The sequence below is a fragment of the Pleurodeles waltl genome, chromosome 7 (assembly GCF_031143425.1).
Source record: "Pleurodeles waltl isolate 20211129_DDA chromosome 7, aPleWal1.hap1.20221129, whole genome shotgun sequence".
Taxonomy (NCBI): Eukaryota; Metazoa; Chordata; class Amphibia; order Caudata; family Salamandridae; genus Pleurodeles; species Pleurodeles waltl.
Genome location: NC_090446.1, coordinates 819,798,310 through 819,870,398, shown reverse-complemented (window position 1 = coordinate 819,870,398; position 72,089 = coordinate 819,798,310).

Sequence of the window (72,089 nt, the reverse complement as noted above, 5' to 3'; positions counted from 1 at the left end):
TCGTGTCTTCACATACAATGCAACATGGTCATGGATGTCTTGAACAGATAACATTGACGTGTTCATTTTGACTGCTAGCAACACATTGTTGATGAGAATCTTTATTTCCTCTGGCATGGATCTTTGCCGTTCAACCACTTCTAGTCTGTTTGCTCTGTCACTGGCAGTTTCCGTCAGCATGGTGCGCACTCCAAAACCCAGCCTGGCAGCAGCACTTTTATTTCTTAGGGTCACCAAAGCAGATTCATGAACTTTGCTAAATAGATCCTGTTTCAAGTAGTCCAACTTCCAGCCATCTCTCCATTTCTTCCCAGTAGAAAAGTCCCCTGCAATCTTTTCTTCTGCACATACTTTGCACATTAGGCCTACTTCTGGATTGTATAGAAAGATCTCTCCCAGTTGTATGTGAACCTTGCTCCGTGACTTCTGTGTCTCAGTCTCCACAATTTCTTTCAGACATTCTTCTTTGAACACAAGACAGCATTTCTCCCTTTGTGGCAAACCGCTGCTCTCTGCAGAAGTCACAGCTTTGCCTTTGAACATTTTGGTGGCAATCAGGCTGAGCCTACTATGCCGCAAAGCCTGCAAAAAAATAAAAATAAAAAAAGAGGAACATTATTTAAAGTGAGGAACATTATTTAAAGTTGGTTCTTATGCTAATGAATGCAATCTACCAGACAAGTCTGAGCTATCTTTCAGAAAATGTAGCAAATAATTACCTGGGCCTTTCTATTTGTTCTCACACCTGCCTGTAGATGTAACAAAAAACAAAAAGGGTTGATGAATGTTGTTATGTTATAATGTACTAGGTGCATCACAAGTGAAATCAACTAAATAGCTACCTTGTCTTTCTGCTTGTACTCACATGTGCCTTTTGTACTCTGAGTAGTGCAGTCGGAGAAGCCTGCAACAGACGAAAAAGGTGATTAAAGTAAGTTGTCATATCCCACTGTCCTAGATGCACCACAATGAAAATCTGCTACAGTACTGTCTTGTCTTGTCTTTCTGCTTCTACTCACGTATGCCTGATCAAATTTCTGTATAGCTGGGTCTAAGATACCTGTAAAAGAAGAAAACATGATTAAAGCAACTGATCGTTTCAATGTCTCAGATGCACCATAAAGAAAAACTAGCAATTAATACCCTTATCTTTCTGCTGCTACTCCAGTCTGCCCATCCTCATCTATCTAACAGTACAGTCTGAGATGCCTGCAACACAAGAAAAGATGGTCAACAGTTGGTTACAGCATGTTGTCATATTATAATGTGCCAGGTGACCCAGATGGGGTACCGGCCAAATAATTACCTGGTCTTAATGCTTCTACGCATGTCGGTCCATTCAAATTGATAACATGCTCAGTCCGACAAACCTGTAATAGAAGCAAAGGTGTAGATCATAAATGTGATTTATCTAGAGATGCTTAATCCGGCCTGGAATGTGGACAGAATTACCTGGGCTTCCTTGTACTCACGCCTGCCCATTCAAATCCAAATTTAGACCGTCTGTAATTGGGAAGAAGATATTTAGCATAGGTTATAGGAGTTACAAAAAACATTATGCATGGCAGTTCCAGAGCAATTGAATAGTTACCTGGGGTTTCAGTTTGGGTGAACTCCTGTTCCATATTATCAACCGTTTACAAACCTATGTGATGCGTTAGACCTTTGATGGTGCAGCCTTTATAGGCCTCAAGTTATCTGCTCACCCACTCACCATGACTAATCGGATTTTAGAAGCATTTTTGTGACATTTTTACGCCCCCCCCAACCGGGGAACGCCCCATTTACATATATTATGCCTTTCTGTGTTTACTTTTACTATCAGTCAGGGATTATTAGGGCAGCTACAGAGCACATTTTAAAGTGCTTTCTTATATTTACTGATCAAGTAAATAATGAGAAGGGGAGATGGCGATAAGTGATTTTCCAAATTTTTGTACCATTTGAGACATAAAATACTGTCATGGCAATTAAAAGTATGTCCAGGTTGCAAACACAAACAAATTCTGTTAGCCATGTCTTCGGCTCTACTTCTCCTAATGTCTAGATCTTTCTGATCCTCACACTACAGTATCAACCTAATTTTCTCACCATTTGTAAACAGCTGAAAACCTGTCTGTTTATTACGCGTCTTTTCCTGTAGAGCTCAGATCTTTTGACACTCACTCCTGCCTACTAGCAAAATACCTTATGTGTTCACAGTTTACAGTATGTATGTATGTATGTACATATCTATATATATATATATATATATATATATATATATATATATATATATCCCTTATTCATTCATATTAGGAACAGTTTGGTGCAGGAATGTGATACAGAATTCGAACTCCTCTAGAAATCAGTAGGTTTTCTATTTTCCATTACCAACAAGCTCTAATTAAAGCTCATAATACACAATCAAGTAGCATCTAGAGGAAAATTCTGAGATTTCATGAGTAACTGCCTGAATTAAAAGGACAGTAGGGCTACGGAAGAAGTTCAAGCTGACAATGGACCCAAACACACATCAGGCCCTCCTGAGCTTTCAGATATACCTACCTGCAGAGCAGTTTCCAGATTTTCCAAATGGTGGAAAGTTTATAACCCTAAAAATTAGAACACTTCGTTTGTGCTTTGAGATTATGAAAGAGCCATGTGTCAAACTGAATTAAAATGTCACACAATTTTTTGCTATACTTTACAATAGGTAGAGCTCCACCCCAGTACAGAGTCCTCCATAGGGTGAGGAATTGGGAAAAGTTAAAAAGTTTAATAAAGCATACACAAATTGTAACAGTATCTTAGCTTAAGTGTTAATGCAAATTGGTATTATATACTTATGTTAAATGCTGAACAAATTAGAAAATGCTACATCACTATTAACCTAATTAAAATGTAATATTACATGTTTTGACCATGTTATAGTTAAAATTATTTTTCTGATGTTTAAATAACTGAAATTCCAACCTAAAGTAAAAAGTATATTTTTATTATGCATTAGTATTTATTAAAAATGATGCATAGAATGAATTTAATTTGATTGATTTTTAAAATGAAACATGTTATTACAATATTATTTTTTTTTAAAGACATTTTTTATTTTCAGGTTTTTTTCAAACATGAAATTAAAATTATTTATATTTTTACAAAGTTTAAATAGTTCATGCTAATTTAACATTATGGGGGTGATTCTAACATTGGCGGGCGGCGTAGGCCGCCCGCCAATGTTCCCCCGTCAAAATACCGCTCCGCGGTCACAAGACCGCTGAGGGTATTTTGAGATTTGCCCTGGGCTGGTGGGCGGCCGCCAAAAGGCCGCCCACCAGCCCAGGGCAAATCTACCTTCCACGAGGACGCCGGCTCCGAATGGAGCCGGCGTAGTGGGAAGGTGCGACGGGTGCAGTTGCACCCGTCGCGTATTTCAGTGTCTGCTTTGCAGACACTGAAATACTTTGTGGGGCCCTCTTACGGGGGCCCCTGCAGTGCCCATGCCATTGGGAGACCCGCCAGGAACAGGATGGCGGTAGGGGGTGTCAGAATCCCCATGGCGGCGGAGCGCGCTCCGCCGCCATGGAGGATTCTGTAGGGCAGTGGTAAACCGGCGGGAGGCCGCCGGTTTACCCTTTCTGGCTGCGGCTGAACCGCCGCTGTCAGAATGCCCTTGGGAGCACCGCCAGCCTGTTGGCGGTGCTCCCGTGGTCGGTGACCCTGGCGGTCACCGGCCGCCAGGGTCAGAATGACCCCCTATGTCCTGCAGGGGTTTATTTTAAGTGCTTGTCTCCATTATTTTGTGACAGTGACTTCACAAATTTGAGTTTTTTTTTTAAATAAAACTGATCCTGGCTTTACTGGTTCTGCACTCCCACTGAAGCAGGGAAAGGAGGGTGAGGAAAAGGCTAGCAGGCAATTGAGGTGTTAACTTCCTCTATCATCTGCCTTGCAAAAGTGCAGAGCCCCCTCCAGTGCAATTAGCCTGTTGCTAGCCCCATATGTATCAGTGTGCCTCCTGTTGCCTCTGTAGAACTTTGGACCCCACTCCTGCCCCTCCCCCACCTTCCAATGCGTTTTGTTACTTCTCTCCCTCCTCTGGCCCTCCTCCCTTCACAGCCCTCTGTCTCCTGTTACCTCTCACCTTCTGTCCCCATGCCCAATAATGCCCTGTGATTCCTCTATTGCCCCCATCTATCCTGGTCTACGTAGCCCCTCCACCTCCCAAAACGTTTTTATCCCTTCCACTCCCCCAAGAGTCTTTTGCTCCCATCCCTGCTCCTTTACACCCCCAACATCCCAGCTTCACTGTGAACTGCAGTTAACACGGATTGTCTGATGCAAGAGAGAGCAGAGGCCTCATATGGGAGCCTACACTCTGTGGAACAGAACATACTCCAGTTCCATGCATGTAGCTGCTGGAGATTCTGCAAGGTTACAGATTATGACATACCACAGTCTCCAACAGTGAAAGATCACAGGCCATGCAGTAATTTTGTGACAGACACATTCCACAAATATTTTGCCCATTTTGAAGTTGTGAGTTGCACAATTCGCTTTTTTTATTTGACATCCGAAACTGCAAAGTACTTACGGGTCTGTTACACTCACTGAAACCCTCCTTACCCCTTCCTAAACACCTCCCATTAAATTGTAAGTATGTTGCTTTTCCAACCACTACTCTGGTCCCCCCATCATTTACTGATTAATAAACTTATATGTGTGAAGATCTCCCAAGAGAAAAAACAGGAGAGATGGTGATTTACATTCATAGATTTGTCAATTGCATTTCAGAGTAAGTAAGTAGTACTACTGTAGTACTGCTTTACACTCTGCAGAATGAGGTTTGTGAATAAGGCTCATTGTGTTTTCCTGCACTTTAAAGTGACAAATTGGTTGACAAGTAGACCCTGAGTCATCTGCTCTGAGTGAAACATCCTGCATCAATTGTTAATCTATTTGACTTGGATGCTTGGAAAATTATGAGACATGTAGATTTACCTTTAGATTAGGTAGGATTAGCAAATTGATCTTTTTATGGTGAATGGTTGGTATACTGTTTGCACCCTATCTTATGTGTTCTGAGTGAAATATCCTCTGTCTATTGTTCAACTGTTTGTCTTGGACAGTTGTTACATATTGTTTTACGCAGGCCGCTTAAAGGTTAGATTCTGTTTTGTTAACAGACTACACTCCCTGGGCTGCGCTTTCCTTGAAGTCCTTCTCTACCTATTTATTCTGTTTTAACTGTTTAACTGTTCACACAGTCTAAACTTTTGCATGCTTAGATAATACTTATATATATTTATTTATTTTTTGCTCTTTCTTTCTTTGATGCTTTTCTGGTGAATATGCCCATCAGAAACAAATGGTTAACTGTATTATACATGGTTATGTCACAGCCACATCAGTGCATTTACCTTGAATTTTTTAATGCATATCGTAATGTAGCGCTGGCCTGCTCTTCTCTGGATTGAAGTAAGACAATGCGCTTTGGACTTTTAACCATGACGTGGTCGCTCTAAAGCCAGTCTCCAGGAGTAAGAAAGGTCTCTCATTATTACCTGAATGTCGCGTTTCAGACAAAGACCCAAAACAGGTAAAAAAGCACTGCACACTGCGGTCCACTTCACAGTGACTGGGCACTTTATATAACTTGAATCGCAGATGTTGCAGAGGCTGCCTCTGAAGGGGGCCATGCTGTCCGGCATTATAACGACCACCGTAGAGCTGAAAAACCATGTCTGGGCCGCAACAGCATGCCCAACAACAAGGGGTGAGCTACCCCCACACCCCGGGCCAATAGTGCGTACCAAAGTTGGCGCAAATCTACTGGGCCAATAGTTGCCCAGGTTATGCTTTAAACTCCCCCAAAAGACACACACAGGAGAGGCACACATTGTGCCAGCGCCCCAAGAGACTGCTATAAAGTCCACAACATGAAGTTATCAGCCAAAGATCTTCTCCGAATTCGCCTTCCCGATAGACGCCAGCACAGTGCTGTCTTCAAGCAATGGCAGGGTCAATGGGCTCCCCTTGCCACTACAGTTAATGCTGTTTGCTTACACTAAGAAGAGCAGGGAAGATCGAGCAGCTATTTTGGGGCAAGTAAAAAAGAGAGCTAAGAACAACAGTGGCCCTAATAGACATAAACGGACACACGTTATGCAGGAAGTGACGTGGCTCCAAAGTGTGCACTTGGAAAAGAGGCCTTCACGGTGGGGGAAGGAAGAGTGCGCATGTGCACTTTACAGGGAACATTGCTCATAGGTGGTGTAACCATATAAGGCACTGTCATTAGTACATACATGGTCGGTGCTGGGGCAATATGCAGCTTTCACATGGAACATTACAAATGCTATGTGAGTGACATGCTGTTGGTCAGGGCCTGTAATGGCCAGCTAGGTTGGCTTACATGACCTGTCTACATGCCCAATATGGTATTTGGCAACTGTTGGGGCATGTCTACAATGTTTGTTCTGTGCAACAAGGATCTTGTCAGCTAGCATGTGAAGAGTGCTCATCAAATTGAACATTCTCACCTCTCCCCAATACCCTTTATTGGGGAGAATAAGACATGCACCAGTGTACCACCTCCGAGTGGACCTTGCTACCCTGGATGTGAGACACATCATTCAGACCTATCGTCTGAATCGTCAGACCATATTGGATCTATGTACCCAGTTGGAGCCAGATCTATTGCTTGCCCTACGTAATCCCTATGCCATCCCTCCCACAGTACAGGCTTTGTCTGTGCTACACTTCCTTGTCTCTGGCCCATTCCATATTACAGTGGGCTTGGCAGCAGGGATAACACAGCCCATGTTCAGTGTTGTGTTGACAGATGTACTGTCTGCTTTACTTAAACACCAAGAAAGCTACATCAGGTTCCCCAACATGTGGATTTGCCTACTGCTAAGGCTAACTTCTATCATATTGAAAGCATCCCTCATGTGATAGGGGCCATAGATGGCACCCACATTGCTATGGTCCCTCCCAGGGCCATTGAACAACTCTATAGGATCAGGAAAAACTCATACTCCATCAATGTACAGATTATGTGTCTCTGGAACAGTATATCTCCCAAGTGACTGCCAAGTATCTAGGATCTGTGCATGACTCCTTCATTCTGAGGAACAACAGTGTCTCACACATGATAGCACAACTACAGAGAGAGAGGTTGGCACATTGTTATGTATGCATTAGGATGTGTGTCACTGTGTTAGAAATCTGGTCTCTGGTTGGCAGTCAGCTTGCACTCTGTCCAAGCAGGGACCCTCACTCTAGGCAGGGCAATGGAGAAACACACTCAGATAACCCCTGATTACCCCTTTGTAGCTTGGCACAAGCAGTCAGGCTTACCTCAGAAGCAATGTGTAAAGTATTTGTACCGACACACACAGTAATGCAGTGAAAAAACTACAAAATGTACACCACAGCAGTTTATAAAAATAGTTAATATTTATCGACATCAAACAAGATCAAACAAACAAAAATCCAACATACTCAAGTTAAAATATGAATTTTCAAAAGAACAAGAGTCTTATTACACAGAAAACAATAGAAACGAGGATTTTGCACAAAGTACCTTGTTAGCGTCAGAAATAAATCCAAGCAGGGACTCTCAATCTAGTCAGGGCAATGGAGAAACACACTTGGATAACCCCTGCTTACCCCTATGTAGCTTGGCACAAGAGGTCAGGCTTACATCAGAAGCAATGTGTAAAGTATTTTTATCGACACACACAGTAATACAGTGAAAACACTACAAAATGGACACAACACCAGTTTAGAAAAATAGCTAATATTAATCTTAATCAAACAAGATCAAACCAACAAAAATCCAACATACTCATGTTAAAATATGAATTTTCAAAAGAATACGAGTCTTATTACACAGAAAACAATAGAAACGAGGATTTTGCACAAAGTACCTTGCTAGCGTCAGAAATAAATCTGCATGGGCGAGCGTGTGTCGGAAAAGGCAGCGATGTTTCGATTCCTTCCTTGCACGGGAGGCCGTACGTCATTTCTTCTCTGGTCTGGTCGGTGATGCGTCATTCATCTCCATCGCAAAAGAGTGATACAAGGGTTTCCAGTCAGGGCACCTCGGTTTCACGCAGAGTTGGGTTGACTTTGATGGCCAGGTACGATGCGTGGAAAACCCTGTTGCACAGTTTTTAATAAACTGCGCTTCGAGGGAATGTTGGTCGTTATATGCAGCTGTAAGCAAGTGTTGCGCATCATTTTGCCACCTGCGATGCATCGCTCTCCTAGCCGTGATGCAAGTGGAACATCAATTTTAGCCACAAGGCAGGCAGCGCGTCATTTATCAGTGGCGTTGCAGATGCTGCGTCCAAAATTTCCCCACATGGCGGTCTATGCGTGACTTTTCAGCTCTTGTCTGCCAACTTCACCTTTCAAGTACCCAGAGAATGGATAGGACACCACATGGCAAGACAGGAGTCTCAGCAGAGAGTCCAGATGTTAACAGAGGAAGTCTTTGATGGCCTTGAGACTTCAAAACAGGATGCAAGCTCAACTCAAGTCCCTTGAGATTCTTGACAAGCAGGAATGCATAGCAAAGTCCAGTCTTTGTCCACTTTCAAAGGCAGAAGCAGCAACTGCAGGGTAGCCCAACCAAGCACAGTTACAGGCAGGGGCACCACTTCTCCTCAGCTCTTCAGCTCTTCTCCTTGGCAGATGTTTCTCTTGGTTCCAGAAGTGATCTAATCTTCGGGGGGTTTTGGTTCTCATACTTATACCCCTTTCTGCCTTTGAAGTAGGCCTACTTCAAAGGAAAGTCTCTATTGTTCACAAGATCCTGCCTTGCCCAGGCCAGGCAATAGACACACACCAGGGGGTTGGAGCCTACACTGTAAGAGGGTAGGCACTGCCCATTCAGGTGAAAGTGACCACTCCTCCTTCCACTCTAGCACAAATGGCTCATCAGGATATGCAGGCTATACCCCAGCTCACTTTGTCTCACTGTCTAGAGGGGATTCACAAACAGCCCAACTGTCAAACTGACCCAGACAGGAAATCCACAAAGAGTCACAGAATGGTTTAAGAAAAGAATGCCTACTCTCTAAAAGTGGCATTTTCAAACTAACACTCCAAAAACAAACTTCACTAAAAGATGTATTTTTAAATTGCGAGTTCAGAGACCCTAAACTCCTGATCTATAGCTTCCTGCAAAGGGAATCTACACTTTAAAGTTATTTAAAGGGAGCCCCCATGTTAACCTATGAGAGAGATTGGCCTTGCAACAGTGAAGACTGAATTTAACAGTATTTTACTGTTAGGACACAGAAGTACATGTCCTACCGTGAACATGCACTTCACTCTGCCCATGAGACAACCTAGGGCCTACCTTAGGGGTGTCTTACATGTATAAAAAGAAAAGGTTTAGGCCTGGCAACTGGGTACACTTTCCAAGTTGAATTGGCAGTTTAAAACAGCACACACAGACACTGCTGTTTCAGGTCTGAGCCATTTTTACAGGGCTACTAGTGTGGGTGGCACAACCAGTGCTTCAGGCCCACTAGTAGCATTTGATTTACCGGCCCTGGACAACTCTAGTGCACTTTAACAGGCTTTTGGTGAAGGGCAATAAACATACATTACATTTTGATAGGATTTACATTTGTACATTTTATAATAAGGACATGAAGGCAGTTCCTGTGTTCTATGCTGTTTATTGTGCACAATGTGTCGAAACAGTTGATGAGTGGGGTCATGGTTGAAGTAATCATCAGAGTAGGTGGCCCAGCTGTAGGTAGTACAGGTCCAGTATCCAACGGCCATGTGAAAGTGTAGATATGAAATTGAACAGCCAACAGGGTGTCTCAGTGGCACACAAGGTAGAATGTTCAAGAGAGAGTCACTTCCTGGCAGTAGGTTTAGTCTTGGCATCTGTTCCTGCAGGATGCCTTGATGGACGACTACGTTTGTGGGGGGATTCTCAGCTACAGAGGGTGAGGTGCCAGTGGCTTGTGGTTCCTCTGGCAGGGCCTTTATTCCACTAGCTGAGGCTGATGTTAATGGCTCAGTTGGTATCTGGCTAGTAGAAGGGGCCTACTGGTGGGTGGAGGAAGCATGCAGGATGGTGGTGAGCTCCTTGAGCACCCGTGCAATGGAGGACATGGTGGCATTGTGTACCTGCCACTGCTGCATGGCTCTTCCCTGATGATTTCATCAACCATGACCCTCAACTCATCGTCTGTGAAACGTGGGAGTTTTTGACATGGCATGGTGGTTGTGTTGTGAGTGGGGGTGTGTGTAGTGTGCAGCGGTGCACTGTAGGGTGCTTGGTGGTGTGGGGTGCTTGTGTGCTTGTTGTTTGTGGTGTTTGTGTGCTGTGACGATGAGTGTATTGTGTCAGTGGTGCAGTTGTGTGGTGTGTGCTGAGTGTTGTGCGTGACATTGTGTATGATGTGTGTGACATTGTGTATGGTGTACAAGTGCAGTGTCTTTAGTTTGTGTGGTCCTTCACTGTCAGTGTGTGTCATTTTGGTTGCAAAGGGTTGTGGGTTATGTGTGGGGGGTGTTTTATAGTGGTGTGTGTTGGTGTGTCTAATGTGTGTTAGTGTGTCAGATGTGGAGTATTCGACTTGTCCAATGTGGTGCTGTGTTTTGGTGGAGGTGTGTTTTTGAACGCAGCGGTTCACACCGCCAATGATTTTCTGCCGTCAGTGACCTCTGTGCTGATTTGTGGGTCGTAATCTGGAGGGGGGAATGTGGTAGGCATTGTGGTGCTGGTGATGGAACTGCCTCTATCTCACCCTAGCTCATCCTGGCGGTGTCAAATTTGTGGTTGTATTTTGGCAGTCTTCACTGTGGACTCTTAGTACGGCGGGAGGGATATCAGCAACACTGGTGGTCTTTTGGTGCCCGCAACCACCGCAGTCCTGCCAATAGACCGCCAAACTCATAATTAGGGCCTAGGTCTTGCATAGTTATGCATTCCTACTATTTTATTTGAGAGAACCTTGGTCATGAGTTAGTATGGACCATGTTTTTTTTTTTTATCAATGGATCAGAATTACAGTTCAGTTTACAGCCTGGGATATTTCCATAATATAACTGCCAACGGGTTTTCCCTATTACTAGGAATGCTTTGATCAAATCTTCAGTCTTTCAGACGTCTCACTAAATCAAGCTATGCCATTGCAACATTTCTGCTGTGAGGGGCCATAACACCTCTGTGTTTTCCCCTGAGCTGGCGCTAAATTTAGCTGCCAATGCAGGCATCCTTGCACCATAGTACAAGGATGTCTGTGTTGGGGGCATTGATTGTTTATGTGCAGGAAGGAGTCCCTACCTGCACATTAACAGTCTACCATGGTGATTTGGCACTTCTGTCTGTGCTGCATAATGCAGCACACATAGAAGTAACCAATCGTCATTTGTGAATGATTGTTTATGTGCAGGAAGGGACGTTTTCCTGCACATATACAATCAGTCATGGCCTTTTGCAGAATGAGGCACAAATGGAAAAAGCAAAAACAAGGAGGAATAAAAGTATTCCTCCTAGTTGAGTCATGCTAACACTACCCCTGGTGTGGCGTTAGTTATTGGCACTGCCACAGATTTACACCTTCTTGTAAATCTGGGGCAGCATGAAAAGCAATGAGTATTGCAGTAGAACGCCCACAGCAACAATAATTGCTCACCCCTCTGATGCAGAAAACTGCATTGGAGAGGGCCATATTTATAAGGTATTGTTAAGCCAAAAAGTAGCTCAACATCTCCTTATAAATGTGGTAGACTGCACAGTGCCACCGGAGAGTGGCGCTAGGGCTTTTTAAATTTGGCCCTTAACTTATTATTCATTCATCTCTATTGATGTAGAACCTAGCTGGTACTTCTAACTAGTGATTGCTTATGAAATGCAAAATATATAAGACCATCATTTTGATTATAGTCGTTTTCCTCCAAATAATTATGGTTGGGGCCAGGACACATTTGCTTAACTTCCTTAACCCATATTATCAGAGTATATTCTATAGAATTTATTTTGTGGACTCAGAAACTACTTACTATAATTAGTAAATACCATCATGTTCATAACACTGACTCATTACGTTTTTTTATTCTAACTAAACACTATCTTTAGAGATGCTAACACTCATTATGTTCTCCATTCAGAATTGTTTTTTTTTATTCAAAATTAGAAACAGCATATATCCTTCATACACAATAACTTTGGAATCCCATCGAAACAGCTTCTGTCTTTTTTAACACTTATTTTTGGTAATTGAACTAAGTTAAATCAATAGGAAAATAAAGATCAATGCATCTTCATAGGAAAATTTTTTGTGGGGATTATGGTGTTTGTCAAATCTATACAGTGGTTTAATGGGATTATCCCCGCATCTCCGAAGAAGAGGCATCTTAGTATCATAGAGGCAAGCCACTGAATGATTTGTGCATGATTGTGTAGGATGCTTGTGCTTAACAGGTGTGCACTCCTCTGAAGCTTGCCTAGGTAAATGCACAAAGAAGCACTTAGACTCGCGATTAGCTATCAGTGTAAAATGGGTGCTCAAGGTGGCTATCGCTATGTCACTGGCAAATGGGGTACCAACCTCTGTCAATTTTGGGGATAACTTGAATATCTTTTTGCCAGCTAGGCAAAGGAAGATTGATCATTTTACTTCATCTTCGAACTTCACAGCCATTAGGAACATTTTGACACGCAGGTGCCATTATAACACTTGCAATGAGGTGTGCCCACAAAAATTGAATGGGCCAATGGTAGGGATGGGGTTTGAGATCACCTACCTTTAACTGTTGCAGGGTGTCTTCATCTGCTTAGGCATTGTTGTAGGAGGCTGGACTGGCTTGTAGTGAGTACCAAGGGGTACTTGCACCTTGCACCAGGCCCAGTTATCCCTTATTAGTGTATAGGGTGTCTAGCAGCTTAGGCTGATAGATAATGGTAGCTTAGCAGAGCAGCTTAGGCTGAACTAGGAGACGTGTGAAGCTACTACAGTACCACCTAGTGTCATATGCACAATATCATAAGAAAACACAATACACAGTTATACTAAAAATAAAGGTACTTTATTTTTATGACAATATGCCAAAGTATCTTAGAGTGTACCCTCAGTGAGAGGATAGGAAATATACACAAGATATATATACACAATAGCAAAAATATGCAGTATAGTCTTAGAAAACAGTGCAAACAATGTATAGTTACAATAGGATGCAATGGGGAAACATAGGGATAGGGGCAACACAAACCATATACTCCAAAAGTGGAATGCGAACCACGAATGGACCCCAAACCTATGTGACCTTGTAGAGGGTCGCTGGGACTATGAGAAAATAGTGAGAGTTAGAAAAATAACCCTCCCCAAGACCCTGAAAAGTGAGTGCAAAGTGCACTAAAATTCCCCTAAGGACAAAATAGTCGTGTTAGAGGAATAATGCAGGAAAGACACAAACCAGCAATGCAACAACTGTGGATTTCCAATCTAGGGTACCTGTGGAACAAGGGGACCAAGTCCAAAAGTCACAAGCAAGTCGGAGATGGGCAGATGCCCAGGAAATGCCAGCTGCGGGTGCAAAGAAGCTTCGACTGGACAGAAGAAGCTGAGGTTTCTGCAGGAACGAAAAAGGCTAGAGACTTTCCCTTTGGTGGACGGATCCCTCTCGCCTTGGAGAGTTGTGCAGAAGTGTTTTCCCGCCGAAAGGACGCCAACAAGCCTTGCTAGGCGCAAATCGTGCGTTTGGCGTTTTTGGACACTGCTGGGGCCCAGGAGGGACCAGGAGGTCGCAAATTGGACCTGAAGAGAGAGGGGACGTCGAGCAAGACAAAGAGCCCTCACTGAAGCAGGTAGCACCCAGAGAAGTGCCAGAAACAGGCACTACGAGGATGCGTGAAACGGTGCTCGCCGAAGTTGCACAAAGGAGTCCCACGTCGCCGGAGACCAACTTAGAAAGTCGTGCAATGCAGGTTAGAGTGCCGTGGACCCAGGCTTGGCTGTGCACGAAGGATTTCCGCCGGAAGTGCACAGGGGCCGGAGTAGCTGCAAAGTCATGGTTCCCAGCAATGCAGCCCAGCGAGGTGAGGCAAGGACTTACCTCCACCAAACTTGGACTGAAGAGTCACTGGACTGTGGGGGTCACTTGGACAGAGTCGCTGGATTCGAGGGACCTCGCTCGTCGTGCTGAGAGGAGACCCAAGGGACCGGTAATGCAGCTTTTTGGTGCCTGCGGTTGCAGAGGGAAGATTCCGTCGACCCACGGGAGATTTCTTCGGAGCTTCTGGTGCAGAGAGGAGGCAGGCTACCCCCACAGCATGCACAAGCAGGAAAACAGTCGAGAAGGCGGCAGGATCAGCGTTACAGAGTTGCAGTAGTCGTCTTTGCTACTATGTTGCAGGTTTGCAGGCTTCCAGCGCGGTCAGCGGTCGATTCCTTATCAGAAGGTGAAGAGAGAGATGCAGAGGAACTCGGCTGAGCTCATGCATTCGTTATCTAAAGTTTCCCCAGAGACAGAGACCCTAAATAGCCAGAAAAGAGGGTTTGGCTACTTAGGAGAGAGGATAGGCTACTAACACCTGAAGGAGCCTATCAGCAGGAGTCTCTGACGTCACCTGGTGGCACTGGCCACTCAGAGCAGTCCAGTGTGCCAGCAGCACCTCTGTTTCCAAGATGGCAGAGGTCTGGAGCACACTGGAGGAGCTCTGGACACCTCCCAGGGGAGGTGCAGGTCAGGGGAGTGGTCACTCCCCTTTCCTTTGTCCAGTTTCACGCCAGAGCAGGGGCTAAGGGGTCCCTGAACCGGTGTACACTGGCTTATGCAGAATTGGGCACATCTGTGCCCAAGAAAGCATTTCCAGAGGCTGGGGGAGGCTACTCCTCCCCTGCCTTCACACCATTTTCCAAAGGGAGAGGGTGTCACACCCTCTCTCAGAGGAAGTTCTTTGTTCTGCCATCCTGGGCCAGGCCTGGCTGGACCCCAGGAGGGCAGCTGCCTGTCTGAGGGGTTGGCAGCAGCAGCAGCTGCAGTGAAACCCCAGGAAGGGCAGTTTGGCAGTACCAGGGTCTGTGCTACAGACCACTGGGATCATGGGATTGTGCCAACTATGCCAGGATGGTATAGAGGGGGCAATTCCATGATCATAGACATGTTACATGGCCATATTCGGAGTTACCATGGTGAAGCTACACATAGGTAGTGACCTATATGTAGTGCACGCGTGTTATGCACTCACAAAGTTCAGGGAATTGGCTCTGAACAATGTGGGGGCACCTTGGCTAGTGCCAGGGTGCCCTCACACTAAGTAACTTTGCACCTAACCTTTACCAGGTAAAGGTTAGACATATAGGTGACTTATAAGTTACTTAAGTGCAGTGTAAAATGGCTGTGAAATAACGTGGACGTTATTTCACTCAGGCTGCAGTGGCAGGCCTGTGTAAGAATTGTCAGAGCTCCCTATGGGTGGCAAAAGAAATGCTGCAGCCCATAGGGATCTCCTGGAACCCCAATACCCTGGGTACCTCAGTACTATATACTAGGGAATTATAAGGGTGTTCCAGTAAGCCAATGTAAATTGGTAAAAATGGTCACTAGCCTGTTAGTGACAATTTGGAAAGAAATGAGAGAGCATAACCACTGAGGTTCTGATTAGCAGAGCCTCAGTGAGACAGTTAGTCACTACACAGGTAACACACTCAGGCACACTTATGAGCACTGGGGCCCTGGGTTACCAGGGTCCCAGTGACACATACAACTAAAACAACATATATACAGTGAAAAATGGGGGTAACATGCCAGGCAAGATGGTACTTTCCTACACAACCCCCCCCCAAATGAAGGACAATAAGACTAGCCATGACCTGATGAGTCTTCATTGTCTAAGTGGAAATATCTGGAAAGTCCATCTGCATTGGAGTGGCTACTCCCAGGTCTATGTTCCACTGTATAGTCCATTCCCTGTAGGGATATGGACCACCTCAACAATTTAGGATTTTCACCTTTCATTTGTTTTAGCCAAAGTAGAGGTTTGTGGTCTGTCTGAACAATGAAGTGAGTGCCAAACAGGTATGGCCTCAACTTCTTCAGAGCCCAGACCACAGCAAAGGCCTCCCTCTCAATGGCAGACCAACGCTTTTCTCTAGGGGTCAACCTTCTACTAATAAAAGCAACAGGTTGATCCTGGCCCTCAGAATTAAGTTGTGATAGGACTGCCCCTACTCCTAATTCAGATGCATCAGTTTGGACATAGAATTTTTTAGAGTAACAAGGGCTTTTCAGGACAGGTGCAGAGCACATGGCCTGCTTCAGCTCCTCAAAAGCTTTCTGACAGCTTGCTGTCCATAATACCTTTTTAGGCATTTTCTTGGATGTGAGGTCATTAAGAGGGGCTGCAATGGAGCCATAGTTCTTAATGAACCTCCTGTAGTACCCAGTGAGGCCTAGGAAGGCTCTCACCTGAGTCTGAGTGGTAGGGGGAACCCAATCAATAATTGTTTGGATTTTCCCCTGAAGTGGTGCAATCTGTTCCCCACCAACAAGGTGTCCCAGATAAACCACCTTACCCTGACCTATCTGGCACTTTGAAGCCTTGATAGTGAGGCCTGCCTTTTGCAGGGCCTCCAAAACTTTCCATAGGTGGACCAGGTGATCATCCCAGCTGGAGCTAAAGACAGCTATATCGTCCAAATATGCTGCACTGAAAGCTTCCAGCCCTTGCAGGACTGTGTTCACCAACCTCTGAAAAGTGGCAGGTGCATTTTTCAAACCAAAAGGCATTACAGTAAACTGGTAATGTCCTCCAATGGTAGAAAATGCAGTCTTAGGTTTAGCATCTTCTGACAATTTGATCTGCCAATACCCTGCAGTCAAATCAAAAGTGCTTAGATACTTGGCAGATGCCAGTGTATCTATGAGCTCATCTGCCCTGGGTATAGGGTGAGCATCAGTTTTGGTTACCAAGTTGAGACCTCTATAGTCTACACAAAACCTCATTTCCTTCTTTCCATCTTTAGAATTGGGTTTTGGTACCAGTACCACAGGAGAAGCCCATGGACTGTCAGAGTGCTCAACCACTCCTAGTTCCAACATTTTCTGAACTTCTTGCTTTATGCAGTCCCTGACATGGTCAGGCTGCCTATAGATCTTACTTTTGACAGGTAAACTGTCTCCAGTATCTATAGTGTGCTCACACCAAGAAGTGGTGCCTGGCACAGTAGAGAAGAGTTCTGAAAATTGTCCTAGGAGATTTATGCAATTGTCTTTCTGCTCAGCAGTAAGACAATCAGCCAAAACTACACCTTCCACAAGAGCATCTTGATCTGTGGAAGAGAAGAGATCAGGTAGAGGATCACTGTCTTCTTCCTGTCCCTCATCTGTTGCCATGAGCAGGGTGAGATCAGCCCTGTCATAGTAGGGTTTCAGGCGGTTGACATGGAGCACCCTAAGGGGACTCCTGGCAGTGCCTAAGTCAACCAAGTAGGTGACTTGGTCCACTCCATTTATCTTGGAGTGCTCTTGGGGCCACAGGCTCCAAGACCCACACTTTCTGCCCTGGTTGGTACTGAACCAAAACAGCCTTCTGATCATGCCATTGTTTCTGGAGCTCTTGGCTGGCCTGAAGGTTTTTACTGGCCTTTTTCATGTACTCAGCCATCCTTGATCTGAGGCCAAGTACATAATCCACAATATCCTGCTTAGGAGCTTTTAAAGGTTGTTCCCAACCCTCCTTTACAAGTGTGAGTGGACCCCTAACAGGGTGTCCAAAAAGAAGTTCAAAGGGGCTGAAGCCCACTCCTTTCTGGGGTACCTCCCTGTAGGCAAAAAGGAGGCATGGTAGAAGGATATCCCATCTCCTGCGGAGTTTTTCAGGGAGACCCATAATCATGCCTTTGAGAGTTTTATTAAATCTCTCCACCAGTCCATTTGTTTGTGGATGATAGGGTGTTGTGAACTTGTACGTTACACCACACTCCTTCCACATGGCCTTTAAGTATGCAGACATGAAATTGCTTCCCCTGTCTGATACCACTTCCTTTGGGAAGCCCACTCTGGAAAATATTCCCAGGAGGGCCTTTGCCACTGCAGGAGCTGTAGTGGTCCTTAAAGGAATAGCTTCAGGATATCTTGTGGCATGGTCCACTACCACCAAGATAAACCTATTGCCTGAAGCAGTAGGAGGGTCAAGGGGGCCAACTATGTCAACCCCTACCCTTTCAAAGGGAACCCCAACCACAGGCAGTGGGATAAGGGGTGCCTTTGGAGTGCCACCTGTCTTGCCACTGGCTTGAAAGGTTTCACAGGACTTACAAAATTCCTTTGTGTCCTCAGACATCCTAGGCCAATGAAACAATGGTACCAATCTGTCCCAAGTTTTCATTTGACCCAGGTGCCCAGCTAAGGGAATGTCATGTGCCAGTGTTAGGAGGAACTTTCTGTACTCCTGAGGAATCACTAGTCTCCTGGCAGCTCTAGGTTTAGGATCCCTATGCTCAGTGTACAAGAGGTTGTCCTCCCAGTAAACTCTGTGAGAGTCACTGACATCCCCATTAGCCTGTTTGACAGCTTGCTGTCTGAGACCCTCTAATGTGGGACAGGTTTGCTGTGCAACACTCAGCTCCTCTCTGGCAGGCCCCCCTTCACCCAAAAGCTCAGCAGTGTCTGCTTCCAGCTCCTCTGGTGTAGGTTCTGCACAGGGAGGGAATTCTTCTTCCTCAGAAGTAGAATCCACTGTAGAGGGAGGGATAGTAGGAAGTGGTTTGCTTCTACTAGCCCTAGCTTTAGGGAGCACTTGGTCCATTGTTCCAGGATCCAAGCTTCCCTGTCCTTTTTGCTTTTTGGCCTGAGCCCTTGTCAAAGCAAAAATATGCCCTGGGATGCCCAGCATTGCTGCATGGGCCTCCAACTCCACATCTGACCAAGCTGATGTCTCCAAATCATTCCCTAATAGACAGTCTACAGGTAAATCTGAAGCTACCACAACTTTCTTTGGACCAGTTACCCCCCCCCAGTTGAGATTTACAACAGCCATGGGGTGGCTTTGTGTTATGTTGTGAGCATCGGTTACTTGGTACTGGTGTCCAAGTATGTGTTGTTCAGGGTGCACCAGTTTCTCAATCACCATTGTGACACTGGCACCTGTGTCCCTGTAGGCCTGGACCTCAACACCATTTATTAGGGTTAGTTGCTTGTACTTCTCCAAGTTATGGGGGCAAGCAACCAAAGTGGCTAAATCAATAGCCCCTTCAGAGACTAAAGTAGCCTCTGTGGTCTCCCTAATCAGACCAACCCCAACTAAATTACCAAAAGTGAGCCCAGCTACTCCCTTGGATTGGCTATTAGTAGGTTTGCTCCCACCACCACTGCTATTAGTAGGGACACTAGGGGGCATATTTATACTCCGTTTGCGCCGAAATTGCGTCGTTTTTTTTTACGCAATTTCGACGCAAAACTAACGCCAACTAACGCCATATTTATACTATGGCGTTAGAGGCGAATAGCGCCAAAGTTCCCGGAATGTGCGTCATTTTTTAGCGTGAACCCCTTCCTTGCGTTAATGATATGCAAGGGAGGCGTTCCCGTCTAAAAAATGACTCCCAGGCCTTTACGTGGTATTTATACTCCCGGGCAAAAGAGACGCCCGGGAGTGGGCGTGGCTAAAAACGGCGCATTTGCGCCGCTTTTTAACGCCTGGGTCAGGCATGGCGTTAAGGGACAAGTGGGCTCAAAATGAGCCCAGAGTGCCCTCCCCTGCCCCCAGGGACCCCCCCTGCCACCCTTGCCCACCCCAGGAGGACACCCAAGGCTGGAGGGACCCACCCCAGGGACATTCAGGTAAGTATTTTTTTTATTTTTTTTAAATAATTTTTTGTGGCATAGGGGGGCCTGATTTGTGCCCCCCTACATGCCACTATGCCCAATGACCATGCCCAGGGGACAGAAGTCCCCTGGGCATGGCCATTGGGCAAGGGGGCATGACTCCTATCTTTACAATGATAGGAGTCATGTTGATGGGGGATGGGCGTCGAAAATAAATGGCGCAAGTCGGGTTACGACGATTTTTTCGACGTAACCTGACTTGCCCCATTTTAAGACGCCCATGCGCCATTTTCCCCCTACGCCGGCGCTGCCTGGTGTACGTGGTTTTTCTCGCGCACACCAGGCAGCGCCGGTCTGCTTGCGCCGGCTAACGCCATTCAATAAATACGGCGCCCGCATGGCGCTTCAGAATGGCGTTAGCCGGCGCAAAACTTTTTGACGCTAAACTGCGTTAGCGCAGTTTAGCGTCAAAAAGTATAAATATGGGCCTAGGTGTAGCAGTAGGGGTTGTAGTGGTAGGAGCTGTGGTGCCTTTCTTTGGACAACTGGGATCTGTTGTCCAATGGCCTTTTATTTTACATAAATAGCACCATGGTTTCTTTTCCTTGTTCTGATTAAAGGAGGATTTGGACCCACCACCCCCACCAGAGTGTTTTTGTGGGCCTGATGAAGACTCATTTTTAGATTTGTCCCCACCCTTGTCAGAAGACTTACCATCCTTCTTTTTGTTGCCATCTTTGTCACCCCCTGTATGAACTTTTCTGTTCACTCTTGTTCTGACCCATTTGTCTGCCTTCTTTCCCAATTCTTGGGGAGAGGTCAGATCAGAGTCCACCAAGTACTGGTGCAACAAATCAGACACACAATTATTAAGAATATGCTCTCTCAGGATTAAGTTATACAGGCTGTCATAATCAGTAACTTTACTGCCATGTAACCACCCCTCCAAGGCCTTCACTGCCTGGTCAATGAAATCAACCCAGTCTTGTGAAGACTCCTTTTTGGTCTCTCTGAACTTTATCCTGTACTGTTCAGTGGTTAAGCCATAACCATCCAGGAGTGCATTCTTAAGAACTTGGAAATTATTAGCATAATTTTCTTTTACAGTAAGGAGCCTATCCCTACCTTTTCCACTAAATGATAGCCATAGGATAGCAGCCCACTGCCTTTGAGGGACATCCTGTACAACACAGGCCCTCTCAAGTGCAGCAAACCACTTGTTAATGTCATCCCCCTCCTTATAAGGGGGAACTATCTTGTGCAGATTCCTGGAATCATGCTCTTTTGCAGGATGACTATGGGGAATACTGCTGCTGCCACCATGGGTATCTAAACCCAACTTCTGTCTTTCCTTCTCTAATTCAAAAGACTGTCTATCCAAATCCAGCTGTTGCTTTTTAAGCTTCAGTCTGGTTTGTTCCACCCTCAACTTATTGAGTTCCCTCTCTAACATTCTGTCATCAGGGTTGGTGGGAGGGACATTTCTAGAAACAGAGCTATGATGGGAATGAACAGAAGGAGACCTGTCCCTTACAGAAGCCAACTTAACAGCTTGGTTTACAGAAACATTACTACCAGTATGGTGAGAATAAATGCTTTTGCTATGATGTGAGACAACACTATTTCTATGGTGTGGCTCATCATCATTACCATCTATGCTAGATTGTCTAGTAATGGGCAGGCTATGAAGTTTCTTTCCTGAATCTTTTCCTGGGGGAGTCCCTGAATCAGATTGGGAACTATTAGGTACTTTTTCAACAGATGGGGCACCTATGGCCTTATCCTGTTCTCTAAGCATGTTAATTAACAGTTCCAAGGCAGGATTCTTCCCTACACTCAAACCTCTCTCTATACAGAGACTCCTTGCTCTTTTCCAGCTAAGGTTGTCATATGCAAGTTTGGACAGATCAACACTTTGGCCTGTGCCAGACATTTTTTAGAGAGAGTTAAAGTGATAGAGAAAGAGACAAACGTTTTCAGAACTTTTTGGAAAGACAGAAAAAAAACTTTTTAAACTTTTAAGAACTTTTTGAAAGTTTAGGAGTACTTTTCAGCACTTAGAAAAGAGTGAAAAGAGGAAATGCAAAACTTTTTGGCTATGTGTATATACACTGACCTTGTTTTGTATATTTTTCTCTTATGAAAAGTACAATGACAAGAGTGGTAAGTAGTCTCAAGCACTTATCCCACCACTGCACAACCAATGTAGGAGGCTGGACTGGCTTGTAGTGAGTACCAAGGGGTACTTGCACCTTGCACCTGGCCCAGTTATCCCTTATTAGTGTATAGGGTGTCTAGCAGCTTAGGCTGATAGATAATGGTAGCTTAGCAGAGCAGCTTAGGCTGAACTAGGAGACGTGTGAAGCTACTACAGTACCACCTAGTGTCATATGCACAATATCATAAGAAAACACAATACACAGTTATACTAAAAATAAAGGTACTTTATTTTTATGACAATATGCCAAAGTATCTTAGAGTGTACCCTCAGTGAGAGGATAGGAAATATACACAAGATATATATACACAATAGCAAAAATATGCAGTATAGTCTTAGAAAACTGTGCAAACAATGTATAGTTACAATAGGATGCAATGGGGAAACATAGGGATAGGGGCAACACAAACCATATACTCCAAAAGTGGAATGCGAACCACGAATGGACCCCAAACCTATGTGACCTTGTAGAGGGTCGCTGGGACTATGAGAAAATAGTGAGAGTTAGAAAAATAACCCTCCCCAAGACCCTGAAAAGTGAGTGCAAAGTGCACTAAAATTCCCCTAAGGACAAAATAGTCGTGTTAGAGGAATAATGCAGGAAAGACACAAACCAGCAATGCAACAACTGTGGATTTCCAATCTAGGGTACCTGTGGAACAAGGGGACCAAGTCCAAAAGTCACAAGCAAGTCGGAGATGGGCATATGCCCAGGAAATGCCAGCTGCGGGTGCAAAGAAGCTTCGACTGGACAGAAGAAGCTGAGGTTTCTGCAGGAACGAAAAGGGCTAGAGACTTCCCCTTTGGTGGACGGATCCCTCTCGCCTTGGAGAGTCGTGCAGATGTGTTTTCCCGCCGAAAGGACGCCAACAAGCCTTGCTAGGCGCAAATCGTGCGTTTGGCGTTTTTGGACGCTGCTGGGGCCCAGGAGGGACCAGGAGGTCGAAAATTGGACCTGAAAAGAGAGGGGACGTCGAGCAAGACAAAGAACCCTCACTAAAGCAGGTAGCACCCGGAGAAGTGCCAGAAACAGGCACTACAAGGATGCGTGAAATGGTGCTCACCGAAGTTGCACAAAGGAGTCCCACGTCGCCGGAGACCAACTTAGAAAGTCGTGCAATGCAGGTTAGAGTGCCGTGGACCCAGGCTTGGATGTGCATGAAGGATTTCCGCCGGAAGTGCACAGGGGCCGGAGTAGCTGCAAAGTCGCGGTTCCCAGCAATGCAGCCCAGCGAGGTGAGGCAAGGACTTACCTCCACCAAACTTGGACTGAAGAGTCACTGGACTGTGGGGGTCACTTGGACAGAGTCGCTGGATTCAAGGGACCTCGCTCGTCGTGCTGAGAGGAGACCCAAGGGACCGGTAATGCAGCTTTTTGGTGCCTGCGGTTGCAGGGGGAAGATTCCGTCGACCCACGGGAGATTTCTTTGGAGCTTCTGGTGCAGAGAGGAGGCAGGCTACCCCCACAGCATGCACAAGCAGGAAAACAGTCGAGAAGGCGGCAGGATCAGCGTTACAGAGTTGCAGTAGTCGTCTTTGCTACTATGTTGCAGGTTTGCAGGCTTCCAGCGCGGTCAGCGGTCGATTCCTTATCAGAAGGTGAAGAGAGAGATGCAGAGGAACTCGGCTGAGCTCATGCATTCGTTATCTAAAGTTTCCCCAGAGACAGAGACCCTAAATAGCCAGAAAAGAGGATTTGGCTACTTAGGAGAGAGGATAGGCTACTAACACCTGAAGGAGCCTATCAGCAGGAGTCTCTGACGTCACCTGGTGGCACTGGCCACTCAGAGCAGTCCAGTGTGCCAGCAGCACCTCTGTTTCCAAGATGGCAGAGGTCTGGAGCACACTGGAGGAGCTCTGGACACCTCCCAGGGGAGGTGCAGGTCAGGGGAGTGGTCACTCCCCTTTCCTTTGTCCAGTTTCGCGCCAGAGCAGGGGCTAAGGGGTCCCTGAACCGGTGTAGACTGGCTTATGCAGAATTGGGCACATCTGTGCCCAAGAAAGCATTTCCAGAGGCTGGGGGAGGCTACTCCTCCCCTGCCTTCACACCATTTTCCAAAGGGAGAGGGTGTCACACCCTCTCTCAGAGGAAGTTCTTTGTTCTGCCATCCTGGGCCAGGCCTGGCTGGACCCCAGGAGGGCAGCTGCCTGTCTGAGGGGTTGGCAGCAGCAGCATCTGCAGTGAAACCCCAGGAAGGGCAGTTTGGCAGTACCAGGGTCTGTGCTACAGACCACTGGGATCATGGGATTGTGCCAACTATGCCAGGATGGTATAGAGGGGGCAATTCCATGATCATAGACATGTTACATGGCCATATTCGGAGTTACCATGGTGAAGCTACATATAGGTAGTGACCTATATGTAGTGCACGCGTGTTATGGTGTCCCCGCACTCACAAAGTTCAGGGAATTGGCTCTGAACAATGTGGGGGCACCTTGGCTAGTGCCAGGGTGCCCTCACACTAAGTAACTTTACACCTAACCTTTACCAGGTAAAGGTTAGACATATAGGTGACTTATAAGTTACTTAAGTGCAGTGTAAAATGGCTGTGAAATAACGTGGACGTTATTTCACTCAGGCTGCAGTGGCAGGCCTGTGTAAGAATTGTCAGAGCTCCCTATGGGTGGCAAAAGAAATGCTGCAGCCCATAGGGATCTCCTGGAACCCCAATACCCTGGGTACCTCAGTACCATATACTAGGGAATTATAAGGGTGTTCCAGAAAGCCAATGTAAATTGGTAAAAATGGTCACTAGCCTGTTAGTGACAATTTGGAAAGAAATGAGAGAGCATAACCACTGAGGTTCTGATTAGCAGAGCCTCAGTGAGACAGTTAGTCACTACACAGGTAACACACTCAGGCACACTTATGAGCACTGGGGCCCTGGGTTACCAGGGTCCCAGTGACACATACAACTAAAACAACATATATACAGTGAAAAATGGGGGTAACATGCCAGGCAAGATGGTACTTTCCTACAATTGTCAGATGGTTGATGTGAAAGTTATTTATCCCAGTGGTACATCCAATCTGCAGATTCGTGTGAAAAGTATATTTACCTTTCCTACCCAAATACAGTGAGGAGCAAGTGGTTCATCTCTTGGAGAGGCCTGTGAAAATGGGTCTTTGCTTTAGTCATGAAATGAGCCTACCTGGAGGTGGTCCGTCTTCAATATTGCAAGGTGCATGGGTGCTAACTTCAGGCTGCTGACAGATGAGAACAACGACATAGAGGAAGAAAAGAGGGCGCAGGTATGTTTGTCACCTGTGTTTTATTTCAGACCAATAGTAGTGTTTTAGTACACAGATCAGTACTCTGTGAGACGTGCTGTGTTGAGCCATTGAGTGATATGTTCCACGCACATCTGGTGGAGGAATTTTTAACAGTATGTTTAGTCATGGGTCGAACCACCTTTGAAAAAGTAGCACGGGATGTACTTAGGTGGTCATTATGAACATGGCGGTTCGGGCCGCCATGCCAGCAATGGTGGCTGAAGCTGCCAGCCAGCATGGCGGGCCGAACCGCCACCTAATTGACAGGTTGACGGCCGCCAGCGGCAGCCGTCACCCACCGCCATGCCGGATAATGTTTCTTATGCCGCCAGCCTGAAAGGGCTGGCGGAGGGGGTGTCCATGCACTTTGCATGGGCAGTGCAGGGGCCCCCGTGCGGGCCCCCGTCACGCATGTCACTGCCCAATTTACGGGTAGTGACATGCGCGACGGGTGCTCTTGCAGCCCCCGCACACCAACATTGGTGGCAGCTCCTAATGGAACCGCCCTTACTGTTACGGCCGTGTTCCCCGCCGGACTGGCGGGGAAAACATTATACGGCCGGTGGGTTTTCCAGGGGGCTGGTTGTTGATGAAAAGACCACCAGCTTGAACACGGCAGGAAATCCCTCTGTGTTAAATATGAGGGCCTTAGTCAGTGCACGTGCTCACTGCTACTTTTATCCGACATAAAAATTAATTAATATGGTAGCTATAGGAATGATGTAAACCATTTTCCTTCAGAGTCCTTTTGATTCACCATTAAGCCTGTAGATAATGGGTACCTAACTTCATGAAAATGCAAACTTGATACAAAATCAAAAGGAAAATAAATGTAAAGGCATTTTCGTACAATTTTGGAGGGAGTTGGTGAAGCCATTGTTGTTCTGTCTGCTTACATATCACCTTTCAAACAATGCTTTAAAATATGTATATGCATTCCGAAACCTGTCTTGTTTGTTCGTGGTACTGCATTGTCATTTGTTTTCGATACAATTTCTCGAATAAACCACAGCAGGGTACAAAGCTTCAGGGTACAAAACTTAAGATTCGAGGCCAGGTGCTGTGTCTGTAAGTGGCATTGTGCTGGAAGTATTAAGAACATTATTACTGGCAGCGTTTCATTATGTTTGTGTTTAGTTGAGCGCAGAAGGAAACCTGCAGCTGGGATTGCAAGGTGTTGTTTTGTGTTGACCGAGAAGCTGTTATTTACCGTTTTTAAAGCAAAAACTCAATTGGCCGAGATAACGAAATAATTATAACCATTCATTTCTGCTATTAAAAGTCAATGTCTTAAAAACAATCGCCCACCATAAATGTTCAAAAACTGGTCTGATCGAAGCAATAAAACCCGGAAAACGAACGTTTAATGGAAACTCAATCCACAGACAATAACCCTGATTTCTTGCTAAAGCAAGCTCTTCTTCCCAAGAGCGTTACAAAGATCCAGGCAGAGTTGTTTTCTGATGTCCTATTATGTCGGACAGTGGTTTCTGCATTGCTTGGCGCGGAGCAACAAACGCACGCGCCTCTGTCATTTGCAGTTACAAAGTGCTCATTGTTAACGAACAATAAAGGCCTTCGGCCGACCTCGGGTCGTAGGGTGCGCAGAAAAGGCTGAGGAGGCCACCGGAGACGTCCGAGCACATTCCCTTCTGGTGGCACTGTCAGCATAAACGCCAGCCATTCACGACTGAAGAGACAAATACTAATTAGGCCGGATAGGAAGAATGAAAAATTGGAGTAACCTGAAAGCTCGGAAAATTTCACTTTGTCCATCGTGCTGAGCCAACCAAATGATCTGTTCTCAATCACTGGCATGGCTTTCTGCCTGCCTGGGTCCATGGGCACCTGTCAGAAATCAGCATCAATCTTCTTTGCTATTCATGTTTTTTTCTTTTGGTAATCTGTGGAAAATGTGCCATTTTTTAAAGAGTTGAGTATAATTTATTTAATTTTCATTGTTAGATCATGCTAAGGTATCGGTTCTAATCAATCTCGCATTGCTCTAATTAAAGTCTATTCACTTGATCATCATCATCCCTCGCTGATTCCTTGCATGCCCACTTTACAGACTGAATGACGGATCCCTCCTGTCTTAACTATTCTTTTAGTATGTTTCACATTACATCAGATTCCCCCAGACAGACAATACATTCTATGTCACAGAATGTATTCCAGGAACAGAGCGGCTTTTATCAGAGTGCTATCAAGCGGACCTTAATAAGTAAGCTAATCAAAGCTTGAATCACAATGGATACTAAAGCATCAGCATAAATCATTAGTAGACCAACTTCGATAATCCTGCAAGATCCATAGAGTTCAGCAAAATAGTTTGTCAACCATTTGTCCCTGAAATTTGTCAGTCATCATGTGAATAGCCTCAACTAACCCAAATTAACATCAGCATGTGGGGCTTCATGCAAAACAATTTAGAACACAAATTTGGAAAACATCTACCCAAAGAAAACTGTTAAGACAGCGCAGTTGGTACCTAGAAAGAAAAGGCATGAAAATGTACTTCTGTCACATTGTCATATCTACCTATCCACGGTATGGGTCAGCAAGCAGAATCAGTCTTCAGTCATCAATTGATCAGCAAAGCCTCAGGCTCTCAGTCAGAGAGTAAGAGCCCAATGACAGAATCTCAAATCTCTTCTCCTTCCAAAGTCACACTAGATCTCTAGTCTCGTCCTCTGTCTAAGTTCCCTCTGTCGCATTGTTATATCAAAGTCACCCAAACTATCCCCTAATTTCCAATTTGTCAATTAATTGTACGTTATTACTCTGTCCCAAAAATTTCTTATAGCAAATCCATAAATTCTAATATTTCACACTTCACATGTCATTGATTGGTCTGCCTTACGATGTCGATTTGTTGCATCTTCTTCTCCAGTCAGTGTCTTCATTGTTCGCGTCCTGGGAAAGAACCTCTAGCACAAATTACACATGTATTGATACATTTTAAGGACACTGTCTCCTGTTAGTTGGAAAGCCTCTACTAAGCATTTTTACAAGACAATGAGCATTTCACAGTTTAGTTCACTCTGTCAGCATTTTTCATTAAACGCTAAGAAATACAGCTTCTGCATGAGGCCTGGCAAACTAGGCCAACACACTCGCTAAGTTAAGGCCTACAATTAATAAGCTAAACATACTTTATAACACTTAATATGACATATTACTACATAAATCTAATACATGTTCAATATTTCATAAGTATTAATAATTATTTAGTACATTTTGTGAACACTGGTGGCCATTCTTTGAGGTCACAATTTCAAACGTGCACATTATTTTTCTACGTTATTAATTTTTCTACCTGAGTCTTTATTGAAAATACGTAAACACTCATTAATAATTTCTAATTAAGACACCTGCTTCAGCAAGAGAAATGCGTAAAGTACAGTGCAAATGTCTGTAGCAAGGTCTGCATCTGTAATATTCAATGAAGCCTAAGCTAACATCTTCATAATGAGATTTTCTGTGCGTTCTCGGTTGTAGCCAATGACGCAGGGTCATGATTCTGGACCTTGCAATACGGGGCCCGCAACTCCATCAGGTGGCTCCCACTCCTTCTGGGGCCCAATTGATCCCAAAGTCAATGAATATCTCCGATATATGGGAGCAGGGTCAGCATTATGGCGGTGCGAGTAGTGCAGCTGCATGGGTGCTGACCTGGACTGGGGGGCGCTGACTTCAAGGGGGCACTTTGCATAGCAATACCTTAGAAACTTGCCATTTAAAAGCACCTACTGAAAAGTTCATTGTGTGACCAGCTTCAGGAAGCAATTCAAATGTCAAGATACCTCTTGTGATTAATGTTCCTGCTAGGGCGGGAGATGGGAGTTTTAGCTTTGACTTGCCATAAGAGCTATTATGCCTGCTGCAAAGAACAGAACTATATTTATGTGGATAGCTGAGTGGATTAGTGAAGCCATCCTTTACTGTCTTTGAAACACATAAATGTATGTGAAAGGGGGGTCATGGAGGGATGACGGGGCATTTGCGGTTGGTAGTGAGGGAATCCGAAGAGGTGGTCATGGGGTGGGGTGCCAAAAAAGAGAGTTGCTCAGGGAGCCACCAGTGTTAAAGCTGGCCCTGTATGGGAGACTCAGGGAGAGGGCCACTCATCACATTCAAAGGGGCGGGAGTCATTTTGCATTATACCACTGGAATGATATTTATACTTATTGAGGACACTCACCCCACTTCTTCCTCTCCATCACTCCTGTAATGTAACTGTCAGATAGGCTACTTTCTTTACAGTACCTTTGTGTTTACCCTATAAAGTGTTATAAGAGTGATGGGATCTGGAAAATGTTCACCCTTTTATCCCTCCATGTGATAGCAGTAAACAACTAAGTGAGTTAAAATTAATAAACTCTAGTCAGCAAAAAATGATTTCCTTTGCAAACTGCAGATTTGTAATGAAATAACAATTTGAGCATTACATAATATTTGCTCCAGCAATTTTACTTTTTGTCATTATAAATACAAAGTGTTTCCTTTCACCCGCTCATTCTTGCTCATTTTACTAACACAAGAAGGCAGAAAGAATCAGTTGATGTGACCAGAAATCACTCTTACAACTACTCAAGAAGCTCTCACCAGCCAGCTTTTAACTCACTGATCTCACTAAAATCACTATCTGTGACTGAACTCTTGAGGTGTGACATAAGTGATAAAGTACCCCCTGCAGTATATTATAAGGATATTTTAAGTCACTGTGGCATTCCATAACCATTTAGAAGAACAAAGGCACAGTTCCTTTATAAGGTTATAAAACTCTGGGGTGACTTGCAACATCCTTATCATGTATGACAGTGACTACTTTATCCTATATTATACATGTTCACACCATCACTGTTACCACAAACCACTTAAAACCTTGAAGTGTAGCTCCTTCGTGTAAAAGCGAGAGCATGTTTGCAAACACATGAAAAACCTGTGGGTGTGCACACATGATCACATGTAACCAGCTCAGATCCTCCTACTCTTGCTGCACCACTGTGTTTCCTTAGCACAACAGCACTGGGGGAAAACAAGCCCAGTCCATTTTTCCATGAGTTTACTGTGGGTGAGTCCCTGACTAGGATGCTCCTTCACAGTAAAAGATCAAAATCCAGGTGGCCAAAAAGCAAAAAATCATTGCAAATCAGTTGGTCAGAACTGTCCTCCCACACCTGACAAACATGGACTGAAACAGGGCAGGGGTTTAACCTACTGGACGCCACAGGGAGCCTCTGGTCCTTTTGAGCACAGACATAAATACAACTGGTGCTCTAGGCATCCTTTGGTGCTTTAAAGACAGTTGCACAGTCTCAAAGAGGCAACCTGGAAGTATAGGTGGCACATTGAAAACAATGACCTGGATGTTGACCTAAGCACTGCTCTGTTTTTGTCATAATTAATTATAGTTAATTAGCATGAATAGACAGCTTTGTCTTTTTTGTTATCATTTTTATAGTCAATCAAAATTAAGACTGCTCATTTTATTTCACAATAAAAATGATGACCAAACGTCAAGTCATTGTTTCCAATGCAGCCCCATTGTAGCATATTTTTAATGTGAACACCATGTCCACTGAGAGAAGCGTCGATTGCAGCCTGCCTCGGGCCTGAGCATGGAATGGCAACTGCCCAGAAGTGCAGAGAAGTACCTGCTGCACTACTCACTGACTTAGCGGCTCATTATGAACCCGGCAGGGCAGACCGCCAGGCAGGCGGCAGCGGAAAATACCACCACTGGCATGGTGGTCTGAACCGAGCAGGGGCCCTGTGCAGTGCCCTGTCACGCAGGTCACTGCACGGGTCCCGATTTTTGGGCAGTGATCTGTGCAACGGGTCCTGCTGTACCTGCCGCACTGAGACATTGACGACAGCTCCATGTGGAGCAGTCGGCAATGTCCTGGCCCAGTAGAATGTTTGTAATTCGTCCAGCGGATTTCCCGCCATGTTCATAATGAACCCGCTAGTCTTCCTGACAGCAGTCAGAGAAGCAATAGGAGATGAGGGAGGGGAGTCACTACAGGGGCAGCTCCTCTGCAGTGGCGGTGGAGTGTCGCCCCCCTGGCTAAGAGCCAGCAGCAGAAAAATAAAAATGATACAATATCAGCCAGCATGTGGAAGGAGGGGCAGGGATGGGCCGGGAGAGGGGGGAGAAGGAATGGAGTGCACTAAACACACATGCTGTTGTTTCTCCAACCCGGCTATGTTGAACAGCCGGGCTGGAGAAACTACACAGACCCCAAGGCAGCATCTGAGCGGCAGTCCAAGCTGCTCAGACCAATCCTGATGCTGCATTCATGCATGAGAGCAGTGCCAGGATTGCCTTTCACATTTGCGGCGGTAGCCTCTGAGTCACTACCTCAAATGGCTTTAATCTCCCAGGGTTTGTGCTCTTCTTGTAGGGGTTCCATGAACTCAGGATCAATACTGGCCTCAGCCCAAGCAGGCAGGAGTCTGCAGTGCAGCAAAGAAGATCCCAGAGCAGAACAGTTGTTCCTTTCTCTGCATGGTCCCAGGATCTGTTCTTCTGCTCAGCACAATAGAAAACCTCATGTACCTACCAGTGTGGACAGGACATCTTGACTGACAGACACCGAGGCACTGACATGGACACCACATTTTGCAGTGTGCTGGCTCCTACCCTCCAAGCTCCAACAAAAGAAAAATGTGAGACCTCTGAGAGCGATCAAGTGTTATTGATAAACTAATGGCATAGATGTAGCATATGATGGCTAATAAATTGACAGTTTTAAAGGCGTAACAGAAAATAATAATGTACAAATAATAATAAGCATGTTTAAATGATTGCGAACATTTGTTCCTACCAATTGTATTTTGACACCATGCTTAACATGAAATCATTTTGAATTTGTAAATGAGTGAATTATTTATAAACAATAAACTGAAAGTATTATTTTAAGGTGGAAACAGTAGAAATAAAATGTATTATGAGAATTAAATGAATATGAATTAAACTCACTTGTATTGAATTAAATGAATTCCATTAGCACGCAAAGAAAATAATCATATGTTTAAAATTGTTTTTACATAACATTAATAATATTTAAAATTAAATAATTTGCTTTGCACATATGATTTAAAATATAAGGTGTGCAATATGTTTCATTAGTGTATTACATTTATTATTTGTATTAATGTGTATGAAGGCTTCCTTTATTTGACTAGGCCTAAGAAGAAAGTTCGTTTTGCAAGCAGTCATGGAAAAATAATTGTTCATTCTCTTCCCTTTGCCTGAATTCTTTCCCTAGGCTGCTTATGTAATATTGAATGTCCTATTGTATTGTATGTTTCAGATGCAATAATGTAACACTATTGTAGCTGTTGAATGGAGAAGGAAATCACAGTGTTCAGTGAAAGAATATCAGTTTAGTTTATTGTGGATTGTCTGAAAGGAACTGTAAGTTGTAAATTATTAGAAATGTAATATTTTGGCAGAACTGTATTAAGTCACACAGTTGACAACACATTTTGCCTGAGAAGATTCCTAAAAGTTGAAAACTTGGAGGTGCCATCTACGGTGATTTTATGCCAAAATTGATGCCCAGTATGTGCCCACCTGAAGAACTAATGAATGGATTGGGTCTACTTTTAATTAGTGAAGTATTTGGAAACTTGGAGTTAGTTCTACTCCTGCCTCGAAGACGTCCAGAACTCTGTTTGAATCTTCTGTCATATCTCTTCTTTGAATTTTCCTGATGAGTTTCCTCATCATAGTCTTAACTGCCATATTCTGTAATGTGGTTAAGTACTAAAAAGGCCAACTAATTCTGAACTGCTGATCTGTCCTATGTGCAGCTCATGTTCTGCACTGTCCTGATGCTGCTGTTAACCGATACCAGAAGATGGTGACTGCTCTGTCTTGATGAACTAGTGCTGTCTGCTGTTCCATGAGTAGAGGCATAACTAAATGTGTTTTATTTGTTCATTTCTAGCCTAGTCACTGGCACCAGCATATTTTAATAGTTAGTTGCCCTAGTTAGAAGTTAAACAAATAATTTTTGCCTTCTTTTATTTTTGTTTTTGCCCGTATGTGTTAACCCGTTCCCACACATGCAAGTCCCAATTTTGGTTAGTATTAGGAATGGCCCATCTCAGAGAAATTCATTGCTAAAACTGTAATTTGATGATTTAATGATGTCACCATCTTCTGCTTTGAATGTTAATAATCATGCACATAATGTACTATTGCTAATCTACATTATTCTTCTGGAGTATTTAACAGTATTGATGTTTAGTAGATTGAATCTTTTCAGATGTTTTGTTCAGCAGATGGTTTTCACATATGTATATAACTTAGGCTCTCATCATGACATTAGTGGTAAATCCCGCTTACCGCCACAGTGACGGCTGCCAACATACCACCATGGTGGCGGATATCCATTCTCCATATAATGACACACACACACCAATCAGACAGAATACAGCCACATACACAAATCAGCCATCCCAAAGGTCAGTGTTGAAGTGTCGGTACGAACACCCATACCTTTACGCCGACAAAACAATGCCCACCACATTATGACCCATGATTCACCACAGCGGATATTCAATGGCGCTAAACCATTGACGGTATACACCAGCACGCTCAGAATGGACACACAAATACAAAACAACACTACATTAGTCGAAACCAAAATCACACACCTGGCACTGATTCACACACCACACCCACCCACATTACCCACAACCCTTTACAAACACAAATTGTTGCCACAGTACTGAAACCAAGACCACTGAGACAACTAGACACACACCACAAACACCCACATATCCGTCACGCACCCCACATCTCACACCCCACCACATTACTCAACACCCTCTCACAACACACCCCACACAACACCCACGTCCCCACTAAGACACCCCTGTTTCACTGACGAGGACTTGCGGGTCATGGTGGAGGAAATAGTCAGGGTAGAGCCACAGTTGTTTGGAGCACAGGTACAGCAATTATTCATTGCCAGGAAGATGGAGCTATGGCAGAGAATCGTGGACAGGGTGAACACAGTAGGACAGCATCTAAGAACAAGGGATGACATCAGGAAGAGGTGTAATGACCTACGCTGGAAGGTACATTCTGTGGCAGCAAGGCACCAGCTTGCCATACAGAGGACTAGCTGTGGCACCCACCTCCTCCCCCACAGCTCACAGCATGGGAGGATCAAGTCTTGCCAATACTCCATCCTGAGGGACTCACTGGAGTTGCCAGAAGACTGGTCACTGGTGAGTCAATATTTACTAATTATCACCCCCATACCTGCATGCCATCACACCCCTCAACTCACTCCCATCACTCCACTCCATCTCACACACTGCAACTACACATATGACTAACCCCAATGCCTAGCCCTGCATGCTATACCAATGCATGGATAGCCCTCGCAGCCCTGCATAGACACCCATCACAAAAGCATGCACATCATGGAGAACTAACAATCCCACAATCCACGAAGGCTTCCTTAACTTGAACAATAGAGGGGAAGCCAGGGATGTACAATTTGTCACAGACATGAGGCATAATACATCACTTATATCCCCACAGGTGCCCCAGCCAATGTCTGCGGAGAGGAGGTGCCACGTCTAACCAATCCCCCAAAAGAAGATGCCCCCAGTGATGACAGTAACTCTGGACTTCTGGATCTGGAAGAACTACCTGGTCCATCAGGGACCACTGGTAAGTCGGCCACCCCAACCCACTCACAGTCCACCACAGAGTTTCCCCCATCGTTATTCAACACTAGTGCACCCACCCAACGTCCCCACATCTCTGTCCCCAGAACACATCAATCAGCAGTGTGCCCACCTATACAGAGACCCCAGTCCACACCTCACACACAAGACAATCAGGGTCCTGGGTTCAGTGCCAGTGGGCACACCATTCAGGGGACAGAGGCACAGGGGAACAGGGGAACAGGGAAACTCTGAGGACTGCTGTGCAACAGGGGAAGGACAGGCCCAGGGAACTCACTCTCCAAGAGGCACTCACTGATATCCTGGGGGCTTATCAACAATCCCAGGACAAGATGGGCCAGATCCATACCAACATGCAGGAGAACAAGCGGCTGCAGGAGGAACACCATCAGGAGATCAGGGAGGATTTACAGGCCCTCAACACCACAATGATATCCATAGCAGGGGTGCTGCCAGACATGGCCAACATCATGAGGGAATGTTTCAAAGAAAGGAAGCACGCTGCCTATACTCCAACAACAAAGTATGACCCCAATGCATCATGGTAAATGCAGTCGAATTCATAATCCATTCAAAGAGTAATAAAGTCTTTCACCTCCGTAGGTGCAGCAAGTGCTGTATATCCCTGTACACGTGTTTCTGGGTTTAGCCTGTCATTCTCTTCCCTCACAGTCACATCCACACTTACACCTGCATGCACTGCTTCAACAGCCAACACCACCATCACCACACCACACTAAGCAGCACACAGAACTCACTAGCAGACACAACCACAACACCCATCCACACGGCCCCTGTGTCCTCTCCCACCCTGTCTGTCCCCCCTCCTAAGGGACACAAATGCAGGCACTCAGACACCCAACAGCCTTCCACCTCACATCAGCACACTGCCCATGCACCTGCGTCCAGCAGACGTACTCCTCCAACAACCATTCCCTCAACCTTCACTGCCATCCCTCCTCCCTCATCCTGCTCCACGGTCCCTAAGAAGCTTTTCCTTGCCCAACTTGACCTCTTATCTTCCCCTCACCCCCTACCCGTCCTGCCAGAAAGGTGAATGGTTTTGATTTTACATGTTAATGGCCAAATTTGTACTCTCTGGGCAAAAAGCAAATGCCAAGCAATTCTCTGAAGTGTAGGGAGTGTTTTGAGATTAATGTTTTGCAACGGCTGCTGGAGTTCCTTACATATTGTTAACAAGGTTAAGTCCAGCCATATTGCTCTGTCATGTAAATTGTATTGAATGTCATCTCGATCAGAAGTGACAAAATGCTGTATTCAGAGCCATCTCGATGTCATGAGGTTTCTTGTAATATTATTGTTGGGGCAGTGGTTAGAGCAATTTCCCCATTTTTTGCATTGTCTCTGACTTTCTGTCTTTTGTGGACCCTTGTTTGCCAATAATCTCATAGTTATCCAGTGCTGCAGTATGTGTGATCCTTTGTTATTCATGGACTGTAATATTGGTAATGCTCAACTTGATTTTTTAACTTTTCACCAAGGCCAAATTTGGTGCAGGAAGCACACACCAAGTGTGGTAGTTAAATGCCATATATTATATGCAGTGTGTACACGGCCTGTATCAATGACTAAAGTTATGGCTCCAGAGAACAAAACTGATTTTGCTGGGCCACAGATGAACTTTACTGCAATCACAAGCTCCAGGAAAAAGGTATTGCAATGTGGGAAACCTATGTCTATATGTTAGCTAAGTCCCGAACAGGACCATGGACCTCATTAAGACATTGGCAGTCTTTTTGGCAGATCGCTGCTGTGGCGGCCTCCATAAAACCGCCATGTTGGTGGTAATCTGACTGCCGTATTACAACTCACACCGTGAAGACTGACAAAAAACAGCCACAAATCCGACACTGCCAGGAGACAGGAAGGTGAGAAAGAGGCGAATCCACCATTAGCACCTCCAGCCCTACACAATTCTACCCACATATTATGAGCCTCAAATCACCACTGCGGTTCTTTCATGTTAGAAGACCATTGGTGGTGTGAACCGCCGCACTAACAACCCACTACTGTCAGAACACAACACCACATTGGAAGGTTTGAATATCCCACACCTAACACACATACCAGACACACCGACTCACTGCTCTATATACACACCCTCACACAACTCATACTACTTTGCTACAAAATCAATTTTCACTTACACTGAGAGCAGCCAAATTCACTTACATACCACCATTACACTGTAAGCACATATGCACATCTCACTCAGCAAACACCACACAGATGCTCTAGCCACACAAAACACACATAACAAGCACACACACACATACAACAAGCATCCATCACTCACAACACACCACCCACACCCCAGCAATCACCCTACACTGCCCCCTTACACACACAAGACCCCTCCCACCCTCAACACCTCCGCAAGCATGTCCCCACAAAAGCACCCATGGGTTCACAGACAATGAGTTGAGGGTCATGGTGGATAAAATAGTATGGGTAGAGCCACAAAATATTTGGAGCATAGTTCCAGCAAACCTCAACAGCCACAAAATTGGAGTTGTGACACAGAATAATTGACAGGGTCAACTCAGTAGGCACCCATCTATGCACAAGGGAGGATATCAGGAGGAGGTGGAATGACCTTAGGGGGAAGCTGCATTCTGTGGCATCACAACACCAGATTACCATGCACAAGACTGAGGGTGGGTACCCACCTCCTCCCTCACAGTTCACATCTTGGGAGGAGAAGGTGTTGAACATTCTGCATCTGGAGAGCCTGACTGAAATATCTGGGCTACTGGACTCTGGTAAGTACCCACAACTTCCATGTCACATAATTGTCATGTCCTACATGCTTCCTCACCACCCAAACACTCCCCAATTCACAGTATGTCTCATTACACTTTTCACCTATTCACCTAATGCCCCTCTCCTGCATTCCACACCTCCACCCAGCCCAACTACCACACAGCCCTTGGCAAAGGCATGAATAGAATTGGCTAATTCTATCACTAAGACTCCCACTAAGCCCCTCTATGTGAAAACCTGGCATGTGCACATCACATCCCATCTCTTGCAGGTATGACCACTGTACTAGCTATACCAACTAGATGGTATGACTTTGGACCACTGCATGGCAATGACAGCAATGCAATGGCACAAAACTATGCCAAGCAATGCTAAACACAGCTACAGCACTGTGATTAAACCAATAGGCCACCAATCAGGATCCACAACCCAGAAACTGACCCACCATGGTATAGAATGTAAGATGGTAAAATCCATGCACATGTACAACATGCACAGACAGTACTGCATACCCACACACCCCCTCCCACTGGGACACCATGCTGCAATGTCCAGCCATTTCCTCTCACAAGTAGCAAGCCTGAATAGTCACTAGCTAACAGAATGGTCATGTGAAGTATCGGACAGTACCAGAAACCATCCACAGAGCCAAAGTAACTAAACTTGAATGACATAAACCTAAATGGAGTATGGTACACATGTCACAGACCACGGTCTACCACTAATGGTATGCTGTGCAGCATCTGTCATTGTCATTGCTGGGAATCATGTCATACCACTGTTTGCATATGATAAAGAGATAACCAAACACAAGTTCAATATTAAATACTGTCTCTCACTCCATCCACAAGTACCCCTGTCAGTGCCACTATGGTGAGGATACCAGAGGCTACCAGCCCTCCTCAGGATGAAGGCCCCAGTGAGGACAACACAACTGGATATCTGGACACTGAAGACTTACCAGGCCCATCTGGGACACCTGGTCAGTCTGTGACTCCCTGCCTCACCCGGCCCACATCAATCCCTCAAACCCTGTGGCTTTTAAATCACAGCCAACTCTTCACCCTCAAACCTGTATCCCAAGGACTGTTCAAACTATTGTGTGCCCCACCTTACAGGGACCTGAGCCAACTCCTCAAACCAGAGACAATGAAGGTCCCGCGAACACTGGGAGTGGGCACACCATGCCAGGGGCATAGGCAAATGGGGCAAAGGGTGCGGGAGGGAAACTGTGGGCCAGAAGATGGGGCCCCCAATGGACTCTACTGACCAGATAACCATCTCACAACTCCTGGGAGTATACCAACAATCCCAGAACAGGATGGAACAGATTATTACTATGTTGGTGGAAAACCAAAGGCTGCAGAGGGAGTACCACCAGGAGGTTATGCAGAAGTGGCAGCCCCACAATGCCACCATGGCCTCCATTGCAGGGGTGCTGATACACATCAACACCACCCTGTGTTCTTCCTCCACCCACCAGCCGGCCCCTTCTGTTAGCAACCTAACATCGGAGAAATCCACATCAGGGGCAGTTAGTGGAATGAAGGCCCTGCCAGAGGGAACCACAGCCCTCAGACACCCCTCCCTCTGTAGCAGAAGAATCCACCCGCAAATGTTGATGTCCATCCAAGATTTTTTCTCTCTTGTGTGCCACTGATACACCCTGTTGAATGTTCAATGATAAAACTCCATCTTCCCATTGGCACATGAACACTGGACCTGCGGAATCAACAGCTGTACCACCTACTCTGATGATTTCATATACCATAACCTCACTCAGTACCTGATGGATATTGTATGCATCATAATGTTTTAGTCACAATTTTATTATATGCACAATAAACACTAGGGAACACAGCTCCTGTACATGTGTCTTCATTAAAGCATTAACAACTTTAATGATTTGCTAAATGTGATCTGGTTATGCCCTCCTATAATCAACAGGCAGTGTAATGAACAGCAGTGGGAGGCACCCTCAGCAGGAAGACACAGTACAACAGATATTTCCCAAGACAAATTTCCGAGAGTCAAAAGCCAGGGCCACACAGAGTATGGTGAGTGTTCCAACTTGCAAAACGACAATGACAGAGAGCATGGAAGGCATAGATCCACACAAAGCATATATGCAGCTCATAGATGTTGTGCCCATTGTAGAGTACTTCCTAGGTAGGGGCCCCAGATATTACCTATACATCACCAGTCACTGATTACACTTCACATATCACTGTAGCTGTCATCTGTCATTTACAACACTCACTTTTCTAATCATTTAGCAATGGCTAATGGCTAATGGCTGTAAATGCCTCAAGCCATGGGTAGCAGAGGCACATATTTCAATACCACAGTCAGTGGTTGGAATGACATGAGAACAGACGAATGCAGCAAACATAGGTCAATACTGGTCTGTACATTGGAGATGTGAATGTAGGGAACAGCAGTGAGTACACTTGTTAGAGTTGAGACACTTTTACTGTGCCGCTTACATTCAATCAGTCAGCTCCCACAACACACACATTGGGATAGGACCTCATTACACCCCCATGATGAGTCAACTCATGTCGACTATTGACAGCAATTCATGTGGCTAAACAACACCTGCAAACCCACACACATCATACCTGTATGTCACTGGAAGTACTGATTAATGAGCTCAGTCCTAGAGTCAGCTGCACCTTCTTCCTCTGCCTCCTCATCACTTGCCATATCAGCATTACCAGCCACTGGTCCAGCTTCCTCTCCCTCATCAGCTATAATTGGTATCTGACATCTCAGGGCTAGATTGTGGAGCATGCAGCAGGCTACTATTATCTGGCATACCTTGTGGGGCGCGTAGTGGAAGGCATCTCCAGACAGGTCCAAACACCTGAATCTGGCCTTCAGGAGGCCAAATCTTCTTTTGATTACACACCCCATCCTCCTGTGGGCCTCACTGAAATGGAGTTCCCCTTCTGGGGCAGGGTACCTCACTGGTGTCAATAGCCAGGGAAGGTTAGGACAGTCACCTGTGTTAAAAAAATGTAGGACCAGTGAAATGACATGTATAGTGACAGGGAAGAATGTGATGATAGGTGCCATAACAGTGAAACACCTTCACATGCATGCATACCAAGGAGCTAGGCCCTCTCTGTGCGGAGTCATGCCATCATGTGTGGAACATTGCTGTTCCTCAAAATGTAAGCATAGATACTGGATTCTTGGCTGTGACTTGTGAGATGTACTGGTCTCACAGACACACCACCTGAACACTTATGGAGTCGTAGTTCTTCTTGTTCCTATACACCTGTTCATAGGCACTGGGGGGGACCAGGGCTATAAGGGGTGCCATCAATGACCCCTATCACATGAGAGATGTGCCCCATATCATAAAAGTCTCCCTTCACATAGGCCAAATCCGAACGTTGGGAGAACCTGATGTAGCTAGCCAGGTGTTTCAACAATGCACACAGTACATCCTTCAACACAAGAGTGAACATGGGCTGAGACATCCCTGCTGTCAATACCACTGTATTCTGAAAGGAGCCTGTGGCAAGAAAGTGTATCACTGACAGGACTTGTACTGTGAGAGGGATGCAATAGGGATTTTGTATTGCTGGCAAGAGATCCGCCACCAAGTGGGTACATCGATCCATGATGGTCAGACGATAGATCTGGATGACATGCCTGTCCTCCATAGTGGCAAGGTCAACTAGTGGACGGTACACTGGTGGTTGTCTCAGTCTCCCCATGGCAGGATATCTAGGTAGAGAGGAGAGAATATACATTGAGGTGAGCTTTTGATACGTGTAAGGAGAATATGTAAAAATAGCACACACCTAAGACTGTAGGACATGCATAGCACTGCTGACATGTACTATTATGGCCACACTGAAGCACGTTGAACACTATCCTTGCAGCACATTGCTGTACATGTAAGTCATATAGGGCACATATCACATGCGTAATGTATCATATGTGGCAGACTGATCTGTCCTGCACTGATCAAAAGAATAGTTATGGGAGATACCACCTTAGTGCCACCGCCAATGTGCCTCCCAGTATCTAAACATGCCCATCATCAGATATACTGCCACATCACATCACTGTGTCATGCATGTCACATTTCTTTGCACAACCATGATCACACAACATAGGCTTACTCCGCCATTTGGGCGAATATGTGTGTGGCACATTTATTTTAGCACATCAATGCATTATATGTGCTCAAAATGGAAGCCACCTGCCCTGCTTCACTGGACAGGTAGAAGTGACCTAAGTCCACCGACGTTTGTCATGATGGCGGTAGGCAGTCGCAACCGCCATGCTACTTTTCATTGGTTAACATTGCTGCCTATGGCAGACTGGGGCCAATGGCGATGAATGCCGGCGATGACACACCTGTACATGGTGGCTGTGACCACAGTATTCTGCAGCTTTGCTTACTTGACTCTTGACACTGTTGCCAGCAAGACCTCCATGACCTGAGCTGCTGTGTACTGTCTCTGGGGGCCAACATGCCACGTCCTGCAAGTGATAGGGCCTCAGCCTTCAGCCCAGAAGAGCTGGAGAAGCTTACGGAGGGGGTTCTAGCCCTGTATGAACAGCTATATAGGACACCTGAGGAGCAGGTGAGTCCAATGACATAGGGCCTGATTACAACTTTGGAGGACGGTGTTAAACCGTCCCAAAAGTGACGGATATACCACCTACCGTATTACGAGTTCCATAGGATATAATGGACTCGTAATACGGTAGGTGGTATATCCGCCACTTTAGGGACGGTTTAACACCGTCCTCCAAAGTTGTAATCAGGCCCATAGTAATTTGTGATGGGGTTGCGTGTGATTATTGAATCGGGCAGGCGTACCGGTGAGGGAGTCTATGCATGCAGAGGGCATAAAGTGAAGGCGTGTGAGCAGAGAGGATAGGTATGTGTGGGCACGTGGTGAGTCAGATGTAAGTAGGCCACGCCTGCTGGTATGGTGCCAGTGTGTATGACTTTCTCCTTTTGCCTGTGTCATCCATGCAGGTGAACGCCCATCTGAAGAAAGGGATATGATGTTCCATCGCCAAGCAAGTGAGGACCCTGGGGGTCCATTGCTGGCAGAGCACTCATTGTCATAAGTGATGAGAGGACCTGAGGCGATGGGCCCAGAAGGCTGGAGAGGCCCAGCTGGGGATATCATCCCAATGAGGGGGGGTGCCAGTCAGACCCTGACCCCCTAATGGCCTGCACTTTGGCGGCGACCTACCCTGAGGTAAATTGGCATTTGAGGGTAGTACAGCAGCCACAAGGGGGTGAGTATTGACTGCATCCCGGGACTTGTCTCAGGTTTTATGGGATAAGCTTCCTCACTGTGGCTTATTTGACTATGTAGTCAATACAACAGATCTGTAGACTAGTGGGAATGGGTAGTAACCACCTGGCCTGAGTATAAGTTGTAGATGTATTTTGATGGTTTGCTGTCAGTGGATGTACATCTCCCATAACAAGACATCTCCACGTCTGCATTGTGAAGATGATCTAATGACATTGGCACATGTGCGACTCCATCCTGCCTTTACAATGGATGGGAGCTCGTACTTCACCCTACCCATTCAGTATTATCTGCTCCATCTATCTGCATTTGAGCATTTGTGGCTCTAAGATGTCAGTCCACCTCCATCTGTATAGCACACCTTTAGAAGCAACTGTGTGACTCGTGTTTTATCACAGGGACTATATACATCAAGTACTGGTAATTGTATTGACTCTTTGAGAGGCACCCATTACATTTCCACCGCAGATATTGCCTGTATAGGACTGGACTATTGGCTTGATAGTTGTATCCCCATACATTGCTCATCTCCTATCTATAGGGTATGTGAAGGTTGCTAACGTAGGCTAATTTGAAAAGTATGTTTGCTTTGGTATGATTGCAATCCTCATGCATTTCTAAGTGCTATACTTGTGGGGATGACAACTTGAACCCAAAGGGATGGCACTAGAGGTGGTAAGTGCCTAGGCAGACTTTGTCATTGTCAATATGTAATGTATATGGCATGTATGCCAATGCCCTAGCAGGTACAGTGCAACAAAGCTTAGTTGCTGCCTACATCATATCTCAATGGTTACTTGGGGGTATATCTTATGGAGTGGGACAATGTCTGTGAACTTGGCCTAGCTGAAGTGGGTGATTAGGGCAGGATTGGGTATTGTATGAGTTATGAGATTTTGATCTGAATTAAATGTATTTTCACTCCTGACGTTTCCCTGTGTAGTAGTGGGATGTGTTGTCAGTGCAAAGGCACTGGTGTTTGTCCATATGAGCATAATGCGTTAATGTATTAACCTTATGAGATGTGTGTTGTCTGGACTTAAGTATACGTATTCACAATTCTGGAATGGTGTGAGTGAGGGTTTATATTATCATCTTGACAAGTTCTACTGGTGAAACTGCTCATGTGGTGATATTGTATGTGGACCAGATGTCATAATTGTGTTCCTGAACTTCATCAGTTGTGACACTGAGTTCAGTATGGATCCGTAATATGTACAATATGGGCCATTGTAGATGCACGTAGACGTATGATTAGTTGTGATATATATGTGTTTGGTGTCTGCAGATCTTCCTCTGTGACTGGGTCAGACTAATCAAATGCATGTCCCCCCAGACTTGTGTTGTACACATCAGATGCTACCTGTATAAGTGTATAATTTGTAGTGGGTAATACAGTTATTAGATCTATATTGGCATTACTGTACAGAGTGTTAGGTCAGCCATGTAATGTGACTGGCAGATGCTGTAGGGTGTGTGAGTGGAGTAGTCTTCAATGTCATGGATATTTAAGAAGGGACATGGAATGATCAGCAGTAGTAACTGTACAGGCCTGATATGTTTTGTTCAGTCAGTTCTCTTCCAATGCGGGATAGGAGTAAGGAGAGGTATGTCTTGAACCCAGGGAGTCATTTGTACGTCATCCAGGGCATGATGTGCATGCAAACATGACTTTGGTGGTGATCATGTGGATGTCTCCAGTCATGCTGGCCTACCTGTATTTCGATTTAGGTGTGAAGGTTGGCATACAGGGGTGGGTGGTAGTGACATGTTGTGACATGATATAGGACATGTGTATTGGCACCTGAGATAGCCTAGCAAGGATATGTATTTCCATAGATGTGCATGTTTACATGTGTGTATGCGAGGTATTTGTTAACCCTCTCTCTCCCTATTGCTCTCTCTCTCTCTCTCTCTTCCTCCCTCTCTCAGTCTATTTGTGTGCATCATCATCAGCAGGCAAAGGAGAAGGGGCACAGGCAAGTGGGGATGCTGCAGACCACAAGATCTGGAGTGTTGCTATCAGCGACAGCAAGGGACCCAGTGGCACAGAAGGCGAGGGGAGTGCCACTGGGGAGACAGGATCTTCCACGTCTTCGTTGGAATCCTCCTCCAGTGGACTCTCCCTGTTGGTGGCAAAGCCTTCTGACACCAGCCCAGCACACAATCTGTCCACCACCCACTTACTAAAACCACCCTCCCTGTAGCTCCCCACCCATTTCCTGTGTCCACTCATTCAAAAGTGTGGGTGTCTCCATCACCGCAGGCACCTCTGCCACGGCCCAGTCAGCCCTGCTGCCCTCAGTGTGGAGGCTATTGACCTCCTGAGTTCCATCTCTGTGGGTCATCTGACCATCCACAGACTGGCAGCTCAGGTTCAGCAGAGCAATGCATTCCTGAAGGACATTCACATTGCACTGGCTGGTCTACAGAGATCCTTTCAGGCTCTGGCCTCCACACATCAGTTACCCTTTGAGTACCGTTCCCCATCCACCTGCTCCTTCAAAATCCCAAACCCCTCTTCTCAAACCCAGCCAAAGCACGCAGACAGAAGCATGCATCCAACTCAACATCCAAGGGTAGCTCAGACAAACACAAGCACCACAAGACCCACCACTGGCATGCACACAAACAACACCTACCTGCAGACACACCAACACTCGCTACCTGCACAGACTCCCCCACCTTCACAGACACTACACCAGGCACACCTGCAGTCACCACACCAACATTGACTGATCTATCTAAAACTCCAATCTTATTCACAGTTATCACAATATCAGACCCGCAGATATCCAACCTAGTCACCACATCTGCAGATACCACAACCACCGACACACACACAGATGCAGCAAATAGTCCATACCTGGAGACACCACCCCAACAGACGGTCACCCATCCATCATGGCATCTCGCAGCACCTATTCCCCCTCCCTCCCAAGACACATAAGCACCCAAAAGCATTCCTTGCATGCACATGCACCAAAGACATCCACCAAGACACCCCCTACAACCACTCCCTCTATCTCTACTCCTAAACCTTTTTGACATGACTGCACTGTGTGTCTAAGAAGCATTTCCTCTCTATGTTTTCCCTCTTCCCTACTCCTCTCCCACTCCGTGATACCCCCAAACGGTCTTTGTCCATCCCCAAGTCCAGCCCTTCCACCTCCAAGCCCTTCCCTACCCTCCTGCTAGTACCCATGCCCCTCCCACTGCAAAGAAGTAGACTTCTCCCAAGTCCAAGCCCAAAAAAAACTCTTCCAAGCCCAAACCCAAAGATCCCCATCCCAAACCCAAGCCCAATCCCCCCTCTGCCCCCTCAGTCCCTGAGGTGCCTGACTGCCCTCTTGATGCCCCTACCCTGTGAAGGTCATATAGCAGTCAGGAGTCATGCAGGGGCACACAGAAGCACAGAAGTGCCATTTGTGCCTTGAGCACTTTGAACTTTGGACCGGCCAATGGCCATTTGTTATATATATATATATATATATATATATATATATATATATATATATATATACCACCTGGGCCACCCCTGGCATCATATTTGTCCTGTCTTTCTTTAATGGCTGTTTTGGTCTTGCCTGCTTTGGTTTGTGTCTGAGTGACATCTATGTGTGTGTTGGTTGTGCTAGTTGTTGTGACTGGGCAGCATGTGTGGGTGCGGCCCTTCCATTTGTTCCTCTATGATGGCTATGTATTGTGTGTAGGATATGTTTTTGTGGACATGTGTAATGGTGGTGTTGTGTGCCCGCAGCAGAAACCTTGGTGGTGTGTAACCTTGTAAAATGACCGGCGGGAACATGGTGTCCACCGGCCTGAAGGTGGCTACTGATGTCTGTGGCAGCATGACCCCACTGGTAATACTGGCAGTGTTTTGGCTGTCTTCTGTTGGGAAGACCACTATCGTCATAATTTGGCAGTCTTCTCCGCTGGCCTATTGGCGGTACGACCACCGCCGCCAACATGGCGGTCCTGGTACCGCCAAACTCATAATGGCCCCTTATGTGCCTAAAGTATAAAAGAGAAACAAGCTTAATTTCAAAGAAATGCATGTCCCCACAGAAAGCAATTGCCAAACTGCATTTTCCTCAACAAAACTGGTTATGAATAAAAAAGGAAAATATATCCTAAGAAAATGCTGGAAAGAAGATCAAAATTCAATTTTTAACTTTTTTTTAGTAAAAGATCTAATTTAATGAAGTAGGTATATTTTTCATGAACATAGTAGAAATGCAGCACAACACTTCTCTTCAATCTGAAATGTAAAAATCACTACTTTGGATAATCCTAGACTCTAAGTTGCCGCTGTTGGAATTCACCTTCTCTCTTTTGTTTTTGCTGTCCCATGTCTTGCTTTCTGAACCCATTTTTGATGGCTTTTATTGCTCTGCACACATTACCACTGCTACCCAGTGCTAAAGTGCTTGTGCTCTCTCATTTATGCATGGTAAAATTAGCTTACAACTAATTGGTACATTTAATTTACTTTAACTCCCTAATAAAGTGGTACTACTGGTACACAGGTCCACTAAATTAAATGCTACTAGTGGGTCTGCAGCACTGATTGTGACACTCACATAAATAGCCCTTTAAACATGTCTCAGGCCTGCCACCAGAGCCTGTGTGTGCAATTTTAAACCGCCAGCTTCACTTGATCAAATCAACCTTTTACCAGGCCTAAACTTTCTTTTTAATACATATTTAACCATTTGGGTAGTCCCTGAACAACCCATAGTTTCTTCACAATGTTTAACATTGGTATCATTCAATTATTATTTATCAGTCAACTTGACTGTACAGAATAAATTCAGGGAAATAAACAAGTCTTCTGGGCACCGTGCATTGAAAATAGCTTATATTATGTACCGTCAATTTTTCATATCATAATAAATTTATTTCTGAAAGTGAAATGTGTCCCAGTGACAAGGAAAATCACAAACTAGTGTGCCATAAGGCAAGTGAAGGTGGGGTATGAACACAATATTTTGTATGTGTTTTAACAATCAGAAAAGTTAATAAGCAAATATTGCACCAATATCACATTTCTTTGTTTGCTATATATATTTTGGAAACTTTTTGACCCTCAATGTTGTACAGGGGACTCATCAGGGCAAAAAGATGCATTGGACATCTGAAGGGGATAATGAAAATTATTTGAGGAGGTCTGATTGAAATTAGTATAGTATAGGTATTTATTGAGAGATTATCTACACTGTCCAAGGAATATCTATCACTATGGTACAAAACGGGTGAAAAAACGTGATAGCAAACCGTTGAAAATTAAATATGTACTTACTGCAAGGGTGATCAGTACCTGACAAGATAATGTAATCTGAAAGTAAATGTCAAAATGAAGCTCTAGGACACATATCAATTAGGGATTTCAAACTCACCTTCTCTGAGCCAGGAGTGCTCTAATCAGGACTGAAGCTGCTGTTTTCAGTTTGCATCACATGCCGAGTGCCAACACTGATGGTATGGCGTGTCTCACTAAAGGTGAGGAGCGTACATGCACTGTGACATCTAGATCATCATAATCGCACAGAGACAGTAACCTAAGCATAGACCACTAACCGTCGTAACTGTCACTGTCCCCAAAGGGGCCTGACAAATCAGCCACGTGAAGAGGTTTGTGGAGGTGATATGGAAAATGTGTATATATATATATATATATATATATATATATATATATATATATATCCAACAAAGGTTTCCCGAGATATCGAGGCTCCAACGTAGTGGTCTTGACATAGGAACAGGAATCCCATAAATATGCTTCAAGTATTTTCTTCTCAAGTGTGAAGAAAAGTCAAGACACAAAAGATCAGTTGCAAAGTATATTAACAAAACAGAAAGGGTCTTTCTCCCAATGCGTTTCAGCTGCAGCCTTGTTCATGGATCATATATATATAAATATAATTAAAATTGAAAATATATTTAGTAAATAGTTACAGACAATTAGGCTTCTATGTACATCACCAAAACTAAGGAGATAGTGAAAGAGAGTTAAACTGATGACCGTGGTAAACCTCAGTATTTCAGATTGGTCCTGAAAAATCAATCATTTGAATTGAACATGAAAATAAATGCAAGAGAAAATATAAATAATAGAAATAAGCAGAATTAAGTATGAGCAAATGAAAGCTGTTTGAGAATCTCAGATCATGTGACGTGTGCAATTGAGAGATGCGTTCATATTAAGGGTGTGATTATGAGTTCGGCAGTTGGACCGCCAGACCGCCATGTTGGTGGTTCTAAAAAGACCACTGCGCCAGCAGTCCCCAGACCACCATTTTACAATGGAAACAGGCTGGACTTCTGCCCACCAACCAAAAAAGGCAGACCTTCAGCGGTGCGGCGGCTCATCTCTAGACGGTCCGACCTTCAGTGCTATCAGAGCGACCACCAACCACTGAGTCTCTTTCAAACACAAAGTAACTGACAAGTGCACATTGGATGAATTAAAATAGAACACAGATGACACACATTGGTCCAGTAGACACACCTGCAAATCACACTAAAAATACACCCCTTTACAGACCACAATCCTTTACATTTCCACACAGAGCCGAAGAACCATGACCAACATTCATTGATTTTTACATAGATTAGGTTCTCCTTTTTCCACAATCCTATAGAACATCCTGCACACACTTTTGTCCATTCAGTCCCTGTTGTGCTTCCCTTGTTAAAGTCCCAAGAGGCACAGTTTCTGTGATTCCAACCACCAGCACAGTGTGCACTTGCCCAAATACCCTTGTTTTCTAACTCTCAATTAAAGTTTACTCACCTGAGAGAATACCATTTGTCAAGTGTTGGGAAGCATAGGGAGTGGCCTGGCTGCAAATTCCAGGAGGCACTGTGTCTCTAACTACAAACACCAGCCCAGTGGTCACTTGCCTAATTACCCCTGTGTCTTCACTTTCATTTGAGGTGTACTAACCTGGGAGGATAACACATTTATAGTGTATGTAGTAGAGAGCGTGACCTGACTGGAACTCCCAGGATGCACTGTTTCTGTGATTTCAACTACCAGCACAGTGTGCACTTACTCAAATATGTTTGTTTTCTAACTTTCAGTTGAAGTTTACTCACCTGGAATTGACAAATATACAGATTGTGCTCAACTTAGATGTGTCTGTCTACCAACTCCATCTTTACCTGCTAACCCAAGATGAAACGATTGAGGACAGGAATGACACCTTACTCTGTGTGTACAATAAGTATCCCCAAGGCCTCAAGATGCACATCAGATTGGTATTGGCAGCAGACACACAGGCACAGCACTGTGCACATGATGACTCCAATCACATATACACCAAAGTCCTGGGTCTGCCTGCATTCCACCCAACTAGGCTTCCAAATGGTTAAAGCTATATGTTACCTCTTCACTGTGTGGCTGCACCAGTGGTAACATGTCATTGTCAGGCCATGTTACCAAGTGCAACTGATCTGCATATCTCAGCAGCTGCTTGAAACAAGTAGGTTTGTCATGCTTCACACATGTCATGTCAAATCACCCAGTACCATGGTAACTTGGCACAATTGGCCTACCTACAACTTAACTATGTCCAAGTTCTCTGCTTACTGTAACACACAGCCTTTGGAGGTAGATGTCACAATTCAACCAGTAACAATGTATATTTCTCATCAACAGGTGGATCTGCTACTGGGCACATGGAGGCCTAAGAATGGACTACCACCCTGGATGAAGTCATCAGTGACAACAGCACTCCAGGACTTGTGGACATCGAGGAAGGTCCTGGCTCATCTGGGCAATCTGGTCAGATGGCTACAGTGAGTCTCACTGTACCCACAATGTCACCACCTAGCCCTGTTGCTTCTACTTCAGAGGTAACTATTCACCGTGGCCTGTGTAACTAGCACAGTGTCCACCATCTTGTGCCCCCTAGTCCTGAATCCTGAGGTGCAGCTCAACACTTCAGACACTGAGGGTCCAGGAAGCAGTTGGAGAGGGCATGCTGTGCCAAGGGCACAGGCTGGTCAGGGGAAGGGTACGTGGGAGAGATGCTGTGGGCCAGGGGAGTGAGGCCATTGGGGCTGCAGTCAGCCAGGGCACCATCAGCCACGTCTTGGGAGTCCCAAGGCATGATGGGCCAGGTGTTGACTGAACTAGGGACATGTGACATGTGTCAACAAATGGAGGGCCACAATTTTAACTTGGCCTTCCTAACAGGGGTGCTGATAGTCATATGCACAACCCTTATCAGGGCTTTTTTTAAAAACCCCTTCTTTTGACTCATCAATACCAGACTCATGTACATCTTTGTCAGCCACTGGAAGAGAAGCCCTGTCTGAGTAATTACCTCCCACAGGCACGCCTGCCTATATAGCAGCTGACCCTCCCTCGCAAGCAGGGACGTCCATCAAATAATCTATTTGGTGTGGATGGTAAGACACCCACCAATGCCAGCAATGATCCTCTTCCTCAAGTTCCTCCTTTGTGTGTCACACATTCACTCTGATGACGGTTCCTGAACCACCTTCCATTACCAATGGGTTGAGTACTCTGGACTTCCAGTGGTGTGGCATCTATTCCAATGATTTCATTCACCGTGACTGATCTCTTCACATTTCTTTTTTTGTTGAGTCGTGTCACATATATTTTCTGTTACTCGTAGCTTCACAGTAAAATCAGCCATCACGGACTTATTGTCTGTTGATTTTGATTTCACATTTAGCTATGTAGATATGTCAGTTAATGTGAACCAAGCAATATTGATCCAAGATACTTGTTCAAGATGGGATATGTTGCATGTACAAGTGTCTAGTCAAACTATAAATAAAAAATGTAATACAGTGTTCAGCACATCAGCTGTCAATAAGTCTGAACTATTGGAAATCATAAATCATTGACTCATGCTGAGTAAATGAACATATTTACAGGTACAGACCTCCAGACCATGGAAGAAAGGGATATGCCAGACATTGTCCTGTAGAATAGACAAACACAGAAGTGGTTGATGTCACCAGATTGAGCCATATCACAAACTACACCAAAGTAATTCAACAACACATAATCCAAGATTCAGAGATATTCAGACAGAAGGCAGTATAACAGTTTCTGATCAGAAGGTCATTATAATCCAGTGCTCCTGTATCTGGTGGTATGACACACACATATGTCAGTGTTTTGGCACAGGCACTGTGGCCTACAATGGTGCAGTACATCTACAGCTATTTGTGGGGTCAGACAAAAAATGTGAAGCGGAACTGACTTGGTCGTAGTCTAGAACTACATATCTAGACCTACATATTTTCTGACTACATGAACAAACATAATGTATCAGGCCCACCACAGGATGCAAACCAAGTTCAATGGGCACTTCTGAACTTTTATTCAAACACTGTGTAAGCTGTCTTGGCACAGGTCGCTGTTAAGCTTGACAGCCTGAGAGTGGTCATCCCCCAACTTTTTGCCTGCATCCCTCCACTTTTCTGACAGTGTTTTTGCTGGTTTTAGGACTATGCGCACTTCACCACTGCTAACCAACGGTATAGTACATAAGCTCTCTCCCTTTAAACATGGTAACATTGGTTCATTACGAATTGGCATATTTGATTTACTTGTAAGTCCCTAGTACAGTGCACTACATGTGCCCAGGGCCTATAAATTAAATGCTACTAGTGGGCATGCAGCACTGATTAGGCCACCCATATAAGTAGCCCCTTAATCATGTCTCAGGCCTTCCATTGCAAGGCCTGTGTGTGCAGTTTCACTGCCACTTCGATTTGGCATTTATAAGTACTTGCCAAGCATTAAACTCCCCTTTTTCTACAAAGAAGTCACCCTTAAGGTAGGCCATAGGCAACCCATAGGGCAGGGTGCTACGTATGCAAAAGGCAGGACATACACCTGTGTGTTTATATGTCCTGTAGTGGAAAACTCCTAAAATTCGTTTTCCACTACTATGAGGCCTGCTCCTTTCATAGGCTAACATCAGGGCTCCCGTCATATACTGTTTGACTGGCAGAGTCTGATCAGAAAGGAAAGGAGTAGACAGGTCATATTTAGTATGGCCAGAATGATAATACAAAATCCTGCTGACTGGTGAGGTTGGATTTTTTATTACTATTTTAGAAATGCCACTTAGAGAAAGTGGGCACTTCTCTACACTTAAAATCCTTCTGTGTCTTATAGCCTGTCTCCAGTCCATGTCTGGATGGGCTTGACGGCTCCCTTGTGCATTTCACCCAGACAACCACAACCACAGGATGTTCAGTCACACCTGCACACATTTGCAAACTGATTGGGTCTTCCTAGTCTGAAAGGGTGGAGGACCTGACACTTACATTTCAAAGGAGAGTGGTCTGCTCTTACACAATGGACTGCCAAATCCCCTACTAGGACCTTGGCAGCCAGGGTTGTACGGAAAAGGGACCTTGTGCACTTCATTTCCACTCTTTGAAGTCTCTCCCACTTCAAAGGTGCTTTTGGTTATATAAACTGTGTCCCTGACCCTACCAATTCAGATACTTCTGGACCTGAACCCGCAACCTGACAAGAGGAACTGCCTGGCTGCCCAAAGGACTAATCTGGCCTGCTTCGCTGTGAAGTGCTCTCTGGGGCTTGGATTGAGCTTGCCTCCTCTTTTCTGAAGTCTCAGGGCCAAAAAGACTTAGGCCCTCATTACAACGCTGACGGTCGGTGATATAGTGGCGGTAGTACCGCCAACAGGCCGGTGGTAATAACTATGAAATTATGACCACGGCGGAAACCGCTCAGACAGACAGCCACTTTAACCTACTGACCGCCAGGGCGAAATCAACAGGCACCATGGTGGTAACCGCCTACAGCCAGGAGGAAGACAATGTTCCGCCCAATGTTTAATGACACACCAATCCAACCCCTTTTCCAGGGCGGTACCAATGACATGAAAAGCCTGGTGGAAACACTGCACAGAAAGGAAATGACTCACCTCTGGAGACTCAAGGAAGGACCACGCCACAATGGAGCCCGAGTTGCATGTGTTCCCCATGCTCTTCCACATTCTGCTCCACTACGAACGTCATCGCCGGCGAAGACGACCACAGTGAGTACTGTCGCCTAGCACACAGGGGAGGTGGGAGTAAAAAGTGAGTGACACACACACACGCAACACTCAACATCCCCACACCCAACACCGTAAACACAAGCAGATGAAGTAACATTATATATTCACCCCGTACCCCTCAGGAATAATGCAAGGACAACTACTATAGATTAAAAAGAGTGTAATAAGATAAATACAGTAGTAATAAGTGCATCCAAATCGAAAAGTATATACATATTCACAAATCAAGGGACACTGCCAAGTCCTCAATGTTCGTAGGCCACAGAGCCACATCACAAAGTCCAAGGCACCACCTCACTCCTGCAACAACACAGAGAGAACACTGCAGGGGCATCAGGTCGAAAATAGCCAGGCACCTCAGGTGGACAGGGAATGGGGGGCACCTCAGCCAGAAGATAGTACAATGCCACTGGTCCTGTAGGGGGCAACATGCCCATCACTCTGTCCTGGGGAGTGCAAGGCCTTAGTCTCTCAAGTGGGTGACTTGAACACTGACTTGTCCTGGAGAGTGAAAGGCCACAGTCTCTCAAGTGGAGGACTTGCCCACTCACTTGTCCTGGGGAGTGCAAGGCCACAGTCTCTCAAGTGGGTGATTAGCCCACACGCTCAGGAGGGGGCAACATGCCCATTACTCTATCCTGGGGAGAGCTAGCCACAGTCTCTCAAGTGGGTGACTTGCCCACATGCTCTGGAGAGGTCATTGTGCCCTGTGAGCTTCATCCTGGGGTGGATGGGGTGAGTGGATGGCTTTGCCACTGGTTCTGGAGGGGGCATTGTGCCCAGTGATCTTCATCCTGGGGAGGATGGGGTGACTGGATGGCTTCTCCACTGGTTTTGGAGGGGGCCTCGTGCCCAGTGAGCTTCATCCTGGGTAGGATGGTGTGAATGGAGTGCAAGGTCACAGTCTCTCACCTGGGTGTCATACCCACAGGATTTGCAGGGGCTAGGCCGCACAACAGCCCATGGACGCAGGACTACACAATATCCGCCGGCGGTGATAGCTGATCAGTGGTGGCAGTGGTGGTTCTGCTGGTGGAGCTGGCAGTGGAGGGGGAGGCTCCAGCCCATCCCCTGCAGCCTTGGTTGGGGCTGCTGCTGCTGGTGGTGGTGCTGACACTGGTGGTGGGAGGCTCCAGCCCATCCCCTGCAGGCTTGGACGGCTGCCCACTGGGGCTGCTGCTGCTGGTAGGGGTGCTGGTGGCGGTGCTGGCAGTGGTGGGGGGATGCTCCAGCCCATCCCCTGCAGCCTCAGACGGCTGCCCACTGGGGCTGCTGCTGCTGGCAATGGTGCTGGTGGCAGTGCAGGTGGCGATGCGAGTGGCGGTGCTGGCAGTGGTGGGGGAAGGCTCCAGCCCATCCCCTGTAGCCTCAGATGGCTACCCACTGGGGCTGCTACTGCTGGTGGCGATGCTGGCAGTGGTGGGGGGAGGCTCCAGCACATCTCCTGCAGCCTTGGACGGCTGCTCCACCATGGTTGGTGGTCGGGGCTCCGACTGAGTCCCAGCACCAGGCTCCTTGTCTCTACTGCCTGCTGTTGCAGGCCCCTTGTCCTTCCTTCCTGCAGCTGGGGCTGCCTCCTTGCCCTTCCTTCCAGCAGATGGGGCTGCCTCCTTGCCGTTCCTTCCTGCAGCTGGGGCTGCCTCCTTGCTCTTGCTTCCTGCAGCTGGGCTGTTGCATTTGGGCTTCTAGCCCCTGGATGGCATTAACAATGGTTGACTGCCCAACAGAGATGGATCGCAGGAGGTCAGTAGCCTCCTTACACAGGGCAGCAGGCCTAACTGGGGCAGGGCCTGAGGTGCCTGGGGCAAAGGAGATGACCACTTTCCTGGGTGAAAGGCCACGGGAAACTCATTGAGGGGCTGCTGGGAGGGCGGTAGTGGTATGGGGGTGACGGCTGTACCTGTAGCTGGGGTGGGCACAGAGGTGTCCGACACCACCAGGGAGCTTCCATCGGAGGAGGAATCAGTGTCCGAACTGTCACCTCTATTCTAAGCCGTGGTGCTCCCCTCGCCCTCCATCCCACTGGTGCCCTCACCGTCTGTGGATTCAGGCCTCCTGCGTCCTGTATGATGCAGCTCCCTCCATCGCCGGATCCTCTGCTCCTCTGCAAGGTGATGCTAATGCATAAGGACAGGGTGACAAAACAAAAAGGGGGGGGAGAGGCAAAGAATACACTTGGCCAATGGTGGCAACAACACCACCATTGGCATACACAACACACTCACACACAGGGAACAGCCCTGCGTATTAGGCAATGCACTACCAGTCATGATGCTAGTCACCAGCCCATGGATAGGGACACCCAATGGCAATTGCAGCATACCTGAGACCCACAGACCCCTCCCAGTAGTGGATGCCTACTAGTTTGGTTGGAGGACTTTCACATCAGAATCCTGCACAACATGGGACCTACTCTGCAATGCCAGGCCTGGCCTAAGGGCATCCACAGAGCCCACACACTCCCACCCGGATACCACCCCACCATGTGTAAGTTTTAAATTAGGGCACTGTACTCACTCCCTTGTGGCTGCTGTGATGCCCCCATGCACCCATCTAGCTCCGGATAGGCCACAACCAGTATGCAGGCCATCAGGGGGGTCAGGGTTCGATGGGCAGCCCTTGATCGTTGGGAGGCCATCCCCAGCTGGGCCTCCACTGTCTTCTGTGCCCAGAGTCTCAGGTCCTCCCACCTTTTCCGACAGTGGGTGCTCCACCTGCCGTAGCCCCCCAGGGTCCACACGTCCTTGGTGATGGCACGTAATATACCCTTCTTTTGATGGGCGCTGAACTGCAGGGAAATAGACACAGGGAAGGTATTAGTCTGACCGTCCTGCCTGTTACACTCATTGCCTACCATGCCCCTTCCCATCCCCATTAGCACAGACATGGTCCACCATACATGCTCTACGCTGCCCAGGGCCCATTCACAACCCCCCACCTGAGGCCTTCACAAACAGCACTCCATGCATTAATGCCCCATGCATCGTACTCACAGAGTACTCACCAGTTGGTCTGGAGGCCCATATAGCAGTCGGTAATGGGGTAGGACCACATCCACCAGTTTCTCCAACTCTGCCGCGGTGAAGGCAGGGTCCCTTTCCCCAGCAACACGAGCCATGGTGGGTTCCAGACACAGGCCTCAGCAGCACTTTCAGTGTAGGTCTTCTCCTGTTGAAGGTCAGGTAGCAAGTGAGTGCACAGATAGAAAATGGCAGTCACATCCACAGTGGTGCGTAGCGTCACCGCCGGCATACATCACCATTGGCCACTGGACCTCATAGGGCCCAATGATAACCGTTGAGGAGTTGCACAGCGGTTCTCGACTGCCTCCCGCAACTGCGCAAAACGTCCACAGAATTACCTCATTTCCACCTGTCCCTTCATACAGGACAGGCGGACGCCATTTCAGGGGGGGGGGTGCAGGCCATGGATCCTAACTGGGTCACATTACACAAAGGCACTATTTGAACATCTCCAACAAAATAATGTTACAATCACAATATGCATTGAACTGTAGTGGTTGGAATGTAGAGATAGTGACCAGCTGCTTACTCTTTTGCCCCATAGATTGCAACCACTGCCGATGAATAGGAGATGGCGACATACCCCTGTGTACAGACCCCTGGTGGAGTTGGCAACAATGGGGGACAGGCACATTATCCGCACCTATAGACTTGACAGGGCCACAATCACAGAGCTGTGAGCCTGACCTAATAACTGCTATCTGTTGCCCCACCGTGATCCCCCCTCTTGTGCAAGTGCTATCAGTGCTCCATTTCCTGGCAAGTGGCTCTTTCCAAGGGACAGTGGGCTTGGCAGCAGGAATGTCACAGCCAATGTTCTCAATAGTGCTGACCAAAGTGTTGTCTGCCCTGATTAAACACATGTACAGCTACATCGTTTTCCCCCAGGTGGAGGATTTGGCCACAGTGAAAGCTGATTTCTATGCAATGGGACATATCTCCAACATCATTGGGGCAATAGATGGAACTCATTTTGTATTTGTCCCCCGTGAAATGAACAGGTATTAAGAAATTGAAAGAGTTTTCACTCCATGAATGTCCAGATGGTGTGCCTGGCGGACCAGTATATCTCCCACATCAAGGCAAAGTATCCTGGGTCTGTGCATGATGCCTTTATCCTGAAGAATAGCAACATCCCAAATGTGATGGCCCAACTCCAGAGGCACAGGGTGTGGCTAATAGGTAAGTCCTGGTTCCCACCCAGTGGATGTTGGTGTATGGGTATGCGTGGGCCCTAAGGGTGAATGTGTGGCCAACAGTTGTCCCTCAATATTTGCAAGGGACTCTGGTTACCCCAACCTCTCATGGCTACTGACCCATGTGAGGAATGCCAGGACAAGGGCTGAGGAACGTTACAATGAGGCACATGAACAAACAAGAAGGATTATAGAGAGAACCTCGGCCTCCTGAAGGCCAGGTTTTGTTGCCTCCATCTAACAGGTGGATCCCTGTGCTACTCACCCAAGAAGGCCTGCCAGATCATCATGGCATGCTTTATTTTGCACAACCTTGCCTTGCGTCACCAGGTGCCTTTTCTGCAGGAGGATAAGGCTGGAGATGGCCATGTGGCAGCAGTGGATCTTTAGGACAGTGAAGATGAGGAGGCAGAGAACAAGGATGAGGACAACAGAAGTGCAATTATGCGCCAATACTTCCAATGAGAGAAAGGTAAGACAGTGTTAGTACACATATAATTTACAGCTTGAGGTGTGACATTGTCACTCACAGGCTGTGTATTCCTACTTCTATGCCCACTCACTGTACGCTTTGGCATCTCTTTTTGCAGATGTTGATGCCCCACTATTGCTCCAGGTGTGTTCAGTGCAACCAACTACAGGTCTTTCCAATGTGAACATTACTGTACAGTTGAATTGCAATGTTTGAACCTGGTTAAACAAATACATTTTAAAAACATTTGACATACATGGTGATGATGGAGGAAAGTCCATGTTAGAGTCCAGTCTATTTGAATCACAGGTGTATTGTCCAAGGGGGCATAGGAAGGGGAGCAATGGCAGTTCAAGGTGGACAGGGTGACAGAGTGGAACACAAGGGTGACAATCAGGAGAGTCTCATTTCCTGGTGGGGGTCTTGGCAATAGTCTGTGGCTTCTGTCTGGATTTCAGTGAACGTATGCATGGTGGCTCTCCTTCTGCAGGGGGTGGGGTGCTAGTGGCCTGTTGGTCCTGTGGAAGGGCCTCGAGTCCACTAGAGGCAGTGGAGGTGGAGGGCTGTTCAGTGGTTTGGCTAGTGTCAGGGGCCCGGTGGTGTGCCACTGCCTCCCCCATACTGTTGGCCATATCAGCCTGCACCCTTGTAATGGAGACCAGGATGGGGTTGATGGTCTTCATGTCCTCCCTGATCCCCAGGTACTGTCCCTCCTGCAGCCGCATGTTCTCCTGCAACTTGTCTAGAATCTTGCCCAGCGTAACCTGGGGATGTTGGTATGTTCCCAGGATTGCGGTGAGTGCCTCCTAGAGGGTCTGTTCCCTGGGCCTGTTCTCCCCCTATCACACAGCACTCCTCCCAGCTTCCCTGTTGTCCTGTGCCTCTGTCCCATGTGCCAACTTCCACTGACCCCAGGTCCCTGATTATCCTGTATTTGTGGGGTAGCCTGGGGTCTCTGTAGTGGTGGACACACTGCTGATTGACGTGTCCTGGGGACAGAGGTTTGGGCCCGCTGGGTGGGTTCTGTGGTGGTGTTTCCTGAGCTGGGAGGCTCTGTGGTGGTGTGAGAGTGTGCCTAGGTAACCGACTGTCCGGAGGTCCCAGATGGGCCAGGTTCGTCATCCAGGTGACCAGAGCAGCTATCATCACTATGGGCCTCTTCTGGGGGAGACTGGGGGGGTGATTCTAAGCTTGGCGGGCGGCGGGAGCCGGCCGCCAAGCGGGAACCGCCAGAAGACCGTACTGCGGTCAAAAAGACCGCAGCGGTCATTCTGGGTTTCCCGCTGGGCTGGCGGGCGACCGCCAAAAGGCCCCCCAGCCCAGCCCAGCGGGAAACACCCTTCCACGAGGAAGCCGGCTCCGAATGGAGCCGGCGGAGTGGAAGGGGTGCGACGGGTGCAGTAGCACCCGTCGCGAATTTCAGTGTCTGCTAAGCAGACACTGAAATTCAAAGTGGGGCTCTCTTATGGGGGCCCCTGCAGTGCCCATGCCATTGGCATGGGCACTGCAGGGGCCCCCAGGGGCCCCACGACACCCCATACCGCAATCCTGTTCCTGGCGGCCGAAACCGCCAGGAACAGGATGGCGGTATGGGGGTCAGAATCCCCATGGCGGCGCAGCAAGCTGCGCTGCCATGGAGGATTCCCCTGGGCAGCGGAAAGTCGGCGGTACACCGCCGACTTTCCATTTCTGGCTGCGGCTGTACCGCCGCGGTCAGAATGCCCAAAGGAGCACCGCCACCCTGTTGGCGGTGCTCCCGCGGACCCCGGCCCTAGTGGTTTTTACCGCCAGGGTCGGAATCACCCCCTGGGTGTTGCTGGCACCCGTTCGCCGGAGACATTGGCTGGGTTACCTGTGGGGATATAAATGCAGTGTTATTGTTTCTGTGTTTGACATATTGAGCATGGATGTGTTGTCTTTGGTTGAATTTCCCTTGGCAGCTTTTCCTTGTGTGAGTTGTTATTTGGTGGGCTAGGTGATTGTCTCTAGTGTGAATGCTGGTGTGATAGGTGTCAATGCAGGTCTGTGAGAGGTGACCATGCATTGGTGTTGCATGCAGGGCTTGGCATTGGGATGAGTGGGTTGTGATGGTGGGATGTGTGGGTGGTGGTGGAGTGATGGGAGTGAGGGTGGGGTATGTGATGCCATACAGGTAGGGGGGTGGTAGTAACAGAGAATTGACTTACCAGAGTCCAGTGCTCTTGCTACTCCTGCCAGGCCCTCAGGATGCAGTATTGTCAAGACTTGCTCCTGCCCTGTTGTTAGGTGTGGGGGAGGAGGTGGGGGTCCACCGCCAGTCCTCTGTTCAGCTAGTTGGTGTCTTGCTGCTATGGAATGTACCTTCCCCCATAGGTCGTTCCACCTCTTCCTGATGTCGTCCCTTACTCTGGGGTTTTGTCCCATGGCGTTGACCCTGTCCACGATCCTCCACCATAGCTCCATCTTCCTAGCAATGGATATCTGCTGCACCTGTGATCCAAATAGTTGTGGCTCTACCCAGATGATTTCCTCCACTAGGACCCTTAGCTCCTCCTCAGAGAACTTGGGGTGTTGTGGTGCCATGAGTGTGGTGTGAGTGGTGTGGGTGAGGGTGTGATGTGTTGGGGTGTGTTGGGGTATGTTGGGGTGTGTGTTGTGTTATAGTTAGTGATAGTTAGTGGGCATCTACTACTGGGCAGGGTACCCTGGGTTTCAGGTGTGCAGCTAATGGCGTTAGGCATTGTACCCCATGGGCTGGTGACTAGCATTGTAACTGGTAGTGCATGGCCTAGTGCATAGGGCTGATCCCTCTGTGTTGTGTACGCCAACGTTAGTGTTGTTGCTGGCATTGACCAAGTGTATCCTATGTCTCCCCCCCTTCTTGTTTTGTCACCCTGTCCTTGTGTTCATTAGCATCATCTGGCGGAGGAGCAGAGGCACCGGCGATAGAGGGAGCTGCATCCCATATGGGCCTGGAGGCCTAATCCACCGACGGTAAGGGCACCAATGGGATGGAGGGTGAGGGGAGCACCACAACGGAGACATGAGGGGACACTACCGACAGCGACTCCCCCTCCGATGGAAGTTCCCTGGTGGTGGCGGACACCCCAACAGCAGGTACAGCCGCCACCACCTGTACCAGCACTGCCCTCCCAGCAGCCCCGTAGCGTGTATCTCGTGCCAGGAGGGTGGGCATCTCCTTTGCCTGAGGCACCTCAGGCCCTGCCCCAGTCAGCCCTGCTGCCCTCAGTGAGGAGGCCATTGACCTCCTGAGATCCCTCTCTGTTGGGCAGTCAACCATACTGAATGCCATCCAGGGTGTAGCAGGGCATTGGCAACATACAAATGACAACAGAGAGCATTCTAGGCTCTGGCCTCTGCACTGATGGCAGCCATTGTCACTGTCTCCAGCCTCCCCCCTCCAACGTCCTCTACCCAGTCCCAATCCCCTCATCCCCAGCCTATCCCAAGCACACCTTCAGATCAGCAATCACCCAAATCAACACACAGAAGTGGCTCAGGCAAACACAAGCACCACACTTCATCTCACAGGCAGTCACACAAGCACCATCTGCATCCCCATGCAGACACACCAACATCCACTGCCGCCACTGTGTCCCCCTCCTCCTCCTCGCCCACCCCACTCCCAGTAGAGTCTCCACTCACACCTGCATGCACTACATCCTCATCCACTACCTCCATCACCAGCACGCCTATCACTACACGCCCCTCACTGGCAGTCACCACCCCAACATCCATTCACACATCCCCTGTGTCCTCTCCCACTGTGTCTGTAACCCCTTGTAAGGAAATGCCTCCTTGGCATGGTTGCCCCCTGACTTTTTGCCTTTGCTGATGCTATGTTTACAATTGAAAGTGTGCTGAGGCCTGCTAACCAGAACCCCAGCACCAGTGTTCTTTCCCTAACCTGTACTTTTGTATCCACAATTGGCAGACCCTGGCATCCAGATAAGTCCCTTGTAACTGGTACTTCTAGTACCAAGGGCCCTGATGCCAAGGAAGGTCTCTAAGGGCTGCAGCATGTCTTATGCCACCCTGGAGACCTCTCACTCAGCACAGACACACTGCTTGCCAGCTTGTGTGTGCTAGTGAGAACAAAACGAGTAAGTCGACATGGCACTCCCCTCAGGGTGCCATGCCAGCCTCTCACTGCCTATGCAAGTATAGGTCAGTCACCCCTCTAGCAGGCCTTACAGCCCTAAGGCAGGGTGCACTATACCATAGGTGAGGGTACCAGTGCATGAGCATGGTACCCCTACAGTGTCTAAACAAAACCTTAGACATTGTAAGTGCAGGGTAGCCATAAGAGTATATGGTCTGGGAGTTTGTCAAACACGAACTCCACAGCACCATAATGGCTACACTGAAAACTGGGAAGTTTGGTATCAAACTTCTCAGCACAATAAATGCACACTGATGCCAGTGCACATTTTATTGCAAAATACACCCCAGAGGGCACCTTAGAGGTGCCCCCTGAAACTTAACCGACTGTCTGTGTAGGCTGACTAGTTCCAGCAGCCTGCCACACTAGAGACATGTTGCTGGCCCCATGGGGAGAGTGCCTTTGTCACTCTGAGGCCAGTAACAAAGCCTGCACTGGGTGGAGATGCTAACACCTCCCCCAGGCAGGAGCTGTAACACCTGGCGGTGAGCCTCAAAGGCTCACCCCTTTGTCACAGCCCAGCAGGGCACTCCAGCTTAGTGGAGTTGCCCGCCCCCTCCGGCCACGGCCCCCACTTTTGGCGGCAAGGCTGGAGGGAACAAAGAAAGCAACAAGGAGGAGTCACTGGCCAGTCAGGACAGCCCCTAAGGTGTCCTGAGCTGAGGTGACTCTGACTTTTAGTAATCCTCCATCTTGCAGATGGAGGATTCCCCCAATAGGGTTAGGATTGTGACCCCCTCCCCTTGGGAGGAGGCACAAAGAGGGTGTACCCACCCTCAGGGCTAGTAGCCATTGGCTACTAACCCCCCAGACCTAAACACGCCCTTAAATTTAGTATTTAAGGGCTACCCTGAACCCTAGAAAATTAGATTCCTGCAACAACAAGAAGAAGGACTGCCTAGCTGAAAACCCCTGCAGAGGAAGACCAGAAGACAACCACTGCCTTGGCTCCAGAAACTCACCGGCCTGTCTCCTGCCTTCCAAAGAACTCTGCTCCAGCGACGCCTTCCAAAGGGACCAGCAACCTCTGAATCCTCTGAGGACTGCCCTGCTTCGACGACGACAAGAAACTCCCGAGGACAGCGGACCTGCTCCAAAAAGACTGCAACTTTATCCAAAGGAGCAGCTTTAAAGACCCTGCAATCTCCCCGCAAGAAGCGTGAGACTTGCAACACTGCACCCGGCGACCCCGACTCGGCTGGTGGAGAACCAACACCTCAGGGAGGACCCCCGGACTACTCTACGACTGTGAGTACCAAAACCTGTCCCCCCTGAGCCCCCACAGCGCCGCCTGCAGAGGGAATCACGAGGCTTCCCCTGACCGCGACTCTCTGAAACCTAAGTCCCGACGTCTGGAAAAGACCCTGCACCCGCAGCCCCCAGGACCTGAAGGACCGGACTTTCACTGCAGAAGTGACCCCCAGGAGTCCCTCTCCCTTGCCCAAGTGGAGGTTTCCCCGAGGAAGCCCCCCCTTGCCTGCCTGCAGCACTGAAGAGATCCCTTGATCTCTCATTGACTTCCATTGCGAACCCGACGCTTGTTCTAACACTGCACCCGGCCGCCCCCGCGCCGCTGAGGGTGAAATTTCTGTGTGGGCTTGTGTCCCCCCCGGTGCCCTACAAAACCCCCCTGGTCTGCCCTCCGAAGACGCGGGTACTTACCTGCAAGCAGACCGGAACCGGGGCACCCCCTTCTCTCCATTGAAGCCTATGCGTTTTGGGCACCACTTTGAACTCTGCACCTGACCGGCCCTGAGCTGCTGGTGTGGTAACTTTGGGGTTGCTCTGAACCCCCAACGGTGGGCTACCTTGGACCAAGAACTGAACCCTGTAAGTGTCGTACTTACCTGGTAAAACTAACAAAAACTTACCTCCCCCAGGAACTGTGAAAATTGCACTGTGTCCACTTTTAAAGTAGCTATTTGTGAATAACTTGAAAAGTATACATGCAATTGAAATGATTCAAAGTTCCTAATGTACTTACCTGCAATACCTTTCAAACAAGATATTACATGTTAAATTTGAACCTGTGGTTCTTAAAATAAACTAAGAAAAGATATTTTTCTATAACAAAACCTATTGGCTGGATTTGTCTCTGAGTGTGTGTACCTCATTTATTGTCTATGTGTATGTACAACAAATGCTTAACACTACTCCTTGGATAAGCCTACTGCTCGACCACACTACCACAAAATAGAGCATTAGTATTATCTATTTTTACCACTATTTTACCTCTAAGGGGAACCCTTGGACTCTGTGCATGCTATTCCTTACTTTGAAATAGCACATACAGAGCCAACTTCCTACATTGGTGGATCAGCGGTGGGGTACAAGACTTTGCATTTGCTGGACTACTCAGCCAATACCTGATCACACAACAAATTCCAAAATTGTCATTAGAAATTGATTTTTGCAATTTGAAAAGTTTTCTAAATTCTTAAAAGACCTGCTAGGGCCTTGTGTTAGATCCTGTTTAGCATTTCTTTTAGAGTTTAAAAGTTTGTAAAAGTTTGAATTAGATCCTAGAACCAGTCTTAGATTCTTAAAAAGTATTCCAACTTTTAGAAGCAAAATGTCTAGCACAGATGTGACTGTGGTGGAACTCGACACCACACCTTACCTCCATCTACAGATGAGAGAGCTAAGGTCACTCTGTAAACTAAAGAAAATAGCAATGGGCCCCAAACCTACCAAAGTACAGCTCCAGGAGCTTTTGGCAGAGTTTGAAAAGGCCAACCCCTCTGAGGATGGCAACTCAGAGGATGAAGATAGTGACTTGGAGGGAAATTCCCCCCCTCCAGTCCTACTTAGGGAGAGCAGGGCTTCTCAAGCCCTGACTCCACAAATAATAGTCAGAGATGCTGGTTCCCTCACAGGAGGGACCAACAACTCTGAAATCACTGAGGATAACCCCAGTGAAGAGGACATCCAGTTAGCCAGGATGACCAAAAGATTGGCTTTGGAAAGACAGATCCTAGCCATAGAGAGGGAAAGACAAGAGATGGGCCTAGGACCCATCAATGGTGGCAGCAACATAACTAGGGTCAGAGATTCTCCTGACATGTTGAAAATCCCCAAAGGGATTGTAACTAAATATGAAGATGGTGATGACATCACCAAATGGTTCACAGCTTTTGAGAGGGCTTGTGTAACCAGAAAAGTGAACAAATCTCACTGGGGTGCTCTCCTTTGGGAAATGTTCACAGGAAAGTGTAGGGATAGACTCCTCACACTCTCTGGAAAAGATGCAGAATCTTATGACCTCATGAAGGGTACCCTGATTGAGGGCTTTGGATTCTCCACTGAGGAGTATAGGATTAGATTCAGGGGGGCTCAAAAATCCTCGAGCCAGACCTGGGTTGACTTTGTAGACTACTCAGTAAAAACACTAGATGGTTGGATTCAAGGCAGTGGTGTAAGTAATTATGATGGGCTGTACAATTTATTTGTGAAAGAACACCTGTTAAGTAATTGTTTCAATGATAAACTGCATCAGCATCTGGTAGACCTAGGACCAATTTCTCCCCAAGAATTGGGAAAGAAGGCGGACCATTGGGTCAAGACTAGGGTGTCCAAAACTTCCACAGGGGGTGACCAAAAGAAAGGGGTCACAAAACCTCCCCAGGGGAAAGGTGGTGAGACAGCCAAAACTAAAAATAGTAAAGAGTCTTCTACAGGCCCCCAAAAACCTGCACAGGAGGGTGGGCCCAGAGCCTCTTCACAAAACAATCCTGGGTACAAGGGTAAAAACTTTGATCCCAAAAAGGCCTGGTGTCGAAACTGTAGTCAGTCTGGACACCAAACTGAAGACAAGGCCTGTCCCAAGAAAAGTTCCACTCCAAACTCCAATCCAGGTAACACTGGAATGGCTAGTCTCCAAGTGGGATCAACAGTGTGCCCAGAGCAAATCAGGGTCCACACTGAAGCTACTCTAGTCTCTGAGGGTGGGGTGGATTTAGCCACACTAGCTGCCTGGCCGCCTAACATGCAAAAATACAGGCAGCAGCTCTTTATTAATGGGACAAGTGTAGAGGGCCTGAGGGATACAGGTGCCAGTGTCACCATGGTGACAGAGAAACTGGTTTCCCCTGGCCAATACCTGACTGGAAAAACTTATACAGTCACCAATGCTGACAATCAGACTAAAGCACATCCCATGGCAATGGTAACTTTAGAATGGGGAGGGGTCAATGGCCTGAAACAGGTGGTGGTCTCCTCAAACATCCCAGTAGACTGTCTGCTTGGAAATGACCTGGAGTCCTCAGCATGGGCTGAGGTAGAACTAAAAACCCATGCAGCCATGCTGGGTATCCCTGAACTGGTGTGTGTAAAAACAAGAGCACAATGCAAGGCACAGGGTGAAAAAGTAGAGCTGGAGTCTGGAAAAATGGCCCAGCCTACCAAGAGAAAAGGAAAGTCAGTTGGGAAGCCAACTGCAACACAGTCAGAAAAAGGGAACCTCTCTTCTCAGGAAGAAGTTCTGCCCTCTGAGGGAACTGAGCCTTTGGAGCTTGAACCTTATCAGGTTGAGCTCTTAGGCCCAGGGGGACCCTCAAGGGAGGAGCTGTGTAAGGGACAAGAAACCTGTCCCTCTCTTGAAGGCCTTAGGCAGCAAGCTGCTGAAGAGTCCAAGGGCAAGAAAAATGGAACACATAGGGTCTATTGGGAAGATGGACTCCTGTACACTGAGGCCAGAGACCCCAAACCTGGTGCCACTAGGAGAGTGGTAGTGCCTCAGTCGTTCAGAGAGTTTATTCTGACCTTAGCCCATGATATTCCCCTTGCTGGGCATTTGGGACAAACCAAGACGTGGGAGAGGTTAGTCAACCACTTCTACTGGCCCAATATGTCCCAGAAGGGTAAGGAGTTTTGCCTCTCCTGCCCCACCTGTCAATCCAGTGGTAAGACAGGTGGGCACCCAAAGGCCCCCCTCATTCCACTTCCAGTGGTGGGGGTCCCCTTTGAAAGAGTGGGTGTGGACATAGTTGGTCCACTGGAACCTCCCACAGCCTCAGGAAATATGTACATCCTAGTAGTAGTGGATCATGCTACTAGGTATCCTGAAGCTATTCCCCTTAGGTCGACTACTGCCCCTGCAGTAGCCAAGGCCCTCATTGGTATCTTTACCAGAGTGGGTTTCCCTAAGGAGGTGGTGTCTGACAGAGGTACCAACTTCATGTCAGCATACCTAAAACACATGTGGAATGAGTGTGGAGTGACTTACAAATTCACTACACCATACCATCCACAAACTAATGGCTTAGTTGAGAGATTCAACAAGACATTAAAAGGCATGATCATGGGGCTCCCAGAAAAACTCAAAAGGAGATGGGATGTCCTCTTGCCATGTCTGCTTTTTGCTTACAGAGAGGTGCCACAGAAGGGAGTAGGATTCTCACCCTTTGAACTTCTGTTTGGTCACCCTGTAAGGGGACCACTTGCTCTTGTTAAAGAAGGCTGGGAGAGACCTCTTCATGAGCCTAAACAAGACATAGTGGACTATGTACTTGGCCTTCGCTCTAGAATGGCAGAGTACATGGAAAAGGCAACCAAAAACCTTGAGGCCAGCCAACAGCTCCAGAAGTTTTGGTATGACCAAAAGGCTGCAATGGTTGAGTTCCAACCAGGGCAGAAAGTCTGGGTTCTGGAGCCTGTGGCTCCCAGGGCACTTCAGGACAAATGGAGTGGCCCTTACCCAGTGCTAGAAAGGAAGAGTCAGGTCACCTACCTGGTGGACCTGGGCACAAGCAGGAGCCCCAAGAGGGTGATCCATGTGAACCGCCTTAAGCTCTTCCATGACAGGGCTGATGTAAATCTGTTGATGGTAACAGATGAGGATCAGGAGGCAGAGAGTGAACCTCTCCCTGATCTTCTGTCATCAGACCCAAAAGATGGCTCAGTAGATGGAGTGATCTACTCAGACACCCTCTCTGGCCAACAGCAAGCTGATTGTAGGAGAGTCCTACAACAGTTTCCCGAACTCTTCTCCCTAACCCCTGGTCATACACACCTGTGTACCCATGATGTGGACACAGGAGACAGCATGCCTGTCAAAAACAAAATTTTTAGACAGTCTGACCATGTTAAGGAAAGCATCAAGGTGGAAGTCCACAAGATGCTGGAATTGGGAGTAATTGAGCGCTCTGACAGCCCCTGGGCTAGCCCAGTGGTCTTGGTCCCCAAACCTCACACCAAAGATGGAAAGAAAGAGATGAGGTTTTGTGTGGACTACAGAGGGCTCAACTCTGTCACCAAGACAGATGCTCATCCAATTCCTAGAGCTGATGAGCTCATAGATAAATTAGGTGCTGCCAAATTCTTAAGTACCTTTGACTTGACAGCAGGGTACTGGCAAATAAAAATGGCACCTGGAGCAAAAGAGAAAACAGCATTCTCCACACCTGATGGGCATTATCAGTTTACTGTTATGCCCTTTGGTTTAAAGAATGCCCCTGCCACCTTCCAAAGGTTGGTGAATCAAGTCCTTGCTGGTTTGGAGTCCTTTAGCACAGCTTATCTTGATGATATTGCTGTCTTTAGCTCCACCTGGCAGGATCACCTGGTCCACCTGAAGAAGGTTTTGAAGGCTCTGCAATCTGCAGGCCTCTCTATCAAGGCATCCAAATGCCAGATAGGGCAGGGAACTGTGGTTTACTTGGGACACCTTGTAGGTGGAGGCCAAGTTCAGCCACTCCAACCCAAGATCCAGACTATTCTGGACTGGGTAGCTCCAAAAACCCAGACTCAAGTCAGGGCATTCCTTGGCTTGACTGGGTATTACAGGAGGTTTGTGAAGGGATATGGATCCATTGTGACAGCCCTCACTGAACTCACCTCCAAGAAAATGCCCAAGAAAGTGAACTGGACTGTGGAATGCCAACAGGCCTTTGACACCCTGAAACAAGCAATGTGCTCAGCACCAGTTCTAAAAGCTCCAGATTATTCTAAGCAGTTCATTGTGCAGACAGATGCCTCTGAACATGGGATAGGGGCAGTTTTGTCCCAAACAAATGATGATGGCCTTGACCAGCCTGTTGCTTTCATTAGCAGGAGGTTACTCCCCAGGGAGCAGCGTTGGAGTGCCATTGAGAGGGAGGCCTTTGCTGTGGTTTGGTCCCTGAAGAAGCTGAGACCATACCTCTTTGGGACTCACTTCCTAGTTCAAACTGACCACAGACCTCTCAAATGGCTGATGCAAATGAAAGGTGAAAATCCTAAACTGTTGAGGTGGTCCATCTCCCTACAGGGAATGGACTTTATAGTGGAACACAGACCTGGGACTGCCCATGCCAATGCAGATGGCCTTTCCAGGTTCTTCCACTTAGAAAATGAAGACTCTCTTGGGAAAGGTTAGTCTCATCCTCTTTCGTTTGGGGGGGGTTGTGTAAGGAAATGCCTCCTTGGCATGGTTGCCCCCTGACTTTTTGCCTTTGCTGATGCTATGTTTACAATTGAAAGTGTGCTGAGGCCTGCTAACCAGGCCCCAGCACCAGTGTTCTTTCCCTAACCTGTACTTTTGTATCCACAATTGGCAGACCCTGGCATCCAGATAAGTCCCTTGTAACTGGTACTTCTAGTACCAAGGGCCCTGATGCCAAGGAAGGTCTCTAAGGGCTGCAGCATGTCTTATGCCACCCTGGAGACCTCTCACTCAGCACAGACACACTGCTTGCCAGCTTGTGTGTGCTAGTGAGAACAAAACGAGTAAGTCGACATGGCACTCCCCTCAGGGTGCCATGCCAGCCTCTCACTGCCTATGCAAGTATAGGTCAGTCACCCCTCTAGCAGGCCTTACAGCCCTAAGGCAGGGTGCACTATACCATAGGAGAGGGTACCAGTGCATGAGCATGGTACCCCTACAGTGTCTAAACAAAACCTTAGACATTGTAAGTGCAGGGTAGCCATAAGAGTATATGGTCTGGGAGTTTGTCAAACACGAACTCCACAGCACCATAATGGCTACACTGAAAACTGGGAAGTTTGGTATCAAACTTCTCAGCACAATAAATGCACACTGATGCCAGTGCACATTTTATTGCAAAATACACCACAGAGGGCACCTTAGAGGTGCCCCCTGAAACTTAACCGACTGTCTGTGTAGGCTGACTAGTTCCAGCAGCCTGCCACACTAGAGACATGTTGCTGGCCCCATGGGGAGAGTGCCTTTGTCACTCTGAGGCCAGTAACAAAGCCTGCACTGGGTGGAGATGCTAACACCTCCCCCAGGCAGGAGCTGTAACACCTGGCGGTGAGCCTCAAAGGCTCACCCCTTTGTCACAGCCCAGCAGGGCACTCCAGCTTAGTGGAGTTGCCCGCCCCCTCCGGCCACGGCCCCCACTTTTGGCGGCAAGGCTGGAGGGAACAAAGAAAGCAACAAGGAGGAGTCACTGGCCAGTCAGGACAGCCCCTAAGGTGTCCTGAGCTGAGGTGACTCTGACTTTTAGTAATCCTCCATCTTGCAGATGGAGGATTCCCCCAATAGGGTTAGGATTGTGACCCCCTCCCCTTGGGAGGAGGCACAAAGAGGGTGTACCCACCCTCAGGGCTAGTAGCCATTGGCTACTAACCCCCCAGACCTAAACACGCCCTTAAATTTAGTATTTAAGGGCTACCCTGAACCCTAGAAAATTAGATTCCTGCAACAAGAAGAAGAAGGACTGCCTAGCTGAAAACCCCTGCAGAGGAAGACCAGAAGACAACCACTGCCTTGGCTCCAGAAACTCACCGGCCTGTCTCCTGCCTTCCAAAGAACTCTGCTCCAGCGACGCCTTTCAAAGGGACCAGCAACCTCTGAATCCTCTGAGGACTGCCCTGCTTCGACGACGACAAGAAACTCCCGAGGACAGCGGACCTGCTCCAAAAAGACTGCAACTTTATCCAAAGGAGCAGCTTTAAAGACCCTGCAATCTCCCCGCAAGAAGCGTGAGACTTGCAACACTGCACCCGGCGACCCCGACTCGGCTGGTGGAGAACCAACACCTCAGGGAGGACCCCCGGACTACTCTACGACTGTGAGTACCAAAACCTGTCCCCCCTGAGCCCCCACAGCGCCGCCTGCAGAGGGAATCCCGAGGCTT